Below are 66052 nucleotides of genomic sequence, written 5' to 3' on the forward strand. Positions count from 1 at the left end.
AGAGGAATGTTGTTATTAAACTAACATCATCAAACTCACCGATCTGGCCTCTCAACTCTAACCCTTTTTCTTCCTTTCTCCAAAATCCTCTCCTAACCTGGGTATGGCCTGTCGTAGGACCTCTAACTATTATTTTAATAGCCTGCCTCTTTTTACCCTGCATTCCAAGCCTTTTAACCAGCTTTTACTTAGAAATTACCAGCTGTTGGCCACGGAGGACCCCTCTCACTCCTCTGCAGAACGCCTGACGCACTGAAAGTCACCGATGGCGCTTGTTCCTAACCACCATAGCTGCAGATGCCTGGATGATCTCTCATGCAACCTCTTACACCCACTGGACACAGCAGATGGCCGACTTATGGCTCCAAGGGACCTTCATGGATTTCTCCCCCCTTGAAATCACCCTATTTACCACTCTCGCTTGGGGTATAATAAAGAGCTTCCTTCTCCTCCCTGTTCCTCCCTCTCAATGCCCCTCTCCAGCAGGAAGTAGCTCGAAGACCTTGACGACCTTACCCCCCAATAGAGGAAAAAGGGAGGAATGTAGGGCCCCATAAAACCCCAAAGGAGACATTCCCTAAAACATGGCACCTTTCTGGCTTCTTTTCTGGGTCCTAACATTCCCGCCGGTGCCAAGGTATGGCCTATCAAAATCATCACCTGCCCTTCCAACCAATCAGCCACCGCCCCGCATACTAACCACCCTCTCCCGGAACTCAGCTCTCTATAAATGTATGCTTCACCCTCAAATAAAGCGGAACTTCTCCGGTGAACTGTCATCTCGGGTCCTGTCATTCTTTCAGGAGCTGAAGGAAAACTTCACCCCTAAAGGTTTGTTAATAAAAATCACTAATAGTGTAAAAGAAAATATAACTTTAACATGCATAATTTGCTTCTAATGCTTGCTAAAAATGAGAAAACATAACTAACACCATTTTAAGTAAGACAGGCCCTGACACAGCCCTGACACATTGAATTCCAGGAAGGGAGTAAAACAGTAAAACACCACTCGGTTTCAGGAACTGACTGACCAGTTCCTTATCTATAAGGCACCTGGAAGATAAACGATTGAGGAATCCACTGTTCCTTATCTGGGGTGCCAGCTCGCTAAAGCCCACCAATAAATCTAAAGGTGCCTCAGATAACAAGCAAGCAGTACACAACTCATTCTATTGTGAAGGTCTGTCTAAAAAACTGTATAAAAAGCCCTTGTGTAAAAAGCTCGGGGTCGCTTCTGTCCAGGAGACTAAGTGACCCCAGCATGCTGGAATAAAACTCCTCTTGCTTGATTGCAACGGTCTCTGTCTCATGGTCTTCGTGAAGTGAGCCATCCTGTGTGTGGGATTTGTCCATGGTGCATGGGTTTTACAATAGGACTGGCCAGTTAGCTCAGTTGGTTAGAGGGCAGCCTTGTAACACCGAGGTCAAGGGTTTGGTTCCCCAGACCAGCTAGCCACCAAAAAAAAAATTAATTAAAAATATACATATACACAATGGAATACTACACAGCTATAAAGAAAAATTATATCCTGTCATTTACAGCAACATGGATTGAGCTGGAAACCATCATGTTAAGTGAAGGAAGTCAGGCCCAGAAAGACACATACCTCATGGTATCACTCCTAGGGGGAATCTTAAAGAAAAAAAAAAAAGGCCCTCATAGAAGTTAAGAGTAGAATAATGATTGCCAGAGGCTGGGAGGGGAGAGGAGTGGGTGGAGGAGAAGGGGGACAAAACTATGCTATCTACCCTAAGCGATTCATTGTGCAGTATATGGATGTAATGAAATAACACATTGTACCTCACAAAAATAAGTATAAGTAAAATTGAGAAAAAAAGAGGAAAACAAAAATTACACAGCTGGTTAAACAGAGGATTTTATCTTTTTTTTCTTTCCCATTTAAAGTTTGTACCTCACAAAAATAAGTATAAGTAAAATTGAGAAAAAAAGAGGAAAACAAAAATTACACAGCTGGTTAAACAGAGGATTTTATCTTTTTTTTCTTTCCCATTTAAAGTTTGTAAATGGGATTTTAATACAAGAATAATTAACTATTATAAAAGAATAACTATAAGACATAAGAAAACTCTGTATGGTAGGTACTATAGGGCTGTGGGGAAGTACTAAAGGAAGAATAAACTTGGAAGGGGTTCAGACCTCAAGTGCAGAAGGCCTCCAGAGAGCATGGGCTGTGCAAGGTGGGGGACTTGTAGAGGGAGTAGCAGCTCTGTGTGGACGTCCTGGGCCATAGCTGGGCTATATACAAGAGCTCAAAGAAGGATCAGCTGCTTGGTATGTGGCCCTCTTGCCCACAGATAGCTGTATGCAGGCCAGGGGGGATGTTTGCTTCCCTGTCAAGAAGGCTGTGGACAGGTTATGGCCAGACTGAGGCTGCAAGGTCACAGAGGGATCACTTTCTGGGCCTGTGGCTGACATAGGCTCTATTGGATGTTCTCACACACAAAGCTGAACTCTTTCCCCTCGCCCCTCTTCCACTCCCTCTCTTATGCTGAAAATTACAGGAAGCCTCTTCTTTCTGCAATGTCCTTCCAACCTCTACTGAGAAAGCTTGGCACAGTGGTCACTTAAGAAGAAATGCTTAAAGGAATTCAGTTGTTTATCAGAGAGTAAATTTTGAAGGGTGTTTTGGAGCTGAGAGATAGTAAGTTGATAATGAACACAAAATCTCAAACTTCACATGCCCTAGCCGGGCTGGCTATTGTTTGAAGAACTAGGCATGGTCCCACCTTAGGTCCTTTGCATTAGCTTTTCCTTTGGCAAGGAACACTCTTTCCCTGGATATCTCCTTCCTTAAGTCTTTGCTCAAATGTCATTTTCTCATATTTTAGTATTGTACCATTCCTCATTCCTGATCCCTCTTACCCTATTTTTCCTTTTTCAATAGAGCTGATTGTCTGCTACATGAGGTCATTTATCTATGTATTATGTTTATTGTCTATTGCTTATTTCTCCCTCCCTGACAGAATGTAAGTTCCAGGAGGACAAGGATCTTCATTTATCAATATATCCCAAGAGTCTAGAGCACAGCCTGACACACAGTCACTCAAATACTAGTATTTATTGAATGACTCAGTTACTAGAGACAAACATGAAATATAAAGAATAAGACGTAAAATCAACTAGATAAAATATATACCCAGTGTAGGGGCCACATGAAAACTTCCCCTTCAACTGCCCGAAGGTTCTCTGGAAAATCAACTGATAAACAGATTAATATGGAGAAAAGCCATAACATATTTTATTGTATCATTGTTTTACATGACACGAGAACCTTCAGGATGAAGGTATAAGGAAAACGGAGTGAGGGCGATAGGCAGCAGCTGACCTGGCCATTGGTGTGCTACAGTCTCCCCACTTTGGCCTTCTCTCAGGCCCTCTCCTCTGTTGTTGTGTGTAGCTACAAAACAAAAGAGCAATAGCCAGAACTTGGAAGAGGACATGGGTCAAAACAAACAGAAGAAAGATCCTCCCTCTGCAGAGAAGATACTCCTGGAAGAGAAGATCTAGTTAGAAGAACAGCTAAAAGTGACTATGCAAAGATATAATGAGCTTTGGCAGATACTGAGAACTTGCAGCAGAGGAGCCAAAAATTGGTGGAGGAGGCAAAATTATATGGCATTCAGGGCTTCTGCAAGATTTGGAGGTTGCAGACATTTTGGAAAAGGCAATACAATGTGTTCCAAAAGAAGAGATTAAAGACGATAACCCTCACCTGAAGAACTTCTATGAGGGGCTCATAATAACTGAAGTCCAAATTCAAAAGGTGTTCACAAAGCATGGCTCAAGTTGAACCCTGTCGAAGCCAAGTTAGATCTTTAGGAACCTGAGGCCTTGTTCCAGGTTGAGGGGAAGGAGCAGCGCACAGTGGCACTAGTTAGCAAGGTGGGGTACAAGCTACACAGGGCATACCCTGAAATCTGCCCTCATGGGGGTGGTGAAGGAAGCTCAGCTGCCTCTTGCAGGGTTTTTGTTTTTTTAAGTCACTAACTATAACTCTTGAAAGGCTGGTTCATCTTTTCTCATCTGTGAATACATTTGACCTTTTCCTAAACCTTGTTGGAAAGCTTAAGTAACCAGTAGCTAAAAAGAAAATTAAGCTGATTGCACCATTGCATTAATGAACTCTGATTTGGGAGTCTGTTCTGATTTTTAGTGCTACATATTTAATAGTCCCACATACTTATAGAAGAGGGCCAACGGGACATTATAGGACCTCTAGAGTAACAATCATATTATGTCTGCTCAAACTCTGGTGTCATCCAAGTACTTCAAACAAATAAAAGGTCTTCAAGAATCCTGTTTGGCTACCTGGACATGTCAACCTGCACTGTGTGTCTCCTACAGCTCAGTGTCCCACACAAGTTGCTGGCATACATAGCCTGCTATGCATGTCACTCAGTGAAGGAAAAGTGAGAGTTGAAACATATTTCTTACTTTAAAAATAAAAAGTATGATGACCTTTCTGAAGAACATATGTGAGTTCATTTATAATCCGTCACTATCTAGCTGCTAAAAATGATAGATGTGGCTTTTCTGAGGAATTATGAAATGAATGTTATAGAGGGTAAGAAATCTTGATTCCTATTTGATTATTAGGTAGGGTTTTTAGGTAATGCATGTATGGGACAAAACTCCTCGGATATGAGGCAAGAGCCCACCAACTCAATTCTAGTCAAGTATATGTTGATTTTCAGTTGATTCTTAGTATAGGGTTTTTAGGTAATGCATGTATGGGACAAAAGTCCTTGGATAGGAGGCAAGAGCCTACAGTTAGAGGGCAAGAGCCCACCAAATCAATTCTAAGCACTGTTTAGGTAACAATCAGTGTATACACTGATTGTTAATAAAATGGGTTCGTTGGAAGATTATGTGAGAAGGAAACTTACACAGGTCTACAGCCTTTAACGTGAACAAGAGATCTGAAACAAGACAGGGATTGTTCTGAAGGCAATAACCCTTAATACAACAAAACTTAAATGATGGGAAAATATGTGAGTTAAGATTTCCAAGGACATTTTGCTAGATTAGTTAGTACATGGGGATTGTTCCACATTTTGCTTTAAGCTATTTCTTTGAGTTTCTCAAGAAGTAGGGCACATTAATGATTATCTTATTGTTTCTTTTGCATGTCGCATAGCTTAGATTTATGACTCTTTTGATGGTATATTGTTTAAACTATTTTGAACCATGCATGCTTGGATGAAGATTGTTACATAGTCAATTTCTTTATGTTCTTACTATGATTGATTAACCATCTTTTCTTTTCCTGTAATTTCCTTATCTTTGAAATAAAAACTGAAGCAGAAACCAACTCAGGGCTGTACCCAAGTTTCTCCTTCTAACAGAGGAGTTGCTGAGGTGCAGTTCCTTCAGGCTTCTCATTGCATTCATATTGCTCTGAGTAATCTTTTTTGCATCTCTGTTACACAGCAAGAGGTGTAATAGAACATATGTACTTTAACAGTTCACATCACCTTTATTTGGCCAGTAATTGAGTTTGACAAAATCCATTCCTTTTTCCCTGTTTTGTTCATCTAAATGTAGAAATGTTTAAATCTATATGCAACTAGTTACTAACGACCTCAAGGTATATTCCCTGGTAAGATGGATTTTCTCAAAATATAAGGACTGCATGCTTGGGATACAGATGTTCCTCAATTTATGATGGGCATTACGTCCTGATAAGCCCTTCATAAGTTGAAAATATTGTAAGTCCAATATATATTTAATACACACCTAATCTACTGAACAAAGCTTAGCCTGGCCTAACTTAAGTGTGCTCAGAACACTTACATTAGCCTACAGTTGGGCAAAATTATTTAACACAAAGCCTATTTTATAATAAAGTGTTGAATACATCATGTAATTGATTGAATACTGTACTGAAACTGAAAAGCAGAATGGTTTTGTGGGTAGTCAAAGTACGGTTTCCACTGAATGCATATTGCTTTAGCGCTATGGTAGACTGGGAAAATCCGTAATCAAATGATTGCATGTCAGGGACCATCTATACTTTAAATGTTAATGTTTAATTTTTAAATTTTATTTAAGAGGATTAAAACTCTCATGTTTATTTTCTACTTTCTGATAATGATTTGTGCCCTTTGCTGGAGGAGATCCTCGAGCCACTGAAGTGAGCATGACTTCACTTTCTCATCCTCTCTGCTCCAACCTCTAGACTGACTCCATGACAGACACACGCTCCCACCAGGGAGGGAAAGCAGCTCCCTCTAGTGCCATCACTGGCTTGGCCTCAGGCTGGGCCTCTGCTGTGGGCTGGCATGTGGCCTTGCAGCCTGTTAGAATAAGAACACAAGACAGAAAGGGGACTGAAAGCACTCAGGAGCCACAGCAACAACATACACGATTTGCGGAAGCTGACCCTTTCTAGACAAAGGACCCTCCATTTCTCATTTACGTTGTTATCTAGGGCTTAGAAAAAAGTTGAGTGATTAAAGCACTTGCTATAAATGAGAAAAAAAACTAAGAGGTACTTATAGGATTGAAGGGTAATACTGGTAAATCCATTTACTGCATAAAAAAGATGGGGCATAGTCAATTTATTTTGCTCGTAATTTCAAAAGATGCAGGTAATAGTTTCATAATTAAAACTTCAATTTATGGGCTGGCCCGTGGCTCACTCGGTAGAGTGCGGTGCTGATAACACCAAGGCCACGGGTTCGGATCCTATATAGGGATGGCCGGTTTGCTCACTGGCTGAGCGTGGTGCTGACAACACCAAGCCAAGGGTTGAGATCCCCTTACCGGTCATCTTTTTAAAAAAAAAAAACAAAAAAAACTTCAATTTATGCCATTTATAAACATTTTTTTTCTCTCCTTTAAGCTGCCTTAAATTATTTGGTCAAAAACTTATTCCAGAACTTAAGGCAACATATTATATTAGAGAAAACATATGCCTGGGAGTTAACAACTTTGCCTACTTTTATACTGTGTAGCTGAGAATACATCATTTTACTTCCCTGGAACTCATCTGTAAAAAGAAGGCTAAGTGAAAGTAGTAATTTCAAACTCATTTCTTTTTTTCTATAAAGATGACCGGTAAGGGGATCTTAACCCCTGACTTGGTGTTGTCAGCACCATGCTCACCCAGTGAGCAAACCGGCCATCCCTATATGGGATCCGAACCTGTGGCCTTGGTGTTATGAACACCGTGGCCTTGGAGTTATGAGCACCACACTCTCCCGAGTGAGCCACAGGCCGGCCCTCAAACTCGTTTCTATGCATGTGTGCAAACCCTCCCTTTTCAACTAGAGCTGCAACTGCTAAGAAGCACTAAACTCATAACCTCAACAATATAGCTTAAATGTGGCAAAATATTTCTTTACAGTTAGTTTCAATCATCCAGTCACCACTAATAGAAAAACATCTTTTAATTACATACATATTTACATGTCACCTCTCGCAGAGTAAGGGAGACACAAAAGACTGCTCAGAGCCCATGTATTCAGAGTAATGAGAAGCCCAAAGGTACTGCAACGAGGAAAACTCCTTCAAGAGAGGAGAGCCCAGGCACAGCCGAGTCAGTTTTGGCTTAAATTTTTATTGTAAAGACAAGTAAGCTACAGAAGAAAAACAGATGGTTAATCAATCATAGTGAAAACATAAACAAACTGGCTACGTGACAATCTTCATTAAGCAGGTGTAGTTTAAAATAGTTCAAGCAATTTACCATCAAAAGGAGTCATAAAAATAAGCTATGCGACGTACAAAAGTTAAAAATGAAGTAATCACCAAAGCTCTTAACTCCCCAAGAAACTCAAAGAAACAGTTTAGGGCAAGATGTGGATCATCCCCCCAGCACTAACTAGCAGAATATCCTTGAAGATTGTAGCTTACATACTTTCCCATCATTTAGGTTTAGCTGAACTAGAGCAACTACCCCTGAGCAAACTTTTTTGCTCTGCTTCAATCTCTTATCTACATCAAAGGCTTTAGTCCTGTGAAAGTTTTCTGGTCTTTTTCAATGTTAGCATTCCTACCTGTTTTCCTAAAGGGTTGGGCTTTGGCCCCCTAAACTAGAGGCTTTGGCCTCCTAAACTACAGTTGGTCCTCTAAACTACAGGCTTCAGTTTCTACATTAAGGACTTTGGTCCTCTAAACTACATGTGTTTTATTTCTACCTCATTAATAACTTCTTAGTCAATATTCTCTACATTTACATGGGAAATTAAAAACTTGTTTACGTTCTAGTCAAGTTATTGAACTTTGCATAATTACAGCATGGATAATTTATTTGTACAGTGTGGACAACCAAAATGAGAACTGAAAGTCTACAACAGATCTGAAAATCAGCCTGGCTCCATTGGAGACTTGTCTTTCTCTGGACATACTGCTACTTTTATGGAGCAGTGCTGGCATGAAAGGGATTCTGCTTAACAGAAAATAACTTTCAATTTTTGGGAGGGAAAACTGTTTTGATACAGAAGTGCCAAACTAAAATATGTCGCATGATATTCTGCATCCTGTTTTTGAATGCTGAAAAGATATCTGAACTGAAACTTGAAGAACAAGTGGTAAGAAGCAAGCAGTGATGCTATTTTGTTCTCAACTCGTTTAATATATAAAAGAGTAATAAATATGGTAGTCAGAAAAAAATAGTATATAGGGAAAACTGTCCATTTTTATGCTTGTGATTTTACAAAGAAGGTCTGATCTAATGCTAATCAACTGAGCAGGGAAACCCGACAAGGCCTGTCTACTGGAAGAAAGCATCAAACTAGCTTTAGAGGCATTTACAGGATTCCATGACAAGCAGCTGCAGTCCTTAGAGAAAACAAACCACAGAGCAGAGGTCGTCAGAATGGGGTAAGCATACCCTTGAGCATTCTGGAAGACTGCCCAAGTGCACTTGTAGGTGTTTTTTTTTTTTTTTTTCCCTTTTTGTCTTTTTTCGTGACCAGCAACGGGATCGCAACCCTCGGTGTCGCGCCCGCACCGCGCTCAGCCAGTGAGCGGCTGGTCTGTATGCGGGATCTGAACCCTCGGCGGCGTGGCCCCCCACTTGTAGTTTTGAGGAAATGGATTTCCACATTTCGACTTCCATTTCGCTCTTCCTTAAAATAGATCTGCTTGAGAATAAGCCTGATTACACAATAGTTCTTCCATTTTACAAAACAAAAGCACAGCTCTCTGCATCCCAATTCAAACTAGAGCTCATTGCTCTGAGGTGTTAAAAACCTCTTTGTACCAAAGAAAGGAATATATGAAAATACTGATTTCAGGGAAACTTTTTAAAAAAGTAATCAAGATATTTTTCTCTATTGACAGATGAATAGATAAACAAAATGTGGTATATACAAACAATGGAATCAGCCTTAAAGGAAAGAAATTCTCACATATGCTACAATATGGATGAAATTTGGCTGAGTCACAAAAGCCAGTCACAAAAGGCAAATACTGTATGATTTCACTGACATAAGGTGCTTAGAGTAGTCAAAAATCACAGAGACCTAGAGTAGGATGGTGGTTGCCAGGGGCTGGGGGAGAGGAGGGAATGGAGAGTTGCTGTTTAATGAGTACAGTTTCAGTTTTGCAAGATGAAGAGTTCGTGATATGGATGGCAGTGATGGTTGCACAGTATGAATGTTCTTAATGTCCCTGAACTGTACACGTAAAAATGGTTAAGATGGCAAAAAAAAGTAATCAAGATATTCTAAATTCAAAGGGTTCCTGTCTAATATGTATTTCTGTAAAGGGGGGAGTTTGTCTTTAGAAATAGATATTTGAAAGCCTGTACTGAGACACTCTGGAATAAAAACAGCTGAAGCAGTATGGATGATTTAAAATGTAAGTGACATTTTATCTCACGCATAAGAACTTTATACACCTTCTTTATGATTTTTTTCATAAAGTCAAATAAAATAAAATATTGACCTAAATTACAGCCAATCTTCATCTCATTCCATTTTGTAAAAGTCGAATATTTTATATTTTTCATTACTAAAAAATACCCTTATTTAAAATTACATTGAAAAAGTTTCTCCGTCAACTTCAAATGTGCGAGAAGGTATGTTGTTTCCCAAAATAATTTTGGGCCGTAGGCAGACAAATGCGTTCGTCCATGAAAGTCCTCTAGTGTTTTCTGCATCCTTCTGGTTACGTTAGGTACAGGTCACCGCTTGCACTGAAAGTGATTAAGTCAGCGTCTCCGGAGCGCACCCTCAGGCAGAGCCCGGCCACTTCCCGGCGAGGGCGTGGCTCCCGGTGCCCTCCCAGCGGTTGCGTGTTCCCAGGCTGCAGACGCTGCGTTCCCGCCAGATTTTTAAGTTTCATTTCCAGCCGCTACTGCTGGTTCCTCCTCCCACGGCCTTTTCCCCCCAGAAGTCGATTCTTCTTCTTTCGGGGAGCAGAAAGCGCCAGCCATGGACCCTCGGCGCGGAAAGGCGACGCAGACAGCTTCGAAGGCCGGAGCCACCGCCCCTAAGCTTTCGGTGCGGAGTGCGAAGGGCCCCCTGACTCTGCCCACCGAATCTCGAGCTGCTCCCAAGGCCGCCCGGCCCACCGCGAGGGCCGGCGGCCCCCCCAGGGAATCGGGATCCCCGCAGAAGAAGAGCGCTCCGGGCCCTCAGGAGAGGCCGCAGGACCGCGCGCCGGGGGCCCGGGCCAAGAGGCCATCTCTGCGCGCACGGGACGCGCAGCCTTCGGGGGCTGGCAGCGCCGTCCCGGCGGAGGGACAGCAGACCCCGACAGGGGTACAGTCGGTTCTCGCGAAGTGGCTGGAGCCTCCCGCTGTCCCGAGGCCCCCACTTTCCAGGACAGGATCTCGTCGCGATAGAGGCGAGCGCTTCGCTCCGGAGCGAAAACCCGAGCCCACGCCGGTGCCCAGCCCCGGACCGCCGGAACTTACCCCAGGTCTCGGCCGTGGGGAGGCGGCGTCCAGCGGCTGGAAGCCCCGGACGGTGCTGGAGAAGTTGAGGCTGAGACGCCAGGAAATCTCGGTGGCGGCCGAGGTCGTGAACCGGGTGGTGGACCACCTGCTGCGGAGACTGCAGAACCGCGAGTCCGAGTTCAAAGGCGTCGCGCTGCTCAACACCGGGAGCTACTACGAGCACGTGAAGGTGGGCTGCACAGTGGATGATTGTAAAACTCTAGTTTTAGGGTTTTAGGATGATAAACTCTTTTTTTCCTATTTTATAAGTTAGTTTTTCTAAATTGTGCATATTTGTGGGGTATAGTGTGTTGTTTCAGTACATGCATATATTTATACAGTAATTCACATAGGGTAGATAGCATGTTCATCACCTAAACACTTACCTTTTAAAAAAGTAAAAAACAATTATCTTTTCCTTGTGGTGATTGCATTCAAGATCCTCTTTTCTATGTATTTAGAAATATACAATATACTATTAGCTATAATCAACATATAACACCAGAATTTGTTCTTCCTATCTGCCTGTAACTTTGTGCCCCTTAATCCACCTTGTCTCCTCCCCCTTGCTCTCCTCTTCCCAGCCCGTGGTAACCATTATTCTTGGGATTACAAACTCTTAAGAGAGCAGGCCAAATATTATGCATCTTTGTATCTGTAATTATATGGAGGGTCCAAATGAAAATGAAAGTTACCATTTAGAACTAGAGATCAATATGACATTTAGAGAATAGTCTTCAATCACAACCACTCTCCTTTTAAAAATCATGCGGATGGGAAGAAATTCAATAAAATTTGTTTTATGTAAAACATTTATTTATTTATTTATTTATTTTTACCGATTTGAAAAGGTATATGAGTTCAAAGTAGAGTTTACCAACTGCCTGTCAGCTCCCAGGTCCCAACAGCATCCCTTCCCTTTACCCTCCTCCTCAGCCTCTACCATATTTGCCCGTCTCATGTTGATGTCCATAGAAAAGTCAGAAAAGCATATAGAAGGGCCGGCCCGTGGCTCACTCGGGAGAGTGCGGTGCTGATAACACCAAGGCCACGGGTTCGGATCCCATATAGGGATGGCCGGTTCGCTCACTGGCTGAGCATGGTGCTGACAACACCAAGTTGAGGGTTGAGATCCCCTTACCGGTCATCTTTTTAAAAAAAAAAAAAAGAAAAAAGAAAAGCATATAGAAGAACAATATTACTCCTATTCATTTTCTTCACTGTTATCATTTTGATGTGTTTTCTTCTTTTACACACACACTTGGATTTCATAACTTGGATTTCTGTTCTGTGTACCCTTGGATTTCAAAATTGGATTCCAAGCTCTTTACAATTGGCAAAAGGATAGACAAAGTATACATCTCAGTAATTTATTTACATGCTTCCATATTGACACATTTCTCATTCATATATTTTTTTCTTTGATTTTTTTTTGTTTATTTCTTTTCTCATTGTAATATTACCAATTCCAGGTGAAAACCTTGAAAATATATGGAAAATTTCCTGTAGAAATTCCCTGTAGGATTGCCAGTCCATAATGTTCTTTCTGTCCTAGGTGTTAATGCACTTTACTATTTCTATAGTTGGACAGAGTGAAAAGGTTATAATGGAATCAATTAAATGTAATGGTATTATGCAATAGTATATTAACTAGTAAAGAAAAGGAACAAGCAGGGCCGGCCCGTGGTTCACTCGGGAGAGTATGGTGCTGAGAACACCAAGGCCCTGGGTTCGGATCCTACATAGGGATGGCCGGTTAGCTCACTGGTTGAGCGTGGTGCTGACAACACCAAGTCAAGGGTTAAGATCCCCTTATCGGTCATCTTTTAGAAAAAAAAAAGAAAGAAAGAAAGAAAACAAACAAGCTACAGCAAAATGCAACCACATGAATGAATAAAAAAATAATATTGAACAAAAAAAGATATACATACAGCAAAAGAATACATACATACAGCCAATGCAGCAAGGCAAAAAAAAAAAAATGCATAAGATTGAAAAGGAGTAATAAAATTGTTATTATGTGCAGATGACTTGATTGGGTTTATGTACAAACCCAAAATAATAATAAAATAATTGGTGAATTATCAAGGTTTCTGGAAACAAAGTCAATAAAGCAAAAACAAAATATTTCAATATACTAGCAAAAAAAGTGAAAAATGAAATAAGAATGCGATTTGTAATAACAGCAAAAACATGAAATATTTAGGAATAAATCCTACTAAAGATGTTCAAAACTTCAAAATATTACTGAGTAAATTTGAAGAGAAATTAAATAATGGAAAGCTAAATCATGTTCGCTTTTCCTCAAATTGATCTATAGATTCAATTCAACCTCAGTCAAAATCCCATCAGTTTTTTGTTTAAATAGATAAGCTGATTAAAAGATTTATAAGGAAAAAAAAAAAGATTTATATGGAAATGCAAAGGACTTAGAACAACCAAAGCAATTCAAAAGGAGAAAATGTTGAAAGATTTACCCTACCAGAGAGCAAGATTTACTGTAAATCTACCCTAATTAAACAGGTGGTATTGGTGCAATGATAGATGAATAGGCCAGTTGAATAGAAAGTCCAGAAGTAGACCCACATGTATAAGTCAATACAGCATACAAAACATGCATCAATGTAAGTCAATGGAGGAAAGGATAGTCTTTTCAAGAAGTGGTGCTGGCTCAATTGGATACCCATATCGGAAAACATGAACCTTGACCTCCTACCACATACCATACACAAAAATTAATTTGAGGTGTAATGTAGATCTAAAGGTAAAAAGTAAAACAGTCACGCTTCTTTCTTATTCTTTTTTCTTTTTTTTTCCTTTTTATCTCTTTTTTACTGACCGGTTCACGGGATCACAACCCTTGGCGTTGCACCTGCACCGCGCTCAGCCAGTGAGCGGGAACCGGTCTCCACATGGGATCCAAACCCTTGGCGGGAGCGCCACCGCGCTCTCAAGCAACGCACTCTCCAGTGCGCCACCGGGCGGGCCCAGTCACGCTTCTTTCAAGAAGAATATGTTTATAGCCTTGGGATGTACAAGTGTTTCTTAAAAAGGACACTAAAATTGCTAACCATAAATGATAGATAAATTGGACTTCATTAGAATTAAGAATTTCTGTTCATCAGAAGACACTATTGAGAGTGAAAATACAAGCCATGACTGGAAGAAGATATTTACAGTATATATATTTGACGAAGGACTCATAGAAATGAGTAAGAAGATAGACAAACCAAATTAAAATTTAGGGCCGGCCCGTGGCTCACTCGGTAGAGTGCGGTGCTAATAACACCAAGGCCCTGGGTTCGGATCCCACATAGGGATGGCCGGTTCGCTCACTGGCTGAGCGTGGTGCTGACAACACCAAGTCAAGGGTTAAGATCCCCTTACCGGTCATCTTTAAAAAAAAAAAAAAAAGGGAAGAGTCAAGCATTTATCCTGTCTTTCCTATATGAATTATTCCTCAGAGTAACCATAAATAGCTGAGGAGGGAACATTTCTGTCTAGTGAAATATCCCAAAAAAAAAAAAAAAAAAAATTTAGCAAAAGGCTTGAACAGACAGGTTAGTATGCAATCCAAATAGCAATAAACATATGAAAGGTGCTCAGCATCATTAATCATAAAGACAATGCAAATTAAAACTGTGATGAGATTCTATCACACATCTGTCCACTAGAATGGCTAAACTTAAAAAATAAACAAACAAGGGCCGGCCTGTGGCTCAGTTGGGAGAGTGCGGTGCTGATAACACCAAGGCCATAGGTTTGGATCCTTATATAGGGATGGCCAGTTAGCTCACTTAGGAGAGCGTGGTGCTGACAACACCAAATCAATGATTAAGATCCCCTTACTGGTCATCTTTTTTAAAAAAAAATAAACAAACAAACAAAACTTGACAATTCCAAATGTTAGAGAAGATACGGAGCAACTGAAACTCTCAAATTGATGACGGGAGGATAAATTGGTACTACCGCTTTAGAAAATAGACGATGTCTTCTAAAGTTAAAGATATGCCCACCCTATGGTCCAGCACTTCCACTTCTGGGCATATGTACAATGAAAATGAGTGTCATGTCTGCCAAAAGGCTGATACAAGAATGATCAGAACAGCATAATTTGTAATCGTTAAAAACTGGAAACTGAATGAGTGAATATGTTTTGGTATATTCCATTAATTCAATGGAATACTCCATAGGATGAAAAAGAACAAACTGCCAATAATAACAACAATATGGATAAATCTTACAGACATAATGTTGAATGAAAGAAATCAGATATAAGCGAGTACATACTAAATGTTTATATCACATTCCCAAGCAGGCAAACCTACTATGGTGTTAGAATAGTGGCTACCCTTGCTGGAGGGTTAGTGATGGGGAATGGGAAGGAGGGAAGCTTCTGTGGTGCTGGGGATGGGTATAGGGCAATTTAGAATGCTGCAAAGGTCACTTTTCTTACTAGGATTCAGTTGGGTTTTTTTGTTTTGTTTTGTTTTTTAAAAGATGACCGGTAAGGGGATTTTAACCCTTGACTTGGTGTTGTCAGCACCTCGCTCTCCCAAGTGAGCCACAGGCTGGCCCTCAGCTGTTTTTCTTTAATAAATTCTTGTTGGATTGTTGCAAGCTTTTAGTTAATTTACAGAGTTCTAAAATTCTGAAAAAGTTCTGAAAACGTCTGCCTGTGTTCTTGTTGCTTTATGGAGGAGCAGAGTTTTGGAGGTGTTTTGTTTTTTCTTTTTCTATTTTTATTTTTTGCTCTTTTTTGGGGTTTTTTTGGAGGCTCTTACATTGCCCTTCCTACTGATGTCACTCCAGGTATTTGTTTCACCCTCCCAGTATGGCTCAGTCAGCATAGGCTGCCATAACAAAATGTTATAGATTGGGCAGCTTAAACCACAGAAGTTTATTTTCTTACAGTTCTGGTTGCTGGAAGTCATAGATCAGGGTGCCAGCGTGGTTGGGTTTTGGTGAGGGCCTTCTTCCTGGTTAGTAGAGGGCCTTCTCACTGTGTCTTCCCATGGCCTTTCCTCGGTGCATGTGGGTGGAGAGAGAGATTTCACTCTCTCTTCCTCTTCTTATAATGCCACTAGTCCTGTTGGATTAGGATGCTGCCTTTATGACCTTATTTAATTTTATTACCTCCTAAAAGCCTTATCTCCAAATACAGTCACAGTAGGGGTTAGGGCTTCAACATGTGAATTTTGGGAAGGGACACAATTCAGTCCATCAGTATATCTCAGTTTGGACTAGCTACATTTCACGTGGTTGGTAGACATGTGTGGCTACTCCATAACAGTGCAGTCCAATAGCTGTACTTAAAGCATACTCCTATCTAATGAAAGACTTGTGGCATTTTTAACACAGGAAAAACAAATATTTATTATAATTGTTACAATTATTCTTTTTGTGAGTATGAAAAAGAAAATTCTTTGGAGCTTCTACAAATGCTGTGATTCAGAGACACTAATGCAGTGCATGACCTGGAGCTCACCCTAGCTTGGGTGGCTAGCCGCCGTAAACAGCTAGCCCTTGCTCAACTGGCTGCAACATGACTACACACGTTTTGAAAAACTTTGTAACAGAGGGTGGCTGCAGTGTGTATCTTGTGACATAAAAGATAACATCCTAAAGGTTTTAAATTTTATTAAACTTTAAACTCAGAAAAAAAATTGGTATAGATTTTTAAAACTTACATTATGTCATTTAAAACTACGTTTAATTATAAAAATAATGCTTGCTCATGGTAAAAAAAAAAAAAAATCGAGTATAGAACCTACAAGCTAAAAACGTTAATACTCTTCTACATCCTCCTATCTCTACTAGTCCCACTTCCAGAGGGTATAAATGTTAAGAATCTTGCTTCACAAAGTAGGGTTTTAAGTGAAAATATCAAGAAAAAACAATTACAGGTGCTTGGAAAATATTCACAAGCAAACATCTCAGTGCTATTTTTATTGTTTCTTAGCTTTCTGCACCTAATGAATTTGATGTCATGTTTAAACTGGAAGTCCCCAGAATTCAACTAGAAGAATATTGCAACAGTGGTGCTCATTACTTTGTGAAGTTAAAAAGAAATCCTAAAGGAAATCCTCTGAATCAGTTTTTAGAAAATGAAATATTATCTGCTTCTAAGATGCAGTCAAAATTTAGGAAAATTATTAAGGAAGAAATAAAAAACATCAAAGGTAAGGTTTTTTGATTTTTTTTTTTTTTTTTTTTGGTGGCTGGCCAGTACAGGGATTTGAACCCTTGACCTTGATGTTATCAGCTTCACGCTGTATGACTTTTGATTCTTAAAGGTCTAATCTTACCTACTAATTGCCAATGTACACTCCTCTCCTGATCTTTCTTGACTTCTCTGCAGCAGATTATTCATTACTGCCTCCTTCTAGAAACAGCCCTTTGCTGTTAGTTTGTCTGCTGCATCTTCTTAGTATTCTTCCTAAATGTTGATTGGCTCTGTTTCGGTCTTCATTGAATATTCACTGAACTTCTGCCTGTATCACCAGTATATGTGCCTGGATAAAAGCAGTGGAATCCCCCACTTGAAGCCCTTAATCTAGTGGAGAGACAGAATGTAAATAACATACAACACAATTGCAGCAAGTGCTCTAAAGGGAATGAACTGGGAGAAGTGATAGCAATCCCAGTGGTAGAGCACAGCTCTGAGGCAGAAAGCTCGGCAAGCTCGGGGGACAAAAAGAGGCCAAAGTGGACAAAGGGAAGAGTGACATGAAATCAAGTTGAATAGGTGGCCAGAGGCCAGATTCCATAAGGACTTGTAGATCCTGGAAAGGAGTTTAGCTTTGTATATTTATTTATTATTTATTTTTCTTTTTGGTGACTGTCCAATATGGGGATCTGAACCCGTGACCTTGGTGTTACAGCACCATGCTCTAGTCAGGTGAGCTAACCAGTGAGCCCTAGCTTTGTATTTCTGAAAGTTTACTCTGGTTTCTATGGAGAAGATATAAGAAGACAAGTAGGGAGATTAGAAAGGAACATATTGTAGCGGTGGCTTAGATGGGGTAAGGTGGGGTCCTGGGGATGGAGAGAAGCAGATAGATCCAAGCGGTAGCAGTGTTTGTGTCTGGATTAAATGTAAGGGATGAGAGAGAGGATTGGATTAAAATGGCTTCCAACTTTCTGGATTGAGCATCTTGGTGGACTGATTGTGCCATTCTCTGAGATGGGAAGGACTGAGGAGGAACATATTTTGGGTTATGAATTAAGATTTTGGATTTGGATATGTTGGGTTAGAGATTCCTGTGATACATCAAAGTGGATGTGTCAAGTATGTGGTTGGATATGGGTTTGGAGTGCAGAGGATACATTTGGGTTGCAAGTAAACATTTGGAAGTCATCACATTTAGGTGGTTCTGGGAATGGGTGAGATGACGTAGGCAGAGAATATAGAATTATTTATTCATTAATTTAATCAATATTTATTGATTCTCTAATGTGCAGGTGCTCTAGGTGTTTATGATATGTTAGTAAACAAATAGATGAAGACCTCTACCCTTCTGTACCTTATAAATTTGCAAGCACAAACATGTAATTAATAAAAACTGGAAAAAATAATTTCTTGTATACTGGAAAGTACTAAGTTCTATGGTGAAAAAGTATGGCAAAGTGAGAAGGATCAGAAGTGCTGGGAATGGGGGTGGAAGTGCAATGTTAAGTAGAGTAGTAAGAAGAGGATATCTTTAGAGGTTGGGGAGAAGAGAATGAGTGTTTTGCAGAAGGGGTGATCAGTGTTTAGAATGAACATCCAGAAAACCACTGACATCCAGAAAACCACTGGATTTGGTCTTTGGTTTTGTGGCTTGTTGGTGACTTTGACAAGAGCCGTTTCAGTGGGGTGATGGACACAAAACAGTGAAAGGTCAGGGAAGCAGAAGAGACAGCATGTGTAGGCAATTCTAGAAAGTTTGGGCTGGGAAGGAAGCAGAAAGATGGGTCAATGTGTGGAGGAAAAAGATATAAAGTCAAGGGAGAGGTATACGAGGGTACTTCAAAAATTCATGGAAAGATTCCTATTATCTTTTAATTCTATTTTTCCATGAATTTTTTGAAGAGCCCTTGTATTTTAAAGTGGAAGGCACTCTTAACTCTTTGTATGCATATAAGAATGATCCAGTAGAGAGGGAGAGATGGAAATAATTGAAGAGCAAGGTGCTCGTGGAGGTCAGAGGAAAGGGATCCAGAGACCATATGCGGGGCAGGGGTGCTTTGAATGGTAGAAGGACTCTCCCTCAGTGATAACAGGAGAGAAGGATACAATGGGTAAGAGGTGGGCAGGTTTGCGGATTTCTCTAGCATTTTCTCCTTTGTGCTTCACTCCCTTATTGTGGTCCCTTCCGGAAATCTCCACGAGTAGTCTTTACTGCCATACACTCCCAACTCCACTTTTGTGTCCGGCGCAGGCACCTAGAGCTCATTGTGTCTAAAGCGAAGTTCCACTTGGCCCAAACTTTCTTCCTCCTGCTTTTTCTATTTTGGGGAATAGAATCAACATCAGCCATTTCCCAGGCTGAAATCCCGGGATGACATCCCAGGCTTCTGCCTCCCTCCTCCCCCCACACACTCACTCCATCTACAGGTTCTGTGCGTTTGGACCTCTTTAATTGCTGTTGCTTCTTCTCTCCGTGTCTTGATGCTCACTGCCTTGGTGCTGGGTTGTTTCTGTGGTCCTTCGAACTGGCTTCTCCTCCCTGCTGCTCGTCTGGCCTCTTCTCCAGCCTTCCCTTCAAGCTGCCAACCATAATTCTAAATGAAAATTTAATCACAGCACTCCCAAAGCCGAAAGTCTTCAGGAGCCCCTCATCACATACAGCAGACGGAATCTTGACAATGCCTCCCCATGTTAGGTGTCAATAAATATCTGTTAAATGAGTAAAACACTTTGCGTTGCAGGGCCAATTTCCATTTTAGAACTAATGTTCACCTTATACTTAGTACTTCACAGATCTTCAATTATAGTTACATTATTTCTCCCACATTTCCAGAGAAAATTGAATCTGATAAACCCCTTTCTTCCCTTTTATATGTTTAAACAGATGCAGCTGTCAGTATGGAGAGAAAGAAAAGAGGGAGCCCTGCTGTAACACTTCTTATTAGAAAACCTGAAGAAATATCTGTGGATTTAATCCTGGCTTTGGAGTCAAAAAGTAGCTGGCCTGCTAGCACCCGAGAAGGCCTGCCCATCAATAACTGGCTTGGAACAAAAGTTAGGAACGATCTAAGACGACAGCCATTTTACCTTGTACCCAAGCATGCAAAAGAAGGAAATAGTTTTCAAGGTATTTTAAATATGAAAGTTAATTTCAAGACATAAAAGAGTTGTTATATGCTGGGCCAGTATAAGATCAACAGCCAGCTAATGCTGTTGACATTTCAAGAGCCATCACGCTAAATAGGCTGCAAGGTGGGAGTTTGGTGAGAGGGAATTGAAAAGGGCATAGTTGTAGTAGTAATAGCAAATACTCACCTTTAAATATCTAGTGACTGTATTTGAATTTCATCTTTTCTTTTTTTTTTTTTTAATAAAGAAAGTTAGTACTGGTCTTGGAGTGAGACTTCCTGGTTCAGAATCCTGAGGCTTCTTCTCTTGCTAGCTATGTGATCTTGGGCTAGTTATGAAGCCTCTCTAAACTTGTTTGCTCATCTGTACACTGGGTAAATCACAGCTCCTTGGAAGATTTTGGGAAGATAAAAATGAGAGTGCAGGTAACATCCCTAGTTTAGTTCATGGCAGTTATATGTTGTTATTAACATAATCATCAGAGCCTAGACTCTCATTCTCAGCCAGATTTCTCTCTTTCCTTCATTTTCTCACTCCACTGCTCCCATGCAACTAAAGGACCTTTCCAGCTGAGCTGCAGTTGGGTATGGTGGCTAGATCTGCCTTTTCACCTGGTGTCTCAGCCTCATCGATGGGGATGGGTTTTCAGGCTGTGCTGTTGGGTAACACTCAAATTCCAAGAACTAAACTGAGTGAATAGTGATTTTTGTTCAGGTGGCAGAAAAAGAAGAGCTGATTATTTTTGTTTTCCTGCATAAGTTTATATAGGACTTTTGGCACGTACTACTGCTAGACTCCAGGGAAATTGGAAGAGACCACAAAACAAGTGAACCAAGTTACAAATGAGTGTTGCTGAAAAAAAAGCCCTGAAATAGTCAATCATGTTTACCTTGATGGTTTGCATTTTTGTGGACCTACGTCATAACTTGTTATCTTGCATACATATAGGCGTCATTTTCTACAAGAAAAGTAGTTTATAAGAGGGAATTATATATGTCATCATCCATGTCTTTGCAAAAAGAATATAGTTTTCTGCAAAGAGGGGATGCAGTCCTGAACAATTTTTAGAATGGCTATCCCAAGAAACCCTCCTTGTGTGTGATACAGGAATCTCAACAGGACCTCATCCCACCCTCTTGCTGGCCCTCTACTACCTCGGGGAGGACTGGAAGACAAGTCAGCTTAGAGATGAGAGAGTCCTTCAGTGGCCTTGTGTCTATGTGTTTGGGTAGTTCCTCACATCCTTGCTTTGGGATGAAAGAAAGTGGAGGCTGGTGATGGGTGCTCAGTTTCACCTCTGCTCTCTGTTACCCTTGGCTGTTCTTCATTTCCCATCATTCCATGTTATCTATATGCAGACAAAACCCTGTGTGTATGTCCAGGTGATTGAACAGAGGGACTTATTACCAATGAAAATACTTGTACTACATTAGAGGCACTTATCATATCTATTTTAGCTTTTCTCTTTCCAAATATTTTACTAAAAATTTCATGGTCTCAAAAAACTATATATACATATTTTTGGCAGCTGACCTGTATGGGTATCCGAACCCTGACCTTGGTGTTATAACACCATGATCTAAGCAACTGAGCTAACCAGACAGACCTGTTGATTTTTAATTAAAAAGTTCAAATTTGTTTTTTAATCTACCTATTTCTTTATTTGTTTCAAAATAATACCAATATTATTACCAAAAATATAATTATAAAAGACAGTTTATGATTTTTTTCAGTTCTTTTTGTTCTTAGAATATTAGGACAAAGTATTAAGTTTTATTGATTGATTGATTGGTGGCTGACCAATATGGGGATCAGAATATTAGGTTTTAAACCCACATGAAAAAAATTTCTCTAGGCAGTTAAGCTTCCAACTCAGCACAGTCAAACTCACTTGTTTCATTATGGTTTCCGTTTTTACATATTGGTTTTTACATTTTGCTTTGATTTTGTTTCATAAATTTGTAAAGCATTTGTATGGTTCCAAAGTCAAAGCTACAGAAGAAGGTATACTTAAAGAAACATATTTTCCATTCGTGTCCTCTCCTCATTCTTCTCTCCTTCCCTAACTGGAATCTGTTTTCACTGTTTTTAGTTTACCCTTCTATTAAAAAATATATAATATATAATACATATAATATAAAAAATATGTACACCTTACTTTTTTCACTATACAAGATACTGCACATATCACTCCATATCTCTATATAGAGAGAACACCCACCCATTCCTTTTGACAGTCTATTTATATAGCTGGTCAAAGAGTAAATGCGTATGTACTTTTGCTAGATGTTGCCAAAATCCCTGCCATAGGCATTGTACCAATTTGCATTTTCACAGTAATGTATCACAGTACCTGTTTCACCCTCGGTCTCATTGACAGAACTTATTAAACTTTTGGCCAATTGGCATTTTTGCCAATAATCTAAAAAGTGAGAAATGATATCTCAATGTATTTTTTTTAAATAACCTTTTTAGGAAGTTTTAGATTTACAAAAAAAAAAAATATTGCAAAAATAGTACAGAGTTTCAATACTCTGTACCCATTTCCCTATTATTAATATCTTGCATTAATATGATACTTTTGTCACAATTAATGAACCAATATTGATACACTCTTGTTAACTGAAGTTCATACTTTATCCAAATTTCCTTTGTTTTTACTTAGTGTCCTTTTTCTGTTCCAGGATCTCATCCAAGAACCTACATTACATTTAGTTGTCATGTCTCTTTAAGCTCTTCTTGACTGTGACAGTTTCTTAGTCTTTCTTTGTAATTGATGATCTTGACAGTTTTGATGCATACTGATCAGATATTTTGTAGAATGTCCCTTAGCTGGGGTTTGTCTGATGTTTTTCATATGATTACACTGGAGTTGTGGGTTTGGGGGAGAAAGGTCACAGAGATAAAGTACCATCCTCATCACATCATATCAAGGGTACATGCCATGAACATGAGTTAGCACTGTTGATGTTAACCTTGATCACCCAGCTGAGGTAGTGTTTGTCAGGTTTATCCACTGTTTAGTTAACTCTTTTTTCCCCTTTTCATACTGTCCCGTTTGGAAGGAAGTCACAATGCACAGCTCACACTTAAGGAGTGGAGAGTTATGCTCCACCTCTTTGGGAGTGGAGAGTATTTACATAAATCATTTGGAATTCTACATGGAAGATTTGTCTCTTCTCCCTCTTTTATTTATTTATTTATTTATTCACTTATATCAGTATGGACTCAGGGGTATTTATTTTATACTTTGGGCTATAATCTAATACCACTTTATTTTATTGCTTAAATTGTTCCAGCTTTAGCCATTAAGAGCTCTTTCAATTGGCTCCTGTGTCTTTTTGACATATCCCCCTCCTTTTTTTTTGTTGGAGCGTTTCCTTACTTTCTAGCACTGCAAGATCCTCCAGGATCATCTTGTACATTTCCTGCTGCCGTCCCAGAACCAGCCATTTCTCCAACGGGCCCTGGGTCCTTTTACTGGAGAATCAAGATCTGGGTGCTAGGGATGGTCATTGCTACTAGGGTGTCATCCCTCTCAGCCTTTGTAGAAGGAAATATATGTGTATATACTAACCCATGAATAAACACATAGATATAAATATTTCTATATGTATATATTTTTATATGTAACCACCTGTATCTGTTGTTATACATGAATTATTCTGTTGTCTGTGCAACCTCCCACTGCAATAGCGAAGAAACTGGCTCACACCATCAACCATCCATTTACTTAATTGTTTGATTCCAGTATACCTGTATAGTCATTTCAGAGTTGCAAACCCATTCCCCTGTGGGAAACAATTATCATTTAGAGACAGTGCTTATGTACAGTTCCTTTTACCTTCAGTCTTACAGGCTCCACTCAATTTCAAAGAAACTATGTCAGCACCTTCTTCCCCTACCCACTTCAGGCAGGTCGTTTCACACATTAGTAATGCAGTTCGAGTCTCTTCTTATAATCTGCATTATTTCCTCAAATCTTCTAACCCTCTAAATTATTTTTTTAGAGCTGCATACATTAGGGTTCACTCTTTGTACTGTAAAGTCCTACTGGCTTTATTTATTTATCTGGTGGCTGGCTGGTACAGGGATCTGAACCTTTGACCTTGGTGTTATAAGGCTGTATGATGGAGCTAACCAGACAGCCAAGTTCTACTGGTTTTGACAAAAGTATTGTAATCTGTATCTGCCCTTAATAATACGTTCACTGCCTTAAGAAGTCCCCGGTGCTTCACCAGTTCAATTTTCCTCACCCCAAATCTCTTGTGACAAAAGTATTGTAATCTGTATCTGCCCTTAATAATACGTTCACTGCCTTAAGAAGTCCCCTGTGCTTCACCAGTTCAATTTTCCTCACCCCAAATCTCTTGCAACCACTGATTTGTTTACCATCTTTATGGTTTTGCCTTTTCCCGAATGTCAGAAATGGAATGTCATAAATAGATTTATACAGTAGCAACGAGCACACCTAGCCAACTGCCATCTTTTCCATATATTCATTGCCCACATATTGTGTAGCTATTCCTGCATTATTCTGTCCCATTAAAATCTTTTTTTAAAAAAAGATGACCGGTAAGGGGATCTTAACCCTTGGCTTGGTGTTGTCAGCACCACGCTCACCCAGTGAGCTAACTGGCCATCCCTATATGGGATCTGAACCCGTGGCCTTGGTGGTATCAGCACCACACTCTCCCGAGTGAGCCACGGGCCAGCCCCCATTAAAATCTTTTTCCCACTAGTACCATATTTTTGCATATAATGTAGCTTTATAATCAGTCTCAATATCTGACAGGGCAAGTTCTATCACTTTGTTCTTCTTCAAAGGTGTTTTAGATATTCTTGACCTTTTGCATTTCCATAAAAACTTTGGAATTAGCCTGTCAAGTTCCACAAAAACACTTTTTGGAATTTTAATTGAGATTACATTGAATGTCTAGATAAATTTGGGGGAGACTTGTTGTGTTAACAATATTGAGTCTTTCAATCTATGTACAAGTGCACATCTCCACTTATTTAGATCTCTAATACTTCTTTTTTTTTTTTTTAAAGATGACCAGTAAGGGGATCTTAACACTTGACTTGGTGTTGTCAGCACCACGCTCACCCAGTGAGCTAACCGGCCATCCCTATATGGGATCCAAACCCGTGGCCTTGGTATTATCAGCACCACACTCTCCCGAAGATCTCTCATACTTCTTAATGAAGTATTAGAGTTTTCTCTACAGAGGTCTTGTGTATCTTTTGTTAGATGTACTTATAGACAATTAATCTATTTTTAAGCTTTTTATCATGATATATTTAAAACCAATAAAAGAGTAGACTGAAGAATATCTTGAACTCCCACATACCCATCACCAGTTTCAACAATCATCAACTTGTGGCTATCTTTTTTTTTTTTTTTGGTGGCTGACAGTACAGAAATCTGAATCTGTGACCTTGGTGTTGTAAGGCTGAGCTCTAACCAACTGAGCTAACCGACCATCCCACCTTCCACGAACTTTTTTTTTTTTTTTTGTGGACAATCTTGCTTATCTACATCTGTACTCACTTCCCTCTCTTTCTTGTTATTTTGAGGCAAACACAAGACATTTCATCTCATCTCTACATATTTCAGTATGTATCTCTAAAGAATAGAACTTAAAAATACAATTAGTACACCTAAATTAAATAATAATTCCCTAACATTATCCAACATCTAGTCAGTGTTTAAATTTCCACTTGTCTGTAAGTTTCATGCTTTTATTTGAACTTGCCTGTTTGATCAGGATCCATATAAGGTCCACACATTGTGAATGGTTGATATGTCTGTTAAATCCCTTTTAACTTAGAGCTTCCTCTTTTTTTTTTTTTTTTTTTTTTTTCCCTTTTCAGTTTACTCATTGAAAAACAGGTCATCTGTCCTGTAGGGTTTCCCGCAGAGAGGATTTTGCAGACTGCATTCCAGTAGTGTCATTTAGCATGTTCCACTTTCTTCTTTTTTTCATTGGTAGTTGCATTTAGAGGGTAATTGATATTTTTGATGCTATTATGAATAGCATCTTCTTTAAAATTTTATTTTTTGTTTGTTGCCATATGTCAAAATACATTTGATTTTTGTATCCATTGTCTTGGCACTCATATCATCTATCAGTGATGATAGCTTCATTTCTCCCTTTCCAGTGCTGTAATCCTGTTTTTCCTTCCCTTACTGTGCTTCCTGGGACATCCAGTACATGTTGAACAGAAATGGGAATAGCAGACATTGTACCTTCTTCCTGATTTCAAGTGGAAAACTTTCAGCTTTTTACATTATATTATGAAGTTGCTATAGTTTTAAAAAAAATCTATCTTTTGTCAACTCAAATTCCCATCTAGACTTAAATTGCTGAGAGGTTTTTTTTTTTTTTTGTAAAGAGTAATGAATGTAGAATTTTATTAGCTGCATCTTCTGCATCTATTGAGATGATCATATGATGTTTCTCTTCTATTCTGGTTTTGGTTTTTTTTTTTTAAAGATGACCAGTAAGGGGATCTTAACCCTTGACTTGGTGTTGTCAGCACCATGCTCTCCCAAGTGAGCTAACCAGCCATCCCTATATAGGGATCCAAACCCACGGCCTTGGTGTTATCAGCACCACACTCTACCAAGTGAGCCACGGGCTGGCCTTTCTACTCTATTCTGTTAATGTGACAGATTATATTGGTTGATTTTCTAATTATAAGCCAATTATGCATGACCAGTATAAAAACAGCTTGGTAATAGGATGATCAGAGCTTAAAAGAACTAGCCGTAGTAAGACTTTGGGAGAAACCATTCTATTCTTACACAGACTCTCACAAAGAATAGAAAGAAGGGAAACATTCCACAATTCATTTGTATTAATACCAAAACTTGCAAGGATGGTACAAAAAAATGGAATCAATTGATTCAAATTATTATTGAAACAAAATATTAAACTGAGTTTAGTGGTACGTTTATAAAAGGTAATACATCTTACTATGGCTAACTGTATTAAAGCTCTGACCTCCCTGCTCACCTTCCCATGTTTATTTTCCACCTAGACCCATTTTTTTGCTTTAAAGCTCTTATTTTAGTGTGTAATTACATTATTTATCCATTCACTACTTTTGGTCTATTTCTTCCTAGAATTTTTTCAGAGTGATATTTTGATGAAGGGAATGACTTAAATATTATATTGTGTAGATATGGATGCCTTGGGTAAAGTGTTTTTTTATTTCTGTTTTTGAAATTAAGAAGAAACATGGCGGCTGTCCTTTTCTCATATTGAAAAGCACATTTTGTTCAGTCATGGAGAATCTAAAACGTGCTGTGAAACGGATGGAGTGAAATGTTGCAGGTAATGTCCTTATTTTGCTAAATGGCACATTATTTATGGTGTGTTTCATTCTTTATTGATGCCATAGCTCAGACCCGAAGGTGATCATTGCAGTGTTGGTCCTTGGGGCAGGGCAGGTCTGGGTTGACCTGGGGACAGTGTGTGAAACCAAAGAAGCTAGATCCAAGGGACCAAAGAAAGAGTGTGTTAGAAGGCAAGGTCAGGGAGTTGTAGTCCTGAGCCTAGGATCAGATAGATGTATGAGTAGGACAGAGTGAGATGGTATGAATGCTAGCTATGACAGTTTGATGTGTCTTAATATCCTGCTTGCTTAAAGATAATGAATATTTTTTTAAAAAGTAATGAATATTAATGTGATATAATGGCAGGAGACCAAAGGATCACTCTTATTGGTTACTGATGCTTGCTTTGGGGTGATTTGGCTGCCTTGAAGGCTAGGGACTGACTGGCTTAACTTGAAATAGCACAAAGAGGATAATTATTTTTCTAGTCACATATACACCACAAAGAACTGAGAAATATTTCATTTGAGTTTCTAAAGTTGGCCGGTATAATGGTCACAAAAGTTTAAAAGTCAAAACAAGAATGCCCAACATGTAGGCACAGAGGTTCAAGGCTTCATACGCAGGCTTTGAAGCCAGCATTAAGAAAAATATATTGCAGGCCGGCCCGTGGCTCACTCCGTAGAGTGCGGTGCTGATAACACCAAGGCCACGGGTTCGGATCCTATATAGGGATGGCTGGTTTGCTCACTAGCTGAGCGTGGTGCTGACAACACCAAGCCAAGGGTTGAGATCCCCTTACCGGTCATCTTAAAAAAAAAAAAAAAAAGAAAAATATATTGCTGGTAAGGCTAAGTAATTTTATAAACATAAATGTTTTCCAAGTACTAAATAACAGGATAAATAATGTAAATATTTGGAGTGCAATAGAGTAAAATAATTTTGTAAAAATTAAAACAAGATTTTTGTAGGTGATGTCAGAGGTAGGGTGCAGAGAGCCCTCTGTCAGCCTCAACCCACCCTGTCCTCTTACCATGTTCTTGACTCTGCTACAGGAAAGAATTCAAGAGCAGGCTTATAGTAGAAAATGAGAACAGGTTTAATATAATGAATAAGAGATACAGATTTCACAGAGAGGGTGCCGCATAGCTCGAGACTGAGTGGTGCCCACACCAAGTTTAATACACGAGTAAGAAATACTTAAAGTTTAGTATGGAGTGCAGACAGGCACTGCTTGCTGAAAGTGTGATACGAAAAGAAATAAATACACACTCCACAGGCAGAGTGTGGACTGGAGCTGGGAGAGTGAACAACAGCCCTGCTTTCTGCTGGGATTTGGTTTTTATAGTTTTGCTATCTAATGAATATTCAGTTAGAGGGTGGTTCCCAGTTATGTAACATAGTCTGGCAACATGCTCAGTTGGTCCCTTGGAGCATGTTCATTGGTCAAACCCTGTCACATGCACCAGGCATATTCAAGAATATTCTGTGCTCTCTACCACCTCTAGTGGAAGGTCATTCAACTACCAGGGTTATATAACCCTTCTCTACTGAGCATGCCCAGCCACTGGATTTGCATAAGCCAGCCCCTTGTGATCTCATTTTCCTGTGTTGGTGCTGAAAATAGGTCTAACTTGGTAACAGTAGCTTTACTCTAGGGGAGGATCTAGAGGAAGGGCCTGAGACTGGAGAATGGATTGAAAACTAGAGGTGTGTCCTGAGACTGAGCCCAGGGAAACTGAGTGCCTCCTATCTCATAGGTACTGAATAATTGGATGAATAATATAAATATCTTTCAGTTTTATGTAGTTGAAGTAATTCTGATAGAATAAAATGTTTAAGCTGGGAATGGGGAAGAGAGAAGACTGTGTTTTTGACACTTCCAAACATATATTTGAAAACATAGTCAGGGTTTAGGTTGACTATAATTATATTTATGTTATTATATTTCTTTATTGTTTAAATATATTTTTCCTATAAGATGCCTAAAGTCCTTTGTGGAATGAGGCAGGTTGTAAATAAGTAAAAAAAAATTTTTTTAATTCAACAGGAAAGATTGTTTAAAGCTAATGAAGTACCTTTTAGAACAGCTGAAAAAGAAGTTTGAAGACCGGAAAGAACTGGATAAATTCTGTTCTTATCATATGAAAACTGCTTTCCTTCACATCTGTACCATGTACCCACATGACAGTCAGTGGCTCTCCAAAGACCTGGAACTCTGCTTTGATAACTGTGTGGCATACTTTCTTGAGTGCCTCAGGAAAGAACAACTTAAGAATTATTTTATTCCTGGAGTTAATCTATTCTCTCAAGACCAAATTGACAAAATAAGTAAAGAATTTTTGTTCAATCAAATTGAATATGAAAGAAACAATAGATATCCAGTTTTGAGAGAATTTTGAAATTGTTTTTTGAAAAGAATCAAGAATTACAGTGATTCAAGAATAATTGGAATGTTTGAGATTTGTTACAGCAATGATTACCTAAAATAAATGTGACTAATTAATCAGTTCTCAGTTTGTGTAATACACTCTAATCATTGTAAAGGACCGACTGTCCTAGGAAAGAGATTAGTTAAAGAATAGGAAGCAAAAGGAGTATTTACAAAATTTAAAAATATTATCAGACTGGAATGAAAAAAAAGGATAATACATACGACCTTAATTAAATTAATCAAGTACTTATTGAACACCAGTTCTCACCTAGCACATGGAGTATTTACAAAATTTAAAAATATTATCAGACTGGAATGAAAAAAAAGGATAATACATACCACCTTAATTAAATTAATCAAGTACTTATTGAACACCAGTTCTCACCTAGCACATATGTGTGGAAGATGGTGAGAGATGGTGTTAGAAATGACCATCGCTGGGCTGGCCGGTTGGCTCAGTTGGTTAGAGCACTGCCTTGAAACACCAGCATCATAGGTTCTGATTCCTGTACCAGCCAGCCGCCAAAAAAAAATGACCATTGCCTTCATAAAACTGGCTTTATTCAGTGCACAAATATATTTGGGAGCAAATGCGGTGTCCTATATGAAAAAATCAGTTCTACATTGTCTCTGCACATATCAGGAAATACATAATCTTATAGGAAAACACAGAGTACTTTAATAAATGTGGCTAAATATAAAGCATAACTTAATTTATTTTTATTTTCAGTAACATTTTTATATGTGTTTCTGAAAAGATAATATATACACACTGTACCAAATTCAGAGAAATGGGTTTGTAGTAAAATGTTACTTTTTCTCCTCTGTGCTCAGGAAACATTCACCTTAGAGGCAACTGCTGTTCACTAACTTCTTCCTGTTCATATACTTTGCACATTTTCTTGTTGGCCAGTTTGTCTTTTTCTCATTGTTTTGTAGTTCTTTATATGTTTGAGATACTTATCCTTTGTTGTCTATGTATTAAATGATTTCTACCATGCAGGTTGTCTTCACTTTTTTGGTGTCTTTTAGTAAACATGGTTTTACAACTTTAACATAGTTGAATTTATTGGTCTTCTTTATGGTTTGTGCTTTATACATCTTGTTTAACAACCTATGTTTGAACATACTAAGAGAAAAGTTAGACATTTTGAGGAGAATTTTGAGGACAATTCATGATGAATAAATAGAAAACTAGGCAGACAAAAAAAAAAAAAACCCAAGCTTTTTTTAACATCATAAAAAAAGTGTGCAAGGAAAGTAATTATAGTCTGACTTGAGAATATTGCTCAGCTGTATGTACAAAGTCATAGTAATATAACCATTGACTATTAATCATCAAAATTATGATTAACTATATGGGGAGGATAGGACAAAAGGCTGAGTGCTTGTGTGGTGACAGTGATGGTACAGGGAATGGGGATTATATTAGTCTCCTATTGCTGCATAACAAGTAACCACAAATTTAGTGGCTTAAAACAATACACATTCATTATCTCACTTTTTCTGTGGGTCAGGATTCTGGTCATGGCTCTGCTCAGGGTCTCACAAGGCTACAATCAAGGTGTCAGCCAACAGTAGCTCAATTCTTTAAAGCCAGCAAGGGAGGGACGCCAGCAAGAGGAGCACTACAGTCTTACTTAACCCATTTATGTACATATAATCATGTACATCCCATTGTCTTTACCGTATTCTATTGGTTGGAAGCAAGTCACTGGTCTCACCCACACTCAAAGGGAGGGGAATCACTCAAGAGTATTGTGTTAGTTCATCCCTCTGTACAGTTAGGGGGAAAACAGTTCCCAGAAGACCACCCTCGCTTCTGATACCAATTGAAATTTCAAGTAATTCCCCAAACCACTCTCAGGCTTGATAATTTGCTAGAAAGACTCACAGAACTCACTGAAGCCATTATACTCATAGCTACCGTTTATTACAAGGTAAGGATACAGGTTAAAATCAGCCAAGGGAAATAGCACTTAGGGTAGAGTTAAGAAGTGTACCAAACATGGAGTCTCTATTGTCTTCTCCCTGTCGAGTCATGGACACACTGTTCTCTTGGCATCAACCTGTGACAATATTCATGGAATATTGCCAACCAGGCACGGTCACCTGAGCCTAGCATCCAGAGTTTTTATTGGGGCTCAATGGTTGGCTGCCCACATGTCTAACTTCAATCTCCAGCCCCTCTGGAGGTCAAGAGATATGAGCTGATACTATAAATCACATTATTATATTTTCTGACACATTCCAATAATTACCTCTTAGAAGCCAAGGGAAAAGGCAAGATCTCCTTGGTTTATCTTAAATTCTTTACTACACAGATGTGAACCTCAGGAGGTGGGGGTCATGGGACTACCATAAGAGTCTGACTGTCATATGTATGAAAGAGCTGAATTATCTCTCTTACAGTGGGAAGTCAGCAGACAATATCAAATATGAAAAACCAAGAAATTGCATATAAGCAAGTTATGTAGAAATGGCCAAAAGATGAAATGGTTGCATCTTGGGAGTAGTAAATGAAGAATGAGAGGGCTGGGGACAACTTTTTAAAATAATCTTTGTAGAACCATTTGCCTCTGCCCAGTACATGTATGACTTCGAGAAAAATGGAAGAAAAAAAAAGTAAAGGAATATGTATTCAATGTGAAAAATTTAGACGTTCACACTAAAGTTAAAGAAGAAAGTGAAAATTACTTATAACTTCACTACCCAGAGGGTTAGCATTATTAATCTAATGTTTTTTTCTGGCTGATTCTAAGATTTTTGTCTTTGGTATTCTGGAATTTTATTATGAGATATCTGTGTGCATCTTTTTATTTAAACTGCATGGGAGTTATTGGGCTTCTTAATTCCATGGATATTTTTCATAGGTTCTGGGAAATTCTCAGCCATTATCTCTTCAGTATTTGCCTTACCTCAATCCGTTTCCTTTCTCTGGGACTCCAATTGAATGTATGTTAGAACATCTAAGTAAATTTTCTATTATCTTACACTCTTCTATATTGAAATTTTTGTCTTTTTTGTCTTTCTGTGCTGCAATCTGGTTCTTTCCTATTTTTTAGGAAAATAATTTAATTTACTCTTCAAGTTGTCTAATCTGCTGGTACACTCATCCTCAACATTTTTTATTATGAAAATATTCAAATATACATAAAAAAGAGGATATCATATTTCCATATATATCTCATGTGGCTTCAACAATATCATTCCACTTTTTTGATTTCATCTGTGGTCAATGAATGTGAATATTTTATTACATATATTTTTTAATTTCTACAAGTTTTATCTGGTTCTTACTATCATCTTTTATGTCACTTTTTTTTTTTTTTTCTTTTTTGGCAGCTGGCTTGTACAGGGATCCAAACCCTTGACCTTGGTGTTACCAGCCCCATGGTCTAACCAACTGGGCTAACTGGCTAGTCCATCTTTTTATAGTTTCCCATTTCTGTCAAGTAATTTGAAGCTTGTGTTTTATTTCATCATATTAGGCATAGTTTTATAATCTGCTTGGTAATTTCTTTCTTTTTTTTTTTTTTTTTAAAAAGATGACCGGTAAGGGGATCTCAACCCTTGGCTTGGTGTTGTCAGCACCACGCTCAGCTAGTGAGCAAACCGGCCATCCCTATATAGGATCCGAACCCGTGGCCTTGGTGTTATCAGCACCGCACTCTACCGAGTGAGCCACAGGCTGGCCTGGTAATTTCAATATTTGTAGTCTGTTTCTGCTGTTTCTATTGTTTCTTCTAATTCTAACTTGTGGTGATTGGGCCCGTGGCCTTGGTGTTATCAGCACCGCACTCTACCGAGTGAGCCACGGGCTGGCCTGGTAATTTCAATATTTGTAGTCTGTTTCTGCTGTTTCTATTGTTTCTTCTAATTCTAACTTGTGGTGATTGGGTTTTTTTTTTTACGGAGTTCAGTTCATTATTCTTGAAAAATTATTTGTGGGGATTCTTTTTAACTTAGTGTGAAGGTACCTTCCTCTACAGAGGATTTGTTTGTTTCCTATGCTTCCAGGGACATTAGCAGTCAGCAAAGCACCTCAAATCAAGGTTCCTTCTTGAGGTTTCCTGGGCCACCCAGGCAGTGTGAACCCAGGCTTCACATCAGTGTAGCATGGACCTATAATTTCTCAAGGTTTTCACTTTTCATTTTGAACCTCTCTTTTAAGTGCGAGCACAACCTTACTCGCAGTAAGCTGGAAGTGGGTTTACTTTGGTTTACCCTAACGTTAAGGGTATAGCCCTTTGGTGTACTAATTTAACATGAAGAGGGTTTTGTTTAAATTCTCAACTAGGAGACCCTAGGCCTTAATTTTTGTCAGCAAAGCCAAAATTCGATTTTTCTGTATGGGAAGCCATAGCTTTGGGCTTCCCAAGTTTGGGCTTCCCCACGGCGCTCCCGCCGAGGGTTCGGATCCCACATACAGACCGGTTCCCGCTCACTGGCTGAGCGAGGCGCGGGAGCAACACCGAGGGCTGCGATCCCGTTGCCGGTCCTGGTCCGGTACGGGGGCGACACTGAGGGTTGCGATCCGTTGCCGGACACGGAAAAAAAAAAAAAAAAAAAATGATATATTTTCACTTTAGCTTTATAGAATAAATAGAAAAACTCATCTTTTTAAATTATCTGGCACACAGTAATTTATCCTCTTGTTGAAGGCCCTTGATTACCTTTCATGTTTCTTCTATGTTGTCTATTCAGCCTAATTACTTGAGTTAATTGGGTAACAGGAAAATATAAAGTGACCAATTTTGTGAATTTTCAGATTTGTTGGCAAAATTATACACAGTGTTCCTATCACGTTTTTATGCCTCTATATCCCTAACTCCCCACTCCCAGACTTATCAGAAACTTGTGTACTTGAAAAATCTTACTAAAAAATCAGCTGCTGATTTTTCATAGACCTCTATTTTCTAATTCATTCTTTTCTGCTTTTACCTTTATTTCCTTTCCTGTTGGGTTCTCTTATTAATCTTCTCACTAATACCAAGCAACCATTATTGCATGAATGAATAATGTAAGATGACATGATGAAGGGTAATTATAAATACATAAAAATTCTAAAAGTTAATAAATATGTAAGGAACACTCATCTGTGGTAGAACAGATAACACAAAACTGTAAGGGAAAGATGATGGTGAATGTGATCAAAGAAACCTTCATGGAAATGCAATTTGATTTTCCTAAGATGTAATTTAGCATGGAGCTGTAGGCTAAAATATAAAGCTAAGCAGTTGTTGCATATTTCAATCTCATGAAATAATTCTTTTACCACTTCATTTTGAAGTAGGTGGGGTGTAATCATTTAACAAAAGTACACCCAAATAAAATACTATATAGAAGCACAAAATTAAAATGCTACACAGAAAGACAAAGATCAACTTGTTTTTTTAATCAGAGAAATTAACATTTATTTTGTTAACAGCCTCTTTTTTACTGCCATGACATGTGAACAAGTATTAAACTCTTTAAAGACCAACTTTAGTAGAGCAACATTACAGGAGACAACTTTTTAAATTTTTCTTTTTTCTTTTTTTTAAGATATTTTAAGTGAAAGAAAACCTTCTAATGCCACTACATTATCCATACAAAATTTCAACTCAAGTTTAAACACTTTTGATTTTGTTAAAGTATAAAATATTGAATTCTACATTTTTAAACACTATTATTTTAAAAATCAGTCAAGTCTCTTCATATTGCCAGTGTGTTCCAATATGTCCGTACCTTAGTATATATTTCTAAAAAATCTCGAATTCTGAAAAATAAGTAGAAAAAATGTAAATTGCTGTTCCCAACATTGTTTTTAAAGTTTAATTATGATGAAAGATACATAACATAAAGTTTACCATCTTAATCATTTTTAAAGTGTGCAATTCAGTAGTGTTAAGTATATTCATATTGTTGTGCAACCAATCTTCAGAACCTTTTCATCTTGCAAACCTGAAACTCTGAACATTAAAATAACTCCCCCATTCCTCCTGAGTCCTTGGTAACCCCCAACCTACTTTCTATTTCTTTGAATCTGACTACTTTAAATACCTTGCAAGTGGGATCATACCATATTTTTTTGTGTGTGACTGGCTTATTTCACCAAGCACAATGTCCTCAAGGTTCATCCATGTTGTAGCTTGTGATAGAATTGTCTTCCTTTTTAAGGCTGAATGATATTCCATTGTGTATATATCACACTGTGTTTATTTATTCATCTGTTGATGGACACTTGGGTTTCTTCCACTTTTTGCCTATTGTGAGCAGTGTTGCTATAAATGTGGGAGTGCAAATATTTCTTTGAAACCTGTTTTTTTTTGGCAGCTGGCTGGTACAGGGATGGAATGCCGGACGTTGGTGTTGTCAGCACCACGCTCTAACCAACTGAGCTAACTGGCCAGCCACTGAAACCCTGCTTTCAGTTCTTTTGGATATATACCTAGAAATGGAATTGTAGCATCATATGGTAGTTCTATTTTTAATTTCTTCAGGAACCTCCATACTGTTTTCCAGAGTTGTTGCACCATTTTACATTCCCACCAATGGTGCACAAGGGTTCCAATTTCTCCACATCCTTGCCAACACTTGTCATTTTCTGTGGGTTTTTTTTTTTTTATAATAATCATCCTGGTAAGTGTGAGGTGATATTTCATTGTGGTTTTCATTTCTCTGATGATGAGTGATGTTAAGCATCTTTTCATGTAGTATTGGCCATTTGTACATCATTGTTGGAAAAATGTCTATTCAAGTCCTTTGCCCATTTTTTTTTTTTTTTTAAAGATGACCGGTAAGGGGATCTTAACCCTTGGCTCGGTGTTGTCAGCACCACACTCTCCTAAGTGAGCCAACCAGCCATCCCTATACAGGGATCTGAACCTGTGGCCTTGGGGTTATCAGCACTACACTCTCCCAAGGGAGCCATGGGCTGGCCCTCTTCGTCCATTTTTTAATCAGGTTTTGTTTTTGAGTTGTAGGAGTTCTTTATACATTTTGGATATTGTTCCTTTACCAGATATATAATTTGCAAATATTTTCTTCCATTTCATAGCCTTTTCACTCTGTTGATTGTGTCCTTTGATGAGCAAATGCTTTTAAGTCTGATGTAATCCCATTTGCCTATTTTTGCTTTTGTTGCCTGTGCTTGTAGTGCCATAGCTGAGAAATCATTGCCAAATCCAATGTCATGAAGCTTTTCCTGTATGTTTTCTTTTAGGAATTTCATAGTTTTGGGTCTTAAATTTAGGTCTTCAATCATCTTATGTTAATTTTTATATATGACGCTGTACATTGTAAGGTAAGGGTCCAACTCCATTCTTTTGCAATGTGGATATCTAGTTTTCCCAATGCCATTTGTCAAAAAGACTGCCTTTTCCCACTGAACAGTCTTGGCCCACTTTTCAAAAATCACCTGACTATATATGTGAGGGTTTATTCCTGGGTTCTCTGTTCTACTCCACTGGTCTATAAGACTTTCTTTATGCCAATACCACAATGTTAATTACTGTTTTGAAATCAGGAAGTGTGAGTCATCTAACTGTGTTCTTTTCTCTGTTCTACTCCACTGGTCTATAAGACTTTCTTTATGCCAATACCACAATGTTAATTATTGTTTTGAAATCAGGAAGTGTGAGTCATCTAACTGTGTTCTTTTTTCAAAGTTGTTACGGCTATTTGGGATCTCTAGAGACTCCATATGAATTTTAGGATGAAAGTTTTCTATTTCTGCAAAAAAAGCCATTGGAATTTTGGTAGGAATTGCATTAAATCTGCAGATTACTTTGAGTGGTGCTGACAACTTAACAAATCTTCTAATCCATGAAAACAGGTTGTCTTTTCATTTATGTCTTCTTTAATTTCTTTCATCAATATTTTGTAGCATTTAGTGTACAAGTCTTTTGCGCCTTTGCTCAAGTTTTTTCCTAAGTAGTCATGCGTTGCCTGACAATGGGGATACTTTCTGAGAAACGCATCAGAAATGCCTAAATGTTATTAGGCGATTTCATCATTGTGTGAACATATTAGAGTGTACTTACACAAATCTAGATGGTGTAGCCTACTACACCCCTCCAGCTCCATTATAACCTTATGGGACCACCATGGTATATATGGTCTATCATTGTCTGAAACATCATTATGTGGCCCAAGACTGTATTTTATTATATTTGATGCTACTGTAAATGGAATTGTTTTCTCGGTTTCTTATCAGATTGTTCATTGTTAGTGTATAGAAATACAACTAATTTTTGTGTTGATTTTATACTCAGCAACATTGCTGAAATTTTGTGGAATCTTTAGGGTTTTCTACATATAAGATCACGTCCTCTGAAAAATTTTCACTTCTTCCTTTCCAATTTTGATGCCTGATTGCTCCAGCTACGACTCTCAGTACTGTGTTGAATAGAAGTGGTGAAAGAGGACATCTTTGTCTTATTCCTTTCAGTCGTTCACCACTGAGTATGATGTTGGCTGTGGGCTTTCTATATATATGGTCTTTATAATGTTGAGGTAGTTTCCTTCTATTCCTCGTTTGTTTTTTTATCATGAAAGTGTGTTGAATTTTGTCAAATGCTTTTTCCGTATCAAGTTAGATGATCATGAGTATTTTTCCCTCTTTATTCTATTAATGTGGTGTACTTAATTGATTTCTGTATGTTGAACTATCCTTGTATTCCAGGAATTAATCCCAATTAGTCATAGTGTATAATCTTTCTACCTAATGCCCTGTTGAATTCTGTTTGCTAGTATTTTGTCTAGGATTTTTTGTGCCAATTTTCAGGGATACTATTCTGAATTTTTTTCTTATAGTTCTTTGTCTGCCTTTGGTATAAGGCAATACTGGCCCCACAGAATGAGTTTGGAAGTGTTCCCTCCTCTTCAACCTTTTCGAAGAGGTGGAGGAAGATTGATGTTAACTTTAAAATATTTGGTAGAATTCATCAGTGAGACCATCTGATCCTGAGCTTTTTTTTTGTGGGGAATTTCATTGTCGTTGATTTAATTTCCATTCTAGTTATAAGTCTGTTCATTTTTTAAATTTCTTAATGATTCAATCTTGATAGGCCATTCTTGGCTTCAATACTTTCATTTGGTAAAAATTAAAAATAGGAAACCATTGTGAGTTTTGCTGTGTTAACAGAAACATTAAAAATCTTAAAAATTAAGATCAAAATTAAGGAGCATTCTTTTACACATTATACTTGGAACTTTGCTTTCATATTTTCGACTCTTTATATCAGAGGCATTACACGATTTCTTCTGATCTTATGACACTCTCTTCAGTTTTGTCTTAATTCTTTTCAGTTTTTAAATTGCAATGACTATATTTCTAGATTTTTTTCTGGGCTTAATTTTTTTCTCACAAGCCAACCATCATATTTCTGGTTTTTATTATTTGAACTCTTCAAACATTTACTTTATCATCTCTGTTACGTCTTTGGTTGTGACATATTTGTTGCTGTTACCTTTCACAGCTGGAATCCTTGTCTGGTGTGCTGCATTTCACCTGTTCTTTGACATTTTTAAAGTCATTTTCTAAGCATGAGGCTGCACAGGTCTGAATTTAGCCTTCACAGAGTTCTTGCAGTTCACTGCTTTCCTCCTCGCAATGCCACCCCCCAGCCCACTTCAATGATGCATCTTCAGGTTGGGAAATATGGGCTTTTTATTACGGAAATGTTTTATTACAGAGAAATCTTTCAAAATATGCATAAGAACATAAGAAGCGCCCAGCTTTGGGAATATTTTTTTTTTTTCCTTTTTGTCTTTTTTCGTGTCTGGCAACGGATCGCAACCCTCAGTGTCGCGCTCATACCGGACCAGGACCGGTAACGGGATCGCAACCCTCGGTGTTGCTCCCACACCTCGCTCAGCCAGTGAACGGGAACCGGTCTGTATGTGGGATCCGAACCCTCGACGGGAGCGCCACCGTGCTCCTGGGAATATTTTTTAAAAAAATTTTAATCTATGATTTCTATTGAGTTTGAAGTAGGAAGAAGAGTTTCCTGTTAACTCAGTCCACCATCCTAATGGAAAGTTCTTTGCTTTTAATGGTTAAGACATCTTAAAGATGGTTTACATGTTCTTTAACAACTGCACAGCATACCAGTGTACCATACTTTATTCATCTAGTCTCCTAGACATTTTGGTTATAGTCTTTTGCTACTACAAATATTGCTTTAATAAATCTCATATATACAGACATATTTATAGAATATATTCTTAGCAGAACTGGTAGATCAAAAAGTATATGTATTTATAACTGATATATTCCCAAGTTGCTCAGAAGTTATACCAATTTATAGCTGCACCAACTCCATTATACTCTTAATGATGTTTCTGTACAACCTAGAGTTTATCCTCTCAGCTCTGAATTAGTAAATCTAAAGCAGCATTACCTTGACTTTAATAGGTAAAATAACAACAACTAATAATTTATTATGTTAAATTCTCTTAGACATAATATTAATTGTAACAGATATACTAACAAAGCCTAGTTTAAGAAGGCAGGCATTTGAAAGTCCATGTGTTATTAAATTTTACCTTTGGTAGGTTAGTACCACTTTTCAATGTAAAACACTAATAAAACTTCTTGGGCTTTCCTTGAGGTCTTCTCATTTTCTTTTCTCTTTCTTTTTTCAGTTGATTTGCCTTATATCTTTCTGCCATTGAAACAAGCTCTTCTGGGATACTCTGAAATTATCAAATGTACTATTAAGATACTGGTTTCTTTCTTTTCTACAATATTCTAAAATTGAGAATCTGCACAATTGATTACATAGTCATTTTCAAACAGAATGAAATGTGTCTCTTTGCCTATTAAAGCATAAATCCATCATCAGGTTATATAACTGAACTGATCTTAAAAACACCCATCATTATGCTACTCCCCTGCTTGTATAGCCCTTCAGCTGCTTCCCAGTGCCCTTCAAGTGCTGTTATCTGGTACCATTTTCTACATATTCTCTCTCATCTGGGGTCCTGAATGTTTCTCCTGCTGGAACATTTACCCCATCTTCTACAACTCTCCCCACCTCCACCCCACCGGTTTCTTCCTCAGCTATTACTGTTCATCGCATTAGATTAGGTTACCCAATTATATGAAGGTACTTCAGAAAGTTTGTAGAAAAAGTGGAATTAAAAGATAATACTAATTTTTCCATGAACTTTTTGAAGACTCTGCATATGGTGCCATAGCTCCTTATCCTTGCCATGTTGTCGCCCTCATAACTTTTTTTTTGTTTTCTGGGTTTATTGGTGGTTGGCTGGTAAAGGGATCCAAAACCATGACCTTAGTGATATAAAGGTACTTTCTAACCAACTGAGCTAACTGGCCAGCCCCTCAAATAACATGTTTAAGAATCAGTTTAATATCTGTCATTCCTGATAAGCAACAAGCCCTAGTACCTGGCATAAATGACTGAAACACTGGAAAAGTGATAAGAGGTAGATTTCTAATGAGCTGCAAATTCTTACCTGACTTGCTCTTTCCAGAATATTGATCAATTCAGTGGCAATCCTCCAATCGTTTCTAGTGATAAGAGTAATTGCCATTCCAGTCCTCCTTTAATGGGGGGAAAAAAACTCATGTAATTTTGTTTATAATATGTATTCACAACTTAGTTAATACAGAACAAAATAGAATGAAAACAGGAAAACCTCAGTTTTTTCACACAAGGCCAAATGTGTATTATGTACTAAAATTTGGGGTTGTGCAAAAGCAATTTGGAATCTAAATATCTGCAGTTGTTTAGACAGCAAATGATAGTGGTGTTCTGAGGGAGAAAAAAGGTCCTCCTTGTACCCATGCCAATTTGAACAATCTGTCAACAACATTCAGAAACCACTGGGTATAACATTGAGCTGTACACTATAGGTACAAAACAAGAGTGGAATCAGAAACAGTTACATGAAGTTAATCATGGCAGGATCTGTTGAACCTGGAACAGGACAAATGGATAGGGATAAAGCAAACAAGCAGGTTCTGGGGAAGAGCAGAAAAGTTACAGGCAAGACAAGGACCAGAACACCTGCCCACAACCAGGCACACCGCCAGCACCTTGGGGCCCCGCCCAGGGACCCAGGGCATGGTGCTGGAGACTGGGCCCCCCCCCCCACAACCAGACACACCAACAGCACCAAGGAGCATGCCAAAAATCTCATCTCCATGTGGGTGGCCCACCACAGCCTCCACAGTAACCATAGCTACTATGAAAGTGGCTAGACATCACAACTACCAGCCACTGGAGGGCACTGACACAAGGAGAGTCACCAACAGAGACCAAAGAAGAGTCTTTCTCCACAAAGCCCATTCCAGAGTGACAGAAGAAGCACCTGCTCTATGATAATTTGGGGGGACCTCAACACACCTTTCAGCATTGCACAGATCATCTAGGCAACAAATCAGCAGAGTAACCACTACTCTTTCAGAGGAAGAGAAGAAATATAGCGTTATCAGTAGTGGGAGAGCGAGGGGGATAGTGAGAGATTGGACAAGGGGCATAAAGAATAAGTACAATTTGTAACAATATACATACTACTAATATTGATTTGATCAACATATGTCAACATTGAATCTCAAAAATATGTGTAATCAATTATGATTCAATAAAAAAAATGTAAATACAATAAATAAAAAGAAAAGAAAGAAAAAGAAAGAAAGAAAGAAAAGTTACAGGCAAGAGAATGAAATGATTTTCTGGGCAAGAATAGTCTGTGAGGCGAGTAATGAGAATCCAGAATTAGCCTCTTTCAAAAGTAGACTATGCTTACTTACCCTGCTCTTCCAGTGCGCCCTACTCTGTGTACATATTCTTCGATGTTCCGTGGGAAATCGTAATTATAGACGTGTGTAACATCATGCACATCAAGACCTCGGGATGCTAAGTCAGTAGCAATCAGTATTCTCACTTTACCTAAAGAGTAAAGCCCGATGAATGTTGAATCATTCTGGCATAAACCAACCCAAACCATATATGAAAAATGTATTTGCCCTTATTATTTAATCAGGTGAATTACTGCTTACATTAAAATATTTATAGAAAAGGGACATATTTTTAACTGCTAGCAAGTCACAACACAACAGACACTATGGTTCAGCAAATGGTCAAAAAGACATAATGCCTTTCAGATGAATTGAGATATATCCCCCATTGCAAATTAATATCTTGATATCCAGGTTTAGACATTGCAGTAGTTCCCCCTTATCTGTGGTTTCACTTTCCGTGGTTTGTTATCCACAGCCTGAAAATATTAAATGGAAAATTCCAGAAATAAACAATTCATACGTTTTATATTGTGCACCTGTTCTGAGTAACGTGATGAAATCTTGTGTTGTCCCACTCTGTCCCACCTGGGACGTGAATCATTCCTTTGTCCAACAGATTCACTACTCACCACTTAGTCACTTAGTAGCCATCTCAGTTATCAGATGGACTGTCATGGTGCTGCATTCAAGTAACCTTTGTTTTGTTTAATGGTAAAGGCCCCAAAGTACAAGAGTATTGATGCTGGCAATTCAGATATGCCAAAGAGAAGCTAGTAAGTGCTTCCTTTAAGTAAAAGGATGAAAGTTCTTGGCTTTATAAGAAAAAAAAAAAAATCATATGCTGAGACTGCTAAGATCTATGGTACAATTAGATATTTTGAGAGAAAGACCACATTCACATAACTTTTATAACACTATACTGTTATAATTGTTTTATTTTATTAATAGTTGCTGTTAATCTCTTACTGTGCCTAATTCATAAGTTAAACTTTATCATAGGTATGTATGTATAGGAAACATAGTGTAAATAAGGTTTTATACTTTCTGCAGTTTCAGACATGCACGGGGGGGGGTCTTGGAACACATCCCCCACAGATAAGGTGGGGAGTATTGTAATCTTTTGGAGTTTGGCTAGTTAGTTCTTAAGGCAGATTAATTTTTAGAGCTCTAACAAGTATTGTTTTGGGATATGCAAGCTGAGGACAGACCTTAGAAAGCTGAGCACCAGCCTTAGGGTTCCATGAAAAGATGCCATCACTCAACCAAGCCCAGGTAATGAATGTATTTTAAACTGCAGCAAACACTAATTCTATCAATGTACCTGTTTTAAAATTCTCTAATGCTTGCTCCCGATCACTCTGTTCTCTATTGCCATGTAGAGACTCTACAGATAGGTGTCGGAGAATCAGGTCACTAGATAAGTGATCGGCACTGAAACAAAAGGTAAAGTCAGTCAGCGGTCTTAAGTGCTTATCCTAATCCCACAATCAATTTGCTAGTTTTACTTCTATTAGCCAAAATCTGAAATAACAAAGTAACAGATATGTCACCCCCCTTTGAAATTAGTATACAAATAGAGATAGTCCTAAACGAATTAATATGGTTGATGATTATAATTGAAATACAAGAAAAAAATACCTACACTGCTTTTCTGCTAACAAAGACTATGACTTTGTCTTTAGGTGACATGCTTTCCAGGAAAGTTTGGATATGACTTCGTTTCTCTTCCTCTGTGGTGACAATTATATTTTGTTTCACTGTATTTACGGCCTAGAGAATTCAAAGATTATAGTACATCAACAGAGGTGGAGACCCTATACACCAACTCAAAATACATCTTTCTTTCTTTCTTTTTTTTTTTTTTAAAGATGACCGGTAAGGGGATCTTAACCCTTGACTTGGTGTTGTCAGCACCACGCTCTCCCAAGTGAGCTAACCGGCCATCCCTATATGGGATCCGAACCTGTGGCCTTGGTGTTATCAGCACCGCACCCTCCCAAGTGAGCCACAGGCTGGCCCAAAATACATCTTATTTCTAGCATCAGTTAATGTTTCAATACACTGCTAATGAAAACGCAGAGAATCTAGCAGTATTTCGTATTTATACTCAAGATTTTATAGCACTGCAGGGTGACTATAATTAATAAAAATTTATTTTATAGTTTCAATTAGTTAGAAGAGAGGATTTTGAATGTTTCCAATACAAAGAAATTATAAATGTTTGAGGTAATGAAAAAAAAAAAAAACAGTGGTTGCCAGGATTTCAGGGGATGAGGGAGGGAGAGAGGGATGAATAGGTGGAACACAGAGGATTTCTAGGGCAGCAAAACTATTCTGTATGATACTGTAATGGTTAATACATGACTTTAGGCAAAACCCATAGAACTGTTCAATACAAAGAGGGAATCCTAATATAAAATTAAGTTACTAATAATATACCAGTATTCATAATTGTAGCAAATGTACCACACTGATGTAACATGTTAACTATATGTGGGTGGGGAGAGTATGGGAACTATCTGTGCTTTCTGCTCAATTTCTCTGTAAAACTAAAACTGTTAAAGAAAAAAATAATATAAAGATTTATAGCTTAGTCTTTCACTTTTATCATTTATTCACCCCAAATAAGTTGAGAACACTTGAATGCTTGGCAGAGTGTGCTGAAAGCAATCGGTTAACATCATAGGAAAACAAAATAACCATGTGGTGAGATCAAGTTTACAAAGACTATCACCCCGAATTTTGCGCATCACCCTTATGATGAAGGATGACTGGCTTATGACACAAGAATTTCAATTCAATGAGTATTTTGAAAATTTAATACACAATTTCAAAACACTGTTGGTACCAATCTTTGACTCATAAAGAAATAAATATTTGTCTCCTTAGATAAAATAGATTTTAGTATTTGATCACCATTTGTAAATCCTCAATGAAATAATGGGTCTAGGTAATTATCTGTTATTATTAATTAATGATTAAGTGAAGGCCAATTTCACTTATTAATGATTAATAAAGGGCCAACAGAGAACTTTATAAGGGAGGGGTCTGACTGACATCTGAACCCAATGATCAATCTTAACGTCATAAAAAGAGAACATCAACTGATATCAACAAGGTCCAGGGTTCAGATCCCCATACCAGCCAGCTGCCAAAAAAATAAATGAATAAAATAAAAAGAACACCAGACTTATGTATATGCACATATGTATACTTATGTTTTGACCGATTTTAACAGGTTTTTTTTTTTTTTCCTTTTTGTCTTTTTTCATGACCGGCAACGGATCGCAACCCTCGGCGTTGCGCCCGCACCTCGCTCAGCCAGTGAGTGGCCGGTCTGTACGTGGGATCCAAACCCTCCGCAGGAGCGCCGTCGCGCTCCCAAGCGGCGCACTGTAGCAGTGTGCCACCGGGCCAGCCCTTTAACAGGTTTAATAAAAATAAATTATTAGGAAAGTATGAACACTGACTAAATAATTGGTAGTATTAAGAGATTATTAAAATTTTAAATGTGATGGCCAGCCCGTGGCTAACTTGAGAGAGTGTGGTGCTGATAACACCAGGGCCACGGGTTCGGATCCCTTTATAGGGATGGCCGGTTAGCTCACTTGGGAGAGCGTGGTGCTGACAACACCAAGTCAAGGGTTAAGATCCCCTTACGGGTCATCTTTAAAAAATAAATAAACAAATAAAATAATTTTTTTTTTTTAAAAGATGACCGGTAAGGGGATCTTAACCCTTGACTTGGTGTTGTCAGCACCACGTTCTCCCAAGTGAGCCATGGGCTGGCCCTAAAAAAAAAAACAAAAAAAAACCCCAATTTTAAATGTGAGATAATGGTACTATAGCTACATTAAAAATGAATCTTTTAGACATATATATTGAAATATTTATGGATAAAATTATATGCATCAGGGATTTGCTCTAAAATTGGGGGTGGGAGAGTAGATATGCCAAAATTAGCTATGTGTTCAAGATGTCCATAATAAATGTTTAACAATGGTAATAAAAAATAAGCTTACAACTAGATCCAAAGTACCAACATAGATGATCATTGGTTCTTTCAAATAAGATTGTGCAAGTCGACGGACAGCATATGGCCAAGTTGCACTAGAATAAAGCAAGATACTCCAACGTTAAAAATTTATTGTAAATCAAATATCACTAAGTTTCCTTAAGCATGCTATGAAACAAGTTACTCATGAAAGACAAATGTATTACTTCCTATCCTTTCAATAAGTAAGGCAGATTTTATAGAAAAGTTTCTCTAAGAATTGCTCAACTATAGCAAAACTACTAGAAGAAACCTCTAAATAGGTTTGGTAAATACAGTTTTATAAACCAAAGGTGAAGGAGACCTATATGCCTTCAACTAAATTCTTATCTATAAAAAGGTAATAAAAGGAATTAGTTTTATCTCTTGGCCTTTATAAAAGATTAAAAAAATACAGTATTTTTCAGACAATGTCAGCAGGCAAAACCAAGTTCTTATGCCAAATAAAAATCATTTTAAGTGTTCTGATTAAAGAGCATAGGGTATCTGCAGGGAACTGGTTTCAAAAACCTCCATGAATACCAAAATCCTCAGATGCTCAAGTCCCTGATATAGAAGGGCATACATAGTATTTGCATATAACTTATGCTCATCCTCCCATATACTTTAAATCATCTCTAGATTATTTATAATATCTGTAAATGCTATGTAAATAGTTTTACTAAGAAAAAAAAGTCTGTACATATAAAGTGCAAACACAACCTTTTTTTTTTAATAAATATTTTCAATCTGCAGTTTGTTGAATCCAAGGATATAGAACACATGGATATTGAGGGCCAACTGTATAAATTCATGTTTTTTCAATCATATATAATATAATGAAAGTGGCTACCTTTTGTACCTTCACAGTAATTAGAATGAAATCTAACTTCACTTTTCTTGAAATGAGAAGATTATTAAAAACAAATTAAGAGGACTTAGTACATTTCCTCAATTATACACTATTCTTCTTAATACTAGTGAAGACAAACATAAGCCCAGGAGAAATAAGTCTTTCTAGATCACTGTGCATTCAAGTAAAAATCATTGCTTCCTCAGTTTTATCTCGGGCAAAAAAGTTTTCAGTAATCAAATGTTTATCTCTAAGGATAGGTGACCCCTTATTCAAAAATGAGACCTTTCAAGGGGGAGAGGGAGGAGGGAGAGAGGTTTCGGTAATGGGCCACAATAATCAACCACATTGTATATCGGCAAAATAAAATAAAAAATAAATAAATTTAAAAAATAAATAAATAAATAATGAGACCGTTCTATAAGAAGTAAATGTTTCTGTTGAAATCTCTACCTGTAACTTAGGAAACTCAATAGTCAAAATTAAGTTAGCCACTTTTACACTGTTACACTTAAGTGATCACAAGGTATCTTTCACATAAAGATTTTAAAATATTTTAAAGTAATGCTTTAAAATATTGTGAAGAAATCAAACAATGGGACTCTATTCTGCATATTTCTATTTTGCACAGTAATTAGGCATATACCTACCTTGTCATAATGGTCTGCCTATCTGGGCGCACATCTAACAAAAGCTTCATTATCTGGGGTTCAAATCCCATGTCCAGCATCTTGTCTGCTTCATCTAAAACCTGCATTAACAATGAAGAATGTGGGGGCCGGCTCGTGGCTCACTTGGGAGAGCGTGGTGCTGATAACGCCAAGGCTACGGGTTTGAATCCCTGTATAAGGATGGCTGGTTAGCTCACTTGGGAGAGCATGGTGCTGACAACACCAAGTCAAGGGTTAAGACCCCCTTACCAGTCATCTTTAAAAAAAAAAAAAAAAATGAAGAATGTGGCTATTTAGTTATGGGAGGTAGTTATATGTATGCTCTCTTTATGAATATAACACTAAGATAGGCTTTTTTTTTTCATTTCCCCTGTTACCAAAGACACTATTTTAATTTCTTCACAGAGGTAAAAATAAATAAGCCATCTACAGTTATAAGTAACAAACTGGTTTGGTTTTTTTTTAGTTGGCTTTCCAATAGCTTCTGAATCTATTTAATGAAAAAAATTTAAATGTCTAAAATATCCATGTAGATTAAATTCTGTTGTAATTATCTGCATTTTCTAATATTTATAAAATAAACACATATCATAATTTAAAAAATAGAATTATTTTAAATATCTTTATTTTAACATGCTAAAGGGAAGGGGAAATATTCCTACAATCTAAAACCATTATAAAATGGGGGGCAGGGTGGTTAACTCAGTTGGTTAGAATGTGGAGGTGTAACACCAAGGTCAAGGGTTCGGATCCCCATGCCCACCAGCTGCACCCCCAAAATGAAATAAAATAAAACCATTATAAAACGTACAGCTATTCTAAAAACTACTTTAAGAGTTCAGTTCTTTTTTTCTCCCAGCATCCCAAATCCCTACTCCATAATTACCAAGTAGGTTACACTTCTCAGGTTGACAAAGTCATTCATTTGCATATCATTCAATCTTCCAGGAGTTGCAATAATGATGTCTACACCTTTTTTAATGTCTTGTATTTGTCTGTCTCTATCTCCACCACCATATACACAAACACTAAAAAAAAAAAAATCCAGAGATTCAATTCATGTTCGGGTAAAGAATATCCCATCACAACTCAAAATCCCAACTGACCTAAGCATCTTGTGTATACTATAAGATGAAGAAATAAAAGATATAAAAGCCAAAAATAGTATCAGATACCTTTAGTGGTATCTGCCTCTTTCTGAGAACTATCCACACCCATCAGCCCACAGGGTTATGTCCTAAAGAGCCATGTCTGTATCAATTACTCGACCCTACTTCCCCAGCTATAGTTGACTGGATCAAGGGTAAACACCTGACCCATGTTACGCCATTCAGATTCTCTAAATGCATAAAAAATAATAGAGAGTATGTATAAAGCCACGGATGATTAAAACAATATAATATTGGTACAGGAATGGCCAAAGAAATGGCTTACCTTCTAAGATCTTTATATGAATACTTAGAACATTCAGCTTCCACTTGAAGAGCTAATTCCCGAGTGGGTGTAAGGACTAACATGCCAGGTCCATTCCTTTTTTCTCTGGCTCTTTGAAGAAAAAACAGATTGATATTAAATTACCTGTCTCAGATGCATGGTGCATTTATTTAGTGCTTCCAAGATCTGTAGCAATGAGTGTCCAAGACAGACACAGTCAGAGACATATTTGCACCTTTTGTGCGAAGATGCATGATTAAAAGTTCCCTCAGGGGCCGGCCCATGGCTCACTCGGTAGAGTGCGGTGCTGATAACACCAAGGCCCCAGGTTTGGATCCTATATAGGGATGGCCGGTTGGCTCACTGGCTGAGCGTTGTGCTGACAACACCAAGCCAAGGGTTGAGATCCCCTTACAGGTCATCTTTTTAAAAAAAAAAGTTCCCTCAGTACACTACAGACTTTGGTTTACTAGTTATGATCCACATACCTAAACAATAGCTGGTATTATGTAGAAATGGAAAAATACTTCCCCTTAAGAAAATTTATGTATTATTTTCAATGATCTGAGATTATTTTAGTAGTTTAGTAACAGGCTTTTATAAATTCTTTCTGATTACGAAAGCAATACACATTTACCATCAAGCGAGGAAATACAGAAAAAAAGCCACACACACAAAAACCCAAAGTTCCAAGTAACAGCCCTTTTCATTTAGCATGGCCTTTTCATTAATATTTCATTTAAAATGTCAAACATTTTCTCACCCAAGAGAGAACTATATCGGACATGATAATTTAAACAATTTGTTTGCAATGTTTCAAAGGCTTTTTGTAGATATTACCTACTGTCTTCTAAAAACATTTTGGCAATTTATACTTCCACCAGCAGTGTCTACTTTCTTGCATCCTCCCTGAGACTAGGCATTATTTTTGACCAATGCTATAGATGAAAGAAACTTTAATTATATTTGTGATGTCCACATCTATTAAACCCCTATAAAGAGAAAACCAGCCACAGAAATCCTTACACTGGTTGAGAGTCTAGATGAATAAATCCAGGCATTAAATACGACAATGTCTTCCCTGTTCCAGTTTGGGCTACTCCTATGAGATCTACTCCTTGCAGAACTATTGGCCATGCCTGTGACTGAAACAGAAATGATAAACATTAAAACAAAAAGTACATGTCTTTTTGCCAATCGTCCTTCTTCTCCCAGCTCCAAACTTCCTTAAAAAAATATTTTTTGAGTGCTAGGCATTGTGGTGCTGGTTAGGGTGGGAGGTGGAGAGAAAATGTTTATAAGAGACAGTTACTCCCTAGTGATATAGCCTCTAACAATCAGATATCATTGTTTTTGTGGGGAAAACATGCATGCGATGTTAGAATTAAGGAAAGCATACCTGAATTGGTGTTGGCTTTTGAAAACCTGCCTTTTCAATATTTTTCATAACTTCAGGATAACAATGAAAGGCATCTTCAAATTTACAGGTAGGCTTGGGGATAGGACGTTTCTCACCATCTTTCAAGTCATCACACATTACATTAAAATTTTCCTTCCTTGAAAGAAAAATACAAAGATTACGGCTTTGGTTGCTTTACTTCCCAACAAAGAAACTTTTTCCAAAATCAGGTCATGTCATATCTAGATATTCCACTGTAACTATTAAAACCAGACTGTTGGGAAAATTACAGTGAAATGTACTAAGAAATGGAAACGTGAGCCCATCTTTCCCTTACCTGAGAACAGATGCAGAGAGAAGGGGGAAAAAATCAACTTTAATTATATGTGTAAATGGGCTAATGGAAGTTTCATGTATGAAAGATTATGAAGAATGAAGCCTGAAAATCATATGCTTCATAATTCCAAATCAGATTTGGCAAATACTTGAGGGCCTACAAATATTCCACACATATTTCTTTAAATAATCCTCAACAATCCTGTGAGGTAGGAATTATTCTCATTTGACAGATGATCACAGATTAGTTACTTGCCCAATGTCTGAGCCCAACCTCAACCCTCTTTCTTTTTTTTTTTTTTTAAAAGGATGACCGGTAAGGGGATCTCAACCCTTGGCCTGGTGTTGTCAGCACCACGCTCAGCCAGTGAGCAAACCGGCCATCCCTATATAGGATCCGAACCCGGGGCCTTGGTGTTATCAGCACCGCACTCTACCGAGTGAGCCACGGGCCGGCCTACCTCAACCCTCTTTCTGTTATACCATACTATCTCTTAGTTTTATAACACTTTAAAAGTTAAAAAAAAGTTTCCATTAAAGCCTTCAATTTCAGGTTAACAAGGATTGAAGAGTTTAAGAAATTATTCTAATACAGGTATCAGATGAATTTCTTTTTCAATTTTCAACTGTTGGAAAAATAATCTCTGTCCAACATAGCAGGCACTAGCCACATGAGGCTATTTAAGTTTAAAATTAAAATAAATATCCAGTTCCTGTTATACTAGCCATATTTTAAGTGTTCAATAGCTAGATATGACTACTCTATTAAACACAATTATAGACCATTTTCTATCACTGTCACTGCAGAAAGTCTTATTGAATAGCAATGCTCTAAAATATATCATGTAGGATGCAACCAAGTTTTCATATGAATAAATATAAAAGGTGTAGTCTTTTTTTTTTTTTTCCTTTTTGTCTTTTTTTGTGTCCAGCAACGGATCGCAACCCTCAGTGTTGCGCCCATACCGGACCGGGACCGGCAACGGGATCGCAACCCTTGGTGCTGCGCCCACACCTCGCTCAGCCAGTGAGTGGGAACCGGTCTGTATGTGGGATCTGAACCCTCGGCGGGAGCGCCACCATGCTCCCAAGCAGCGCACTGTAGCAGTACGCCACCGGGCCGGCCCAAAAGGTGTAGTCTTTAAATGCAGTCAGTACCGGACAGCCACCAAAAAAAAAAAAAGTGATCATTTTAAATCTTTGCCTTGAATTAATTTAATACTAATAGCATAACTATACAAAAACTCAGTGAGGTAATAAAACAAAACTACCCACCTCCAGTTGTCTATTTGCTCTTGTGACATTGATCTTGTTGTGGCTGACTCTATGTAAAAGTTTTTCTTAATTGGAGGTAAATCTGGGACAAAGGTGAAAATACAAACTTTGATAAATAATGAGAATTTACATTTCATTGACACTTACTCAAAGCTACAGAAATCAATCTAAAATATACATTAAGTTCACCATAGACATAGAGAGTTCTACACTTTGCTGCCTAGGCTTATGCCAGTCTAAGAGGTCTCCCTTTCTGGTTTGTCTTTCAATTACATTTTTCACTGAAGAAGGGGATATTTAATACTGAATTTTAGAATAAAATAAAGCATGCTTTACAAGACATAAAACAACCACAACTGATGAATCTGCTTTCAGATTCTGATTTTTATCTTTTCTTTGAAGGTCCACTTTATAACTTTTTAGGAATTAAATTTAAACTGTTGTCTCTGAAGCCACATTTCTGAAATACCTATCATACCTCTTCCAAATTCCAATCCTTTGCCTCTCCCCGAGCCCCATCTCATATCTACCTAACACATACATTGTCAAGTCAGTACTGGAAACTTAACATGCAGAGGTGCTGACCAACACAGTGGCATTAATCACTGTTATTATTTTGGTCACATATTAGTGCATCAGCTTTTTAATTTTAAATAAAAGATGCTATATTGATGTTTCATTCTGATAGCTGAAATTAGTGCCTGAAGTTGTTATGAAACATTATGCCCCACATGTAATGTTCCAAGTGAGAAATTTTATTGCAAATTCAAACATGCAAACAAACAAAAACCCTGCATCAAGGACTCCTAAGCTTCTTATGATTTAATGTTCTCCCTTTTCATTTTGTCCCTGTCAGCCAGGACACTCCAAGATCACTTCTCCGGCCGCCCAGTGGCTCACTTGGGAGAGTGTGGTGCTGATAACACCAAGGCCACGGATTCAGATCCCTACACAGGGATGGCTGGTTAGCTCGCTTGGGAGAGCGTGGTGCTGACAACACCAAGTCAGGGGTTAAGATCCCTTTACTGGTCATCTTTTTAAAAAAAAATAAAAAAGATCACTTCTCAATCACAGCAACAATGTTAACTTATGGTTGGTATGTTTATACCCTTCACATTTTCCCTTTGGGCCTGATTTTCTTTCTATTAACCTTTTGCAGAGAAATACCTCAAATAAGACAAGGTATAAATAAGTTTAATATTTAATTTTCCACTTACAATATAAATCACAATACAGACAACAAAGAACTACCATGACCTAGGAACTAACTGCAGCATTTTACATTTTACTGTGTTTTCATATAGATTTCATTATGAAAAGTAACACAAAGACATTTTATAGAGGATAAAAACTGTAGTTAAAAGAAACACCAGGAGCTGGCTGGTTAGCTCAGTTGGTTAGAGCGTGGTGTTACTAACTCCAAGGTCAAGGGTTTGTATTCCTGTACTAGGCAGCCACCAAAACAAAAACAAAAACAAAAAAAAAAAAGAAAAAGAAACACCAACACTACATGGAAATGTTAGGAGGCATCAATGACCTGACCACTTCGTTTTTTCCCATTTCAAAGCATCCTTTCGAATTTGATCCCAATCTATCGATGGCTGATCTTCTGTAACAACACTGTTAGCTGTGCTTACGTCTCTTCCAACAGAAGGCTGGAATGCAACAGTACCTGTTAGAGATATTTTTACCAAATTATTTTCACAATAAATCCTGCCAGTACAAAATCCAATACTATTTTTTTATTGTGTGGTATGCTTGAAATATAAAACTTGGGGTTGTAATACTACAGTTCCATGCCAATTTGGTCATGGTTTTTGTAATTTATTTACTTATGAAAAATTTAATTTATTGGACAAGGGAAGGAAAATAACATGAGAGTTACTAAAATACTGTCACACACATTACTTAATCCTTACAATACTGCTGGAGGCGGATATTAGCCTAGGTTAACAGAAGAAGAAATGGAGCCTTAGAGGTTAAGCTCCTTTCCAAGAAACACTAACAGGCAACTCTGCCATGTGAACCCAAGTCTTGCTGTCCTTTTTACATCCATGTTTCTTCTAGATATGGTTCAATAGTGGCTTTTTATCTAATGTAAACAGATGAGATTTTAAAAATACCAAATAATTAAACAGTTTTTAATGTCAGTCATGGATCTAAGGGGAGACACCAGAGTCAGGAGCCCAAGACCAATCCTTACTATATCGCTAATATTAAAGTGAGTGTATTAAAGGGTTGTTTCATTTTCACTTACCCACGGCTAACAGTAAAACTGCTAGGCTTAACAACATAGAGATTAACTAGTTTTAATTTTAGGAAAAAAAAGTATTCTGGGCTTTCACAGAAAAAAATCTCTAAGACTGATGGCAATCTAAAGCTTTGTATCAGGAAAGGAATCAGGTATAATGGATTATAACATTGAAAGAAATTTTAAAAATTTAAGGGCTTCAGCAGGCAAAATTACTTACCAATTCTGCATTCTGATTTATAATTTTCCTCTTGTTTTTTAACAAAATTATCTATCACTGTTTTTGCTTTCACCTGCATCGCCTTGCTGCCAAAAATTTTGACTTCTGCCTCAGTATACCCTCTTATTATCTAGATACAAGGGAAAAATAGGTCAGAATAAAGTCCCCTCACTAGACCCAGCAATCACTCAACTTCATATAGTATAAAAGTATAAAGTAAATATAGTATTGTCATCAGCCAATGTCTAAATTTCCAATTTAGGCCGGCCTGGTGGCGCACTGCTACAGTGAGCCACTTGGGAGCGCGGTGGCGCTCCCGTCAAGGGTTCGGATCCCACATACAGACCGGCTGCTCACTGGCTGAGCAAGGTGCGGGCACAACACCGAGGGTTGCGATCCCGTTGCCGGTCCGGTACGGGCGCGACACTGAGGGTTGCGATCCGTTGCCGGTCACGAAAAAAGACAAAAAGGAAAAAATAAATAAATAAATAAATAAATTTCCAATTTAAGGGGGATGCTACTTATATCCACTCTGGGATTCCTCTCCTGGTTGGGTGGAGAGGAATAGGACAATCTGTAAATTAAAAAATGGTCAGCTAGGGAATAAATTCAGCAAATAGTGTTAGAGTGAAAATTAAGGCATTAATCTGACAGGTAACACTACTTTGAGTCTGAATTCTCTCACCTATAAAATGGTAATGTTTGGCTAATCTTACAGAATTTTAGCGCTGGAGTGGATTAACTTATGTGCAATGTAGATAAGAGTTTATTGAACTGTCAGGTTACTTATGTAAATTTTTGACTTGATGGGATTCTGTACTTACACATGTACACTGTCATGGAGAGAAGTTTACAAGGCTGACATTACATTTTGAGGACAGACTACACAAGTAACATCTTTAAACATAATTTCAGATACCCTCAATGATTCAATATTTATCTAGAAACTACTATACACCAAACGCTGTCTTAGGTTGGTGATTCAGACAATGTTTACCATCTGCATGGTTTACAGATACATGGAACTCTGTGTAAGTGCTGAAATGAGGCAAGTATGAGATGCTGAGAGGATGGAAAGGGCCAGCTACACAGAATGGGGGAGCAGGAGGAAGTGATAACTAAGCTTACCTGAAGGAATAGGAGTTTCCTATGAGGAGATACCTGTGGTAGGAGAGTATGTCAGGAAGTGGGTGGCAGTGCTCAGGAGGAAGTGGGGGAAAAGAAGGCTGGAGAGGTTAAACAGACCAGATCAACTGGGCCACGATAAGAAATCTGGACTTGAGTTGGAGATACTATGAAAGGTTTTATGCAGGAAAGGGACATGAACACATCATATGTTTTAGAAAGATTGCTCTGAGCACATGGAACATGGTCAGAGTGGGACAAGAGTGGAAGCACAATGGATGGTTAGGGGAGAATACAAATAATAGCATTCCCCTAGAGAGAAGTACAGGAAAGAGACAAGACTCAGGGGTGGATAAGGAGAGCAACATACCACAGCAGATAACCTGAGATTTCTGGCTTGAGAACTCAGTGAATGATGCTGTCATTCACTAAGGTTGGGAAATTCACTAAGGCTAGAACACAGGAGCAGGTCAAGTTTGAGGGACTCAGGAAGGGAGTCATTTGGGGCATGATGAACATCCTATAGAGATCTCATTCTTAAGTGGAAATTATCACTAAAGATTTTTATCTCCAAGAGTCACAAACCTATACCTGGAACAGACCACAGCAGTGAGTCCTTGACAACAGCAATATGAAGAGCTTTGGCAATCTACCTAAGTTACTGCAGTATGTTAATAACTGAGCAATAACTAGGGTTAAGTGCTTGCTTAGGAATGAACTATGTTCTTTCACGGTATAAGAACATAGATGACTTACCTGTATTTTGGTATTTGTTGTACGCTGAATGTCTTTTATTTTTGACCCACCACGACCTGTTTTTAAAAACAAAGGAATATATGTACGACTACAAGTTGAAAACAATAAAGGGAATTTACTCACTCAAAAAACCTGTTCTAGTTCTTACCCAAATCATTCAAAGAAAGGCTCCTAGAGTCCAGTAATCACTGTTTAAAAAGAGGGAAGCAAGAGGTTCCTACTCCAAATTTTGGCTGGTGGTAGGAGTCTCCCTTCCCAGGGAGGTGGAAACTAAGATTCTGTATTGGTCCACACAAAAAATTAATTGGACCCAAAGCGTTGGAGAGGATGTGGAGAAATTGGAACCCTTGTGCACTGTTGGTGGGGTTGTAAAATGGTGCAGCCACTATGGAAAACAGTATGGAGATAACTCAAAAAATTAAAAATAGAACTACTATATGATCTAGCAGTCCCACTTCTGGGTATACATCCAAAAGAATTGAAAGCAACGGCTTGAAGAGATTATTTGCACTCCCATGTTCATAGCAGCACTATTCACAAAAGTCAAAAAGTGGAAGCTCAAAAAAAAAAAAAAAAGGGGGAAGCAACCTAAAGGTCCATCAACTGATAAATCGACAATGTGGTATATACATAGCTATGGAATGTCATTCAGCCTTGAAAAGGAAGGAAATCCTGTCACTTGCCACAAAATGGATGAACCTTGAGGACATTCCGCTAAGTGAAATAAGCCTATCACAAAAAGACAATTACTGCATGATTCAACTTATATGTGTATCTAAAGAAATCAAACACAGAAACAAAACATAAAATGGTGTTTATCAGGGTTGGTGGCAAGGAGAAATGAGTTCTTCAGTGGATATAGAGCTTTAGTCATATAAGTTCTAGAGATCTGGGGTACAACAGTGTTCTTATCATTAACAATACTGTCCTGCACACTTAATAATTAAGAGGCTAAATTTGTTCCTTTTTTGCCACAATGAAAAAAATTGGGTCCAGATCTAACATGCAGTGTGGCACTTTACAGCTGCTCAATAAACTGTTGAGAGCTTAAGTGATTTTTTTTATTGCAAACCCAGTGATTATATCATTCTTTAGATCTTTTGAGCCTGAGCCTCCCAAAGAGCCAATGAATCTCTGGTTAGTCTAGCAATCAGCCTTATAATACACTGTTTAATAGCAGCCTACAAAATCTGTTCATTTTCTTAGAACAGTTAAAAAAAAAAAGGCAAAACGAAATACTAACTCCCATACCTAATGGGCAAATGTAATTTATACTCAGTCTGAATGGCAATAAACAGAGCAGTCATTTTTAAATGCTTTTCAAAAAATTCAAAAATTTGTAAAATTCAAGATGTATTAAAAAAAAAACAAAACCTTGTTTTTCACCAGATAAATTACATGTGAAGAAAATAAGTGCAAGGTATGTCTGATGCTTTGTTCAGCTCTACAATAATATCCTACACCTTTTCTTTGATTGATAGCTCTAAATGGTATTCATGGAAGCAGAGTGATTTCAACACTGTTTTGTTGTTCCTCTTGGGTAAGAAGTCAGTAAAAACGCCTCATCTTTTTAGCATCCTTCCTTATTCCAAAGATTTCATAATTCTTATAGAAGTTGCTCTCCCCAAACCATCGCCACTATTAAATATCAAAAGGTACATTAAATGACATCATTTTAACAACAGGCCTTAGAAATATCTGAGACTCAAATCTCATTAGTCGACAGCGGGTGGGAGGCGAGACTCGGAGTGGGACGGTGTCCTTGTCCAGGCTCTGCCCCCGGCCCCACCCATTCTCCTTCCCGGCCTTGCCCGCTACACCCATTCTCTTGCTCTCACCGATCACCGAGCCCACCCAGTCGTTCTTCAACCCAAAGCAGAGCGGCGGTTCCTGGCAATCAGTGGGGTCTCTTCGGCCGTCACCTCTGCCTCCTCTGCGACATCCCCGACGGCTTTCATTTGGCTCCTCCGCCGGCCTCCTCTCCGGAGACCGGTCCACTGTCGCTCTTGGCCTAGAAGCAACGACCCAGGGGGAGGCGTTGGCTCCCGCTTCTTGCCTAGACATGGCTCTGAGGCGAACCGGCGTGTCCGACAACCCTCCAGACCGAAACCTCACACGCTGCAGTGCACTCTGACAGTGCCTCTGCCCAGAGTGCCTCTCCTTGGGCAACCACGCAGGCCGGTACTTATAGCCTGCGGAGGGTCGTCCGGTCCCCGCCTACCCCGCCCTGCTTTGCCGCACAGCCATTGGCCAACGAGCGTTGTGGGCGGGATTTTCTTAACTTGGTTCTCACAAGTGAACGTGTCAATGCGCCGACCTCTTTAAGCGTAGGACGTCTTCGAAGACCCCACGTGACGCCTTGCCCTACTAAACACCCACGTCGGATACCCCAATCTCATTGTCTGGGAAATGTTTTTAACCGTGCATCCTAAACGGAAGTCACTTTTTCCACCTGACCCTGGGTATGTCCAATAGCTTTAGCTGGTTACCATGCAGCTTTATAACACCAAGGTCACGAGTTCAGATCACTGTACCTGCCTGCAGAAAAAAAAAAAAATCCCAGTACGTGACCCAGTCCGTCCATAACAAACTTGAAACTAAAGGTTGACAAAACAGCATTTTTCTTTGCTACTCGAGCAGCACTTTAATATGTTTAAGCCTATTTTAGTTTTTTTAATGGTAGTAATCCACAAAATTTAATTAATGGCCCACAGTTTAAAAATCACTGGCTTGATAGACGTTCAACGCTTCACACAATGTGACCTTAATGTTTGCTATATTTTTAGAGTTAAGGAAACAAATTGAATAAATGCCTGAACTACTCATATCATTTCAGCCTGACTCTGTGGCTGGACATTCTATTCCAGGGCTGGAAGCCAGCTGAGAGTGCACCTATATTTATTAGGATCTTCGAATTGTCTGAAAAAAATCTCAATACAATCATCCATCAAACATGTTATAGCACCTGTTATAATGCTAGGTCAGTGCTAGAGATGAAAAAACAACACCTGGTTTGAATTAACTCAAATCTAATTAACTATAGTAACTCTTAATGCCATCATCTCTGCAGAAATATGAATAAAGTACTATTCGAGCACTCAGGAAATATATAAAAACATAAAGTAAATATGTTATGCATTTAATCTTCATTCTCTAATCCTTAACCTGAAATGGATAGTATTTTTTAAAAAAACAGTTGATTACACATATTTGCAAGGTACAGAGTTGACTATCAATACATGTGCACAATGTGCAACGATCAAATCAGGATAATTAGCATGTTCATCATTACAAAATGTAGTCATTCCTCGTATCCATTAACCAATTTCTTGCTAATCCCTCTCCCCCTCCCCCTTTCCCACCTCTAGTAAACCACAGTTGTGTTCTCTTCTCAAAGTTCAGTGTATTGTGTTCTTTCTTCCTTTCTCTCTTAGTTCGCACTTATAAGTGAGTGCATGTGGCATTTCTTTCTGTGCCTAGCTTGCTTCCCTTAACATAATTTTCTTCAAGCTCATCCACGCTGCTGTGAATGGCAGAATTTCATTCTTTTTTTTGGCTGAGTAGTCGCATTTGAAATGGATAGTATTAACAATCTGTAGAAAGGACTACCGCTGGGGCAGGCCGGTTAGCTCAGTTGGTTAGAGCATGGTTCGGATCCCCATAGCCAGCCACCAAAAAAAAAAAAAAAAAAAAAAGGGGGCTATTGTTAGACTTGGTTTGCTAACATCTTGCTGAGGGTTTTTGCATTCGTGTTCAGGAGAGATACTGGTCTGTACTTTTCTTGTAATTTCTTCATCTGGTTTTGGAGTTAGGGTAATGTTGGCCTCACTAGAATCTCTTCTAGAAAACAGAGGCAGAGGGAATACTTCCTAACTCATTCTATGAGGCCAAGATTACCCTGACACCAGAGTGAAACGTAATGTAAACTATGGTCTTTCAGTGGTAATGACTTGTCAATGTAAATTCATCCATTGTAACAAATGCACTGCTCTGGTGAAGGATGTTGCTGGTGTGGGAGGCTGTTTGTGTGTTTGGGGAGGGCTGAGGAGTAAATGGGAGATCTCTGTACAGTTGGCCCGGTTCTCACCGGTTCCAGCTGATTTAATCAACCGGGAATCAAAAATATTTTGGAAAAAAAAGAAAAATAAGACAAATTAAAAACAACTAATTTCAGGGCCGGCCCTTGGCTCACTTGGGAGAGTGCGGGGCTCATAACACCAAGGCCACGGGTTCGGATCCCTATATAGGGATGGCCGGTTAGCTCACCTGCGAGAGCGTGGTGCTGACAACACCAAGTCAAGGGGTAAGATCCCCTTACCAGTCATCTTTTAAAAAACCCAAAACTAATTTTAAAAATAAACAATGTAACAATGATTTACATAGCATTTATACTGTATTAGGTACTATAAGTAATCTAGAGATAATTTAAAGTGTAGGAGAGGATTGTGTTATATGTATATATAGGCCATTTTAAATAAGAGATTTGAGCATCTTGGATTTTGATTTCCGTGGGGGTTCTGGAACCAATCCCCTGCGGATACCAAGGGACCACGGTACTTTCTGCTCAGTTTTGTGTAAGCTGAGGACCGGTAAGGGGATCTTAACCCTTGACTTGGTGTTGTCAGCATCGTGCTCTCCCAAGTGAGCCACGGGCCGGCCCTATAACATCTATTTTTTTAAAAAAAAGGAATTTTTTGCCTGTATGCTTTTCATTTTTATTTTTAATTACATTAGCTAATTCCTTGAGCAGTTGATTAGCAAATGCCTTAACATTTTGATGGTGTTTTCTCACGTGTTGAGGGGTGGTGAGGAAAGGCATATCTAAAACAGTAATTCCAAGCTATATCAATTCTTGTACTTTTCTGTATTTTCACATTTTACAAAATAGAGCAAAATACGTTTTCACCCCAGATCTTTGACACTAAACCTTTTGCGATAAAAAGCGGTGGGCTGTCTTATCCTAGATCTCAACATGGTTTAGGGCTTTCACTAATAAGTAGAAAATCGGTATGATTGTGGGGCTTTCAGATCCAATCTACCACCTATTTTTCCCCTGAAGACATCGAAAAGGATAAAAAGGCGGAATTCACACCCGATTTTGACCACAGGATTCCTCGAAGCTGCAACTTCTTTCTGCAGGAAGAAAGGTTTCCGCTCCTTCGCGCTCCCTCGCACTTCGTGTGACCAGAGGGGGTCCCCGAGCAGGGCGGGGACTTCTCCCTCTCCAGAGGTAGGAGCTGAGTCGTCCCGGATCCCCGACGCCATTTCCCCTCCACCCTCCTAGCCTCGGCAGGCGAGCCCCGGTCTTTCTCCCCCGCCTGCCAGGCGGTTTGTTCTGATCCACTCGCTTCCTCGAAGCTCCGGGTCTGAATTTGCAAGGGCGTTCAGTGACCTGCCTTCTCCACCGCGCGGCTTCTTCCGGACTGCTAGGCGTCAGAGGCAGCCTCCTACCCCCGAGCTCCTGGTAGGCAGAGGGTGGGATGGGGGGAGGATTTCTCGGCCCTGGGAGAAATTATTCCTCCAAACTCGCTAGGTAAGGAGCCGCCTTCCCACAAAGGGGCAGCAAACAGCGCTCCTGGCTCTGGAGTAGCGAGATAAGCAACTTCCATTTGAATTTAGACAGACACCAATGTGTGATTTCAGTGGGAATCATGATTTGGGAAAATACAGCCCCTAGGGTTTCACTTACCACCTCTCAAGGACCTATGCGTGTTTCCAGGAAGAAGGGGATTGCACTTACCATCCGGACCAGGGAGGTTGGCACAATCTTACGTTGGTCACCTACAACCTGCCAGGCTCTCTTACCATTTAATTCTTAGAAAAGTCCTGTGAGATGAGGGTGTCGAGTATCCCCCTGCTCGCCCCACCCTCCCACTGGCCGCCGGTACAATCACTCCCCCATTCCTTGCCCAGCTAGGGCCTCTCTCTCCGGTGACCCCTCTCCCCGTTGCGCACTCCCAACCTAGGCACAAAAGGACACCACATGCCGCACTTCGAACAATTGACCGAGATCCTGCTATAAGTGCAAATTCTGGACCCCAAGGGCATGGCCAGGGTCTAGATCTTCAGACCCCTGGGAAGGAGGAGCAGGCGAAGCCCATGACGAGCTGTCCTTTTCAAGCTGGAGAACCAGGAAAGCGGAAGGCTCGAGAACCAGGAGTTCCAAAGCCTAGGAGCAGAACAGGGATGTCCCAGCTCCAGCAGAGAGCGCGAATTCGTCATTCCTCCGCCTTTCGTTCTATTCGGGCACTCCTTTTGCAGACAATGGTAACTCCTCCCCGGTTAGTCACCCGAAGAAGGACCTCTGCGGGCTCCTGACTCCATGTGGGGATGGGCGAGTGCCTGTGCTCTGGCCTGCGTGGGGAGTTCTGTTCGCCTTTCCGCATTGCCTCGGGAGCTTTCCAGAGCCCGGGTCCCGTCCCACTCTGTCAGGGAAATCTTACTCACTCGGACCCTTAAGACCTGTGGGAGAGATAGGGGAGGGGGGTAAGGGGGGGAACCGGTGTGCCCTCCGCTCCCCGCCGAGTCTTAAAGCGTTCCTACCACGTGCCCAACTCAGTCCTAAGGAACAAGAGCGGGGCCAGGCTCCCCATGTTCCAATTACCCTGTGAAGGATTTGCGACATGCTGGCAGTGTACTTGGCCTTGCGAACCGCAACAGAACCAGGGTTTTTTTTCTTTTCACATGCAGAGAAGGAAAAGTTGATGTAAACGATGAGGATCAAGCAGCCACAGGTGAGAAAACCCCAGGGAAACTCCAGAATCCTTTCCCGAATTTGAACCCTCATCTTCACACGAGTGGGTGGGCTGTGTGTAGCTGCACAAGCCTGGGAAGCAGGAGGCCTGGGCTTGATTTGGAGTTTTGTCACAGAACATACCTGCCCTCCCTTTGTGTGTTAATAGAAACTTGTTTTAAAGATAGCAAACAATCCTACTAACAGAAATAAAATTTCACTTCTTTAGTATTGAGTGGAAGTACTGTTTTGCCAACATAGTTGGTACAGATATTTTGGACTTCAGACCATCCTTGCCAGTTCTTATATAAAATGTACAATTCAAAGATTTTGTCCATCATCTCTGCAATCTAATTTTGCATGTCTGTCACACCAGAAAGAAACTTCTTGCAGCTACTCCCTGTCTTCTGACACTGACAATCTATCTCTACAGAGAAGGATTTTATATAAACAATCATACAATATTTATAACTTTGTGTCTGGCTTCTTCACTTAGCGTATATTTTCAAGATTCATCCACGTTACAGCATGCATCAGTGTTTTCTTCCTTTGAACTGCTAAATAGCGTTCTGTTGCATGGATATAGCACATTTTGTTTATTCATTAATCAATTAATGGACATTTGGGTTGTTTTCATTTTGGAAATTATGAAAAATGCTATGAACATTTGCATACAATGCATGCAAGTGTTTCACGTTCAATGAAAATTTGTTTTCATTTCTCTTGGTCATGTGATAGAAACAGGCAGACTTTCCCTAGGTGGCTGTACCATTTTACATTTTCACCAGCAATGTATAGATATTGAGGGTTCTACTTTCTCCACATCTTCACCACTTGTAATTGTCTGTCTTTTTTATTATAGGTATTCTTGTGGGTGGAGTGGTATCTTGTGGTTTTAATTTACATTCCCTAATAACTAACTAGGTAGAGGATCCTTGTATGTGCTTTATTGTCCATTTGTTACAAGTAACATGGAAAAACCCATCTTTGTCCCAGTTGCAAAAAACAGCTGAATATTTCTGTGTTCTATAGCTCTGTGGTCACAAGCTTGTGCTTGTGTTAGCAAGAAAACCACAGGCTGTCAGCTCTCAGCTCCTTCCTGTGTAGATGAGAAACAGGCTAGCTTTCTAAGACCCTTCCTCAAGGAACCACACTTCTGTGATAAAGACCCTTACCCCAAAGCTTCTTTAAAACATGTTTTTGTGGAAAGTTTTATGCTCTGCTGTAACTTGCATATTTCAGCTTCTGTAAGCCAGCTGTGCTCGCTTTTGCAGAACATCCTGTGTGTCTAACAGGATGTCACTAGCTGCCAGTTTAAGTTAACACAAGTAACACCATATTGCATAAAAGACATGCATTTTGGGGCCGGCCCGGTGGCGCGCTGGATAGTGCCCCGCTTGGGAAGCGCGGTGGCGCTCCCGCCCGAGGGTTCGGATCCCACATACAGACCGGCTCCCGCTCACTGGCTGAGCGAGGCACGGGAGCAACGCCGAGGGTTGCAATCCCGTTGCCGGTCCCCGGTCCGGTACGGGGGCAACACTGAGGGTTGCGATCCGTTGCTGGACACGGAAAAAGACAAAAAAAAAAAAAAAAAAAGACATGCATTTTGTTTTTGTTTAAGGAAGTAATAAAAAGGGGGAGGGATGGGTGGAAAGCCCCTGCTAAAGGCTAACCGCAAAATTAGCTTATGTACTCCATTGGCTTGCATTGGCTAAACCACATTGGCTAAACCGCATTGGCTAAACCGCATCAGGCGGGCTAACAAGCGCACCACGAAGAGCTTAAAACTGAAAGTAACCCTGGACTTGGGGCCGCAGCTCTGAATTGCCTGTTGCGGTCCAGGCTGCCAGAATAAATTTTAAACCGTCCTTCTGAGTGTGACTTATTTTCTTGGCTATAACACATTCATATATCTTTTTTTTTTTTGTCGGCTGACTGGTACAGGGACCATTCATATATCGTTTTTGGTGAAAGTTCTATTCATATCTTTTATCTATTTCTAATTGGGTTGTTTTATTGAGTTGTAAGATATATCTATATCTGTATCCTCTGTGTGTATCATATATATGTATATATGTCTCCTTTGTGTGAGGCATAATTTGCAGATTTCTCCCAGTTATTGGCTTATCTTTTTACTTTCTTAATGGTGTCTTTTGAAGCACAGTTTTTAATTTTTTTTTTTTTTTTTTTTTTTTTTTTTTTTTTTTTTTTCTTTTCCGGGC

The 66052-nt window shown here is 38.9% G+C and overlaps 2 protein-coding genes and 1 pseudogene across 4 annotated transcripts; 2 read left to right on the forward strand and 1 right to left on the reverse strand.

Annotated features, from left to right (window-relative positions):
- The window catches only part of LOC103595485, a 6899-nt pseudogene extending 2898 nt beyond the window's left edge, over positions 1-4001 (forward strand).
- Positions 4002-10404: 6403 nt separating this feature from the next.
- MB21D1 (Mab-21 domain containing 1) lies at positions 10405-30010 on the forward strand. Its single transcript, XM_008578897.1, has 5 exons — positions 10405-11100; positions 16873-17092; positions 19967-20209; positions 27449-27551; positions 29604-30010. The coding sequence occupies exons 1-5, from the start codon at positions 10405-10407 to the stop codon at positions 29953-29955; spliced, it is 1614 nt and encodes a 537-aa protein (XP_008577119.1). The 3' UTR covers positions 29956-30010.
- Positions 30011-35386: 5376 nt separating this feature from the next.
- On the reverse strand, positions 35387-59207 carry DDX43 (DEAD (Asp-Glu-Ala-Asp) box polypeptide 43). 3 transcript variants are annotated; one of them, XM_008578898.1, is made up of 17 exons: positions 58936-59207; positions 57098-57153; positions 55217-55346; positions 54283-54417; positions 52746-52827; positions 51135-51291; positions 50762-50880; positions 49736-49846; positions 49188-49329; positions 48281-48381; positions 46767-46854; positions 44387-44514; positions 44066-44175; positions 42754-42892; positions 41454-41541; positions 40521-40670; positions 35387-35748 (listed from the first exon to the last, which is right to left on the reverse strand). In XM_008578898.1, the coding sequence occupies exons 1-16, from the start codon at positions 59159-59161 to the stop codon at positions 40557-40559; spliced, it is 1926 nt and encodes a 641-aa protein (XP_008577120.1). In that variant the 5' UTR covers positions 59162-59207; the 3' UTR covers positions 35387-35748; positions 40521-40556. The 3 variants fall into 3 exon arrangements, with proteins under 3 accessions (XP_008577120.1, XP_008577121.1, XP_008577123.1); XM_008578899.1 differs by lacking the exons at positions 46767-46854; positions 48281-48381; XM_008578901.1 differs by lacking the exons at positions 44387-44514; positions 46767-46854.
- Positions 59208-66052: the final 6845 nt, after the last annotated feature.

The sequence above is a fragment of the Galeopterus variegatus genome, unplaced genomic scaffold (genome assembly GCF_000696425.1).
Source record: "Galeopterus variegatus unplaced genomic scaffold, G_variegatus-3.0.2 Scaffold1779, whole genome shotgun sequence".
Classification (NCBI taxonomy): Eukaryota; Metazoa; Chordata; class Mammalia; order Dermoptera; family Cynocephalidae; genus Galeopterus; species Galeopterus variegatus.

What these genes read in the sequence shown, in the direction of transcription:
- MB21D1 (XM_008578897.1), top strand. Translation starts at nt 10,405, where the DNA reads ATGGACCCTCGGCGCGGAAAGGCGACGCAGACAGCTTCGAAGGCCGGA. An exon ending in GCTACTACGAGCACGTGAAG is followed by an intron (nt 11,101 to 16,872) that starts GTGGGCTGCACA and finishes ATTGTTTCTTAG; the next exon opens with CTTTCTGCACCTAATGAATT. An exon ending in AGAAATAAAAAACATCAAAG is followed by an intron (nt 17,093 to 19,966) that starts GTAAGGTTTTTT and finishes ATGTTTAAACAG; the next exon opens with ATGCAGCTGTCAGTATGGAG.
- DDX43 (XM_008578898.1), bottom strand. Translation starts at nt 59,161, where the DNA reads ATGTCTAGGCAAGAAGCGGGAGCCAACGCCTCCCCCTGGGTCGTTGCT. An exon ending in AAAAGCCAACACCAATTCAG is followed by an intron (nt 50,881 to 51,134) that starts GTATGCTTTCCT and finishes TTTCTGTTTCAG; the next exon opens with TCACAGGCATGGCCAATAGT. An exon ending in TTGGTACTTTGGATCTAGTT is followed by an intron (nt 44,515 to 46,766) that starts GTAAGCTTATTT and finishes TGAATTCTCTAG; the next exon opens with GCCGTAAATACAGTGAAACA.